Raw genomic sequence first — 70,830 nt, forward strand, 5'->3', positions numbered from 1 at the left:
ACCTGTATTCTGGGCAATGAAAAGTACACCTCATCCCCAGATTCCTGGTTATATTTCTGAAATTCATACAGATTCGCGCGTAGTAATTCAGTTACAATGAAGAGATGTTCCTGTTGATTTTTTTCACTGTCAGAAGTTTGCAAGTTCAAAAATATGCTTGGATAAATATCAAACAGGAAATTATTGAAGTATACATCAAGAAGAAGAAAAGGCTTGTATCTTAAATGAATCCTTAGGACTTGGAATGGATGACTATTTTTACGAGCAATATGACTGTTTATTGAACTATATGGTGTAAAAGTAAAGGAAAAGGTCTAGTTCACTGTATCTCTACATCACACACCTGATAGTAGAAATAATCATAGAGACGCAGTATATGATGCTCATCTTCGGGATCATATTTATTGACAAACTTAAGGAGCTTTATTTCATCCAAGCTTTGGTCGAAGAAATCCTTGTCATTTATTATTATTTTAAGGCATACATCAACTCCAGCACGAAGATCGTGTGCCCGTACAACCTTGCTGAATGCAGCAGAGCCAAGATACTCAGTGACACGATATCTTCCAGCTACAACTGAATTAATGACAATAGGGAACTCCTTGTTTTCCTCAAAGCCAGTCCTGCAGTGGACGCCTATCGCATGAGCATACAATATTCCCAGAATTATTTGGCAGCAGAAAAAAAAGATAAGTATCTGATGATGGACCTGTTTTTCCGGTGGAAAACTTTCAATTCAAATACTTCATACTCTTGATGAAACTTAGAGACTGCAGGATAAATTTTCAGGTCTTCCTGAAATTTACGAGCGGTAGAGTTTTGAACATCTGTGTCTGCTGCCCCTAATTCTTCCACTCTATAAACATCTTCAGGACCACCACTCTCAGAAAAAGGATTTACACTGTAGCTATCTTTTAGAAATTCTTCGCCATCAGAAATTTCCTCATTCATTACCATGCAAATATCTAGTTTCTCATTGCCTCTGAAGTCATGTTCAAGCCCAGGGTCTGCAAAAGATAACTACAGTTATAATGAATTCTACTAGTCTAGCAAAAAAATCCCTTGGGGTTGGATAAATTAACAATAAATTTCGGGATTACAAAGGCATACAAATCTGGGCTAAGAAGCAAAATTGCATCAGACATGTGGAACGAGAGTCAAGCTTGCTTTGTTGCGATTATACCTATTGGTGTGGGATTTTACTTGTGATTCTAAATTCAAAAAAAACATCATAAACCCAGAACTAGATGCTAAAATATTTTAAGGCCCGATTTACTTGAATATCGTGAGGAAGTGCATTCATGTGAAGCCAAATGGCAGCCAGGAACTAGTACATAATCCAGTCTCTTAAAAGAGAGAGGTAATTTGTTGAGGATTTTGAGAAATGAAAGAAATGAAACTGAACAAAAGGAAAGGGGCCAGAACTACTTACTCTCAAGAGTATTTACATCAGCCAAAAACGGACTAAGCATTTGAAGCTCCTTCTCCAAAGCACTAAGGTCCAACCCAGCGTCCTCTCCTTTCTTGGGATCAATTAACTGATCGCCCTTGAGCTCGGCATCGCCATCCTCGGTCAACCTGAACCGGAACGCTTCTGCAACGCACTCATCCAGCAACTCCGTCTGGTCGTCCACGATATGATACCTCCCATAAACCGCGGAGCAAGAATTTCTCACCAACTCCTCATCATTCTTCCTTTCCCCGTAGCAGCAATTGCAGGGCGGTGACGAGCACGTATTTACCTCTGCGCACCCATCAGAGTCAGCATTGCCGTCTCTATGCACGTGCCGGCGGCCGCCGCCATCGCCAAGCTCCCGCATCTCACTACGCCGCGAGATGACCTCAAGACCAACAATGAACTTGTCCTCCCCTTTGCCACCGTCGCTCCCCGGCTTGCCGTGGAACAGGAGGTCGTCGTAGAGCCAGTTATCACGGAAGAAGACGTCAGTGGTGTCGTACTCGCGCGCCGTGCCGAACTCCATCTCCGATGACGACGCCTCCGACGGCGAGCGAGGAGGCGACCACAGCCCGCACCGATTCAACATTCCTGATCCCCATAAGGAGCAACCAAACCAAGCAAAACAAAACAACAAAAATTAGGATCAGAAGTACACAAATTTAGAGCAAGCATCTTCTGATCACGACAGGGATCGAGATTGGGGAGCGGCGTCGAGGAGGGTTGCACGCAATGTTGAAAAAAAAAATCACTCTCGCAAGCACTCGGTACCTGAGGGCGTGGAGCGCATGCTGACGAAGGTGTCGGAGGAGGAGCTGGAGCCAGGGCTCGCGAGCGCGCCGCCGCTGTACGAGGCGCGCAGCCGCAGCGGCGGGAGCTGAGGGCCATCGAAACTGGAGGAGAAGTCGGCGTCCTCGAAGGCGGAGGAGGCTGCGCGCGCGAGGCCGTGCTCGGCGGGGAGGCCCGCCATGACCCCCTCCGCGCCAGGCGCCGACATGGCCGGGTGCAAGCTCACGCGCGTCCGGGTCAAGCTCGCGGCCGCTCAGCCCGTGCCGCCGCTGCCATTTGAAGCTTGCGACGCAAGCGATGGACGCAGCGACACCGAGAGAGACACTGAGACAGCGAGAATAAGCGAGACGGCGACACGGGATCCAATGGCCGGCGCCCCCGGCGCCCGCGCAACAACTCTTCTAGGGCGCGTCCCTCTGTCGGCCGGGACCCGCCGCCCCTAGGACGCGGGCCCAGCCGTCGGCCTCGGGCTGGATAGGGGCAGGGCGGAGGTTGCTGTCGCGTGCCGATGCGGTGGGTGGTCGGGGAGGTTGGGGGTGGAGTCCGATGTGGAGAGTCGCCATTATTGTCGGTGGCTGCCGCGCGGGCCCGCCACATACCTGGGCACCGTCGTCCTTGAGCTGCTTCGCTGGGGATTCTCTGTGCCGGCCGCCGGCGTGACCGTGACAACCGAATGTTACGGGCTGCTGGCGCTGGCGTCGGATCCCAACAACAGAAGGGACGGCAGATCTGCCGAGGCAGGTGGCGTACGGATCAGCATCATCTGCTTTTACCTATTTGAGTTAGTTGATTTCGCTCCAATCCGAAATACGGTAATATTATATAACTAATAAAAAATTACATAACTAACGAAAAACGTGGAACTTCAGTAAAATTGAGATTTAATATTAAACATTGATCATAGATCGTATGGCTTTTAGAGTAAAGTCACGCTATGACTTTAAAGAGGTGAAATCAGAGGATCTAGAATTGCTTCAACCTTGATGGGCACATCATTTCACACTTCAAAACTTCCAAGTGCTATCAGTTCTAGCGTTTCTGACTGATTCAAGGTAAATCTTTTAGAAGAGAATGGCATTGTTGTTCTACATGGACTGTGCAATATCTTGTTCGTTAAAGAGTCGTTGAAGTTGTTCGTTCGTGGGCATAGCTTTATCAAAGAGAAATATTTTTTTGGGAACCTGCCTAAGCTTCATCAGAGGTTGAAACTACAAATCAGAACTGCCGGGGTCTTGGGCAGCCTCAGATAGTTCAAGAGTTGGTCTGCCTTGTGCAGACCCACCGGCCTAAACTCATGTTCATGTCTGAGACACGACAGGACTGTGAGTATGTGAGGAAATTGCGTTGGCAATTTGAAATGAAGCATTGTTTGCTGTGAAGGGAGAAGGCAAGAGATGAGGACTTGCGATGTTCTGGGAGGAAGGGTTAGTAGTGGAGTTGCTGTATTATGGGGTGCATCACATTGATATTCATATAAAGGAGAGTGTGACGGGGTTGCTTTGGCACGTGACTTTCATGTATGGCGAGCCAAAGATGCAAGACAGACATCATATGTGGACTTTGTTGAGGAGGATCAAGGATCGCTCGAATGAGCCATGGTTAGTAATAGGCGATTTCAATGAGGCGATGCGGCAAGGGGAGCACTTCTCTCGTTCGCGCCAGCCATAAAAGTTAATGCTGGATTTTTGTGAGGTGTTTTCCCACTATGACTGCCTCTTTACCATACGTCAATATTGTGATCAAGTGCTCATAAGATCTTAGCAAGGAACACAGAAGAATAATCGCCTTGTCTTCATCATCAATTGTCACCTCCACCTTCATAAGATCAGCGATAACTTAATTAAAGACGTTTACGTGCTCAGCAAGATCTGACCCCTCCTGCATCTTCAGCCCATACAGTTTTTTGCTTCAGATACAGCTTCCGAGTCAATGTCTTGGACATGAATTGATCATCTAATTTATCCCAAATCTTATTAGATGATGTTTCATCCATGACATGGTACATGATCTGATCGGAGAGACACAACCTTATTGTTGCCGCCGCTTGTGCTTGCATCTCTTCCCACTTGTCATCATCTACCGTCACTGGCTTCTTGTCGCTAAGAGCCTTCAGGATCCCCTGTTGCGCCAGCAAGTCCTTGACCCTTGTCTTCCAAAGTCCGAAGTTGCCAGTCCCGTCAAATCTCATAACCTCGAATTTGGACGCCATCGACGCCATCTGCCTGTTGCCGCAGACCGCCGAATCCCGCTCACGTGTACCTCACGTGTGCTGAACGCGCCTCCGCACGCTCGTACGTGTGCCCGCGTGGACGCACCGCCACGCACACAACGAACCGCGCGTACGCCCGTCTCGTACACCGCTCATGCACGATCTGCCGCTCTTAAGCCCTGTCGACAACCACGCCACTTGCACACGACGAAGTTGACCCGCTTGATCGCCGCCCGCTGTTCACCGTCAATCGCCAAAAAAAAAAAGGTTCACGAACAGCTTGATTGCAATGATCTGCAATCCCTCCATAAACTTCTCTTCGATTGCTCTGCGTTCTAATCTGTTGCTCCTCTTTGCTATTTATTTCCAAGCCGACCGCCCCAACTGACACGGGACAAACTCGAACTCGTTGTTGTCCGACTCTCATACATATCTGAGTCCAACTCAAATAGCCACGTACTCGCGCACTTGGCTCCTGTGACACCCGCACGGCTCCTACGACAAAATCCCGCGACACAACACCATCGCTCCTGCGAACTTGCTCGGCCTGCACACGCCCACACGGCCTCTTGACGTCCCACATGAGCTCGGGCCTCGATAGACGCTGCCAGCCCAAACAACACGCCACCAGGACAGACTAGCCCAGCGCACACCTTCCTGGGCCGTACTCCCTCTCGCCGGCCCGTCGCCCCTCTGTGCAACTCCACAAGACTGCGACCAGCATGGGCCATCCGAGCCATACTTAGCCCACACTCCATGCACTCACTCGACTGGGCCCTATCGCGACTGGGCCACAAGCATGCCCACACCTTGACCTCGCATTGGATTGCTCCTTTCTGTGGGCCGCCTTCAACTGGTGAGCCTCGGCCCAACTGCCCAGCACAGACTGAGCGCCAACAGATCACATCATCCTTTGGACCAACTACCTGAGCCCGATTGACCGAACATCATGCATATGCCCATCACCGAGTCAGACTCGCATGCAGCTGGCACCCACGTTCCGCGAGCCGCGCGTCCACCAAAGAACTCACGCGTACTGTGCAATATGCCAAGCGCGCCGCGTCTGAAGCCGCCCGTACGCCATTGCCTTGTCGCAACCCTCGAACGTCTTCATCAACCTCCTCCGAAGTTCACCATAACTTTCGTCATCGCTGTCGCTGCTCCACCTTGAACAAACAACAGCCGCTCCGATCTGGATTGACCGCCCGCCAATCAGATCGTGAGTTGAAGTCGCTGCCTTGTCCGCGACGTCTTCTAGCCGCACCGTCGAAACTTGGCCGTCACGTCTGACCGACCCCTATCGAACAGCAGCCAGCAGCCGTCATCAACCCGATCTCCACGTCTGGATGGATCCCGTTGATGCAGCCCATCGGACGATTCAAGCCGCCGCGCTCGAAGTGTCCGAATCCACCGAGCGAATCATCGATCGCCGCCATGCTCTACCTTGCGCCGTCCTTCCCTGGACCCGTGCAAGCCTTGCGCGGTGTGTAACATATCCTCGTGCCTTCCCTTGATCTTTTTTCATGGCTCTGGTACCACTTGTTAAGAATTTAGCGGAAGCATCATCAAGATCATCAAGCCAAACACAAGATCAACACACAAGACACGATATTTTTTAATGAGGTTCGGCCAAGTTGCCTACATCCTCGGGGCATAACTACGAGCGCTCCTCCCCAACTGTTTCGTCTTGCCATGGTTACAATGGTGGTGCCTTCTATTTAAAGGCCCGTAATTAGAGTTCGACTACAACTCTAATCCTAGTCCTACCCAATTATAACTCAAGTCTATCTGTAACCTACCATGTACACATATTCGACACATATTCCAACAACCTGCATGATATAGGTTTTGTCGGGCTATCGTGGACGTACGATAGACAATAAGCAAGAAGGAATTCGAAATCTAAAGGTGAGATTGGATCGAGCCGTAGCGAGCCCGGCCTAGTCAAATGTGTTTCTTGAGGCATAGCTTCGCCACTTGGTGTCCTCGCGGTCTGACCATTGCCCTCTATTGCTGCGATTGAGAGCTCCGCTGGGTCGGAGGAGAGGATGGAGGGTGAAGAGATATGAAATCTTGTGGGAACATGACGAAGGATTGAATGAAGAAATTAAATCCACCCGGGAGCATACACGACCGGTCCACAACCTGGGTGACATCGGTGTTAAGCTTAGTACTATGATGGGCACATTGCATGCATGGGGAAAGGAAGGAACATGTTGGTAATGTCACGGCGGTGATAGAAAAGCAGTGGCTGCGGTTGGAGGAGCTCCAAGCGGTCGACTCTGATGATGCTCGCTCGGAAGGGAAGAGGTTGAGCAAAGAGATGGATGAACTTCTCTATGAGGAACTAATGTAGCTCCAAAGATCTCATATTGCATGGCTTCGAGAGGGAGACCGTAGCACTAAGTTCTTCCATCAGAAGGCTGTGTGGAGAGCAAAAAAGAATTGCATTACATGTCTGAAGAATGGTGAACAATGGATAGAAGAAACTAAAGAATTGGAGCGTATGGCGAGGGAGTTCTTTGTATCTTTGTATACACGAGGTGATGAGGTGGACCCTAACCCTCTTTTGCCATTTTTGACCGTGTTATTACAGATGACATGAATGTAGGTCTGTGTAAGGCCTTCACTGATGATGAAATAAGGGGCGCCCTCTTTCAAATCGGCTCCCTAAAGGCGCCATGGCCTAATGTATTCCCAGTAAGGTTTTTTCAAAGAAGTTGGGATGTGTTGCGTGATGATGTTATAAAGGTTGTTAAATAATTTTCTGTTGATGGGCTGATGCCAGAAGGGGTAAATGACATGGCTATTGTGTTGATACCGAAGATGAATGATACAGAGACGTTGAAGGATTTTTGGCCTATAAGTTTATGTAATGTGATATACAAGGTGGTGTCTAAGTGCCTTGTAAACTGGCTTAGACTCATTCTAGATGGGATTATTAGCACTACTCAGAGTGCCTTTATTCCAGGAAGGTTGATCACTGATAATGCGTTCATTGCATTCGAATGTTTGCATGCTATGTAGAAGAATATAGATGAGCAAGGTCAGTTTTGTGCTTATAAATTTGACCTTTCTAAAGCCTATGATCGGGTGGATTGGCGAACCTTAGAGAAGATTATGTTTCGACTGGGTTTTTAGCAACGATGGGTACGGTGGATTATGTATTGCGTTACCATCGTGCGCTATTCTATTCGTCTCAATGGGGAGTAGCTGCAGGCGTTCTCTCCTTCCCGCAGTCTTCGATAAGGTGACCCATTATCGCCTTATTTGTTTTTGTTTATTGTGGATGGCCTGTCACGTATTTTGAAGAATGACATTGCAAATGGAAGTTTGAAGGGGCTTGAGATCTATAGGAATGCCCCGGGGGTGTCTCACCTTTTATTTGCAGATGACAATCTTCTCTTTTTTAAGGATAATGATGATCAAGCTCACGTTGTGTTGGAGGCATTACAAAGGTATGAATGATGCACGAGTCAGCTCCTCAACTGAGATAAATGCTCTCTTCTATTTGGCAAAAGCTGTAGCCAGGAGGACCAGGGTGCAGTAGCTGCTATTCACAACGTGGAACGAGTTGGCTTCGAAGAAAGGTACCTGGGACTCCCTGTTTCGGAAGGAAGAATGAAGGAGGACAAATTCCAGTCGATCAAGGATAAGTATGCTAAAAGGCTGACAGACTGGTCTAAAAAATTTCTCTCAGCTGGTGTGAAAGAAATTTTGATTAAGTTAGTTATGCAAGCCCTACCAACATACGCAATGGGAATCTTCAAATTCTTTGTAGGGTTTGTGTGAGGACCTGATGCATATGATAAGGACTTTTTGGTGAGGGAAGAGGAGAATGCTAGGAAAGTCCATTGGATTGCTTAGGAAAAGACGATTGTGCCGAAGTGTTATGGTGGTATGGGTTTCAGGGACCTCTGTGCTTTCAATCAAGCCCTCTTGGCTCGGCAGGCCTGGAGGTTGATTCAATTGTCTGATACCTTGTGTGCCCATTTGTTAAAGGCAAAATATTTTCACATGGGTCAAATTCATGACATGGATTTTGCGTCAGGGGGCTCACCTTCGTGGCAAGGTATTGTGCATTGGTGGGACTTGCTGAAACATGGAATTATCTGGATGGTGTGCTCTCGCAGGAGTATAAGGACATGGCGTGACAACTGGTTGCCGCGAGATAATGCACTTAAAGTTTCTGATACGATGGAAACCTCAAGACTTCACAGAGTGAATGAGCTTATGATTCCTGGCTCAAATCAATGGAATGAGGATCTTATCCACCACATTATGTGGCCTTATGATGCGGCTGAAGTTTTGAAACTAAAAGTTCTGAACCGAGAAGAGAACGATTTTCTAGCTTGGCATTTTGATCCATGAGGTCTGTTTACGGTCCGGAGTGCCTACTTGCTTGCCATTAAGGACCGTACTCAGCCTTCGCATTTGCCTACAGTTAGTGCTAATGGTGAGGAAGTAAATTGTATCTGGAAGTGTATTTGGAGCTCTAAGGTCCCTTAGAAGGTTAAAGTATTTGGATGGAAGCTTGCTAGGGGAGCCCTTGCAACACAGATGAGCCATTGGTGTCAAACTTTGGCTCCCTGCGTGACGTGCTCCCTGTGTGGAAATGTGGAGGAAGATGGATTCCATGTTGTAGTGAGGTGCACTAAGGCCAGAGCCCTACCGGAGGTGAAGAGGGAGGTCTAGTCTGCCCTCCGAATCGGCATTTGCTTATACTGGCCCGACTTGGCTATAGGTGCTTCTCAATCCAGTGAATGATGAAACATATGCTTGTATTCTTCTACTTTTTTGGCGCGCCTAGCATTTGAGGAATGATGCTATCCACGTGAAGAGCGAAGCCACTGTCTCACAGTCGGTTAGTTTTCTAAAAAATTATTTCGAGACTCTGTTTCAAATTCGGCAATTTTCTGATGGCAAAGGAAAGGTTAGTGTGGGCTTCTCAGCCCGTGTGGAGGCCACCTGATTCATCCAAATGGCAGCCACCATCGGTCGGTTGGGTGAAAGTCAGTACTGACGACAACTTTGCACATTCTGTAGAGTATTTCAGTGGATGCATTATCAGGAATTGCCATGGCGAAGTACTTCTGTTCGCGTGGTCAGGACTCTTGGCGAGTAGCAGTCCTATGGAAGCAGAAGCACAGGCGTGCCTGGTTGGTTGTAGACTTGCGAATGAATGGGTGAACATGTCGGTCATATTCGAAGGGGACTGTTCGGCGCTGGTTGAGGGAATGTCATCCACTGGATGGGATCGGTCGAGCTTTTGCTCTGTACTGCAGGAGGCAAATGATCTTGCTTTGAATTTGCCGGATCGCCGTTTTAACCATGTGAACTTATGAGTTAGCAAAATTAGTGAAAAGGGGGGTCGAGGCTGCAGTTTTGTGTCTCGAATCACCTCCGTTTATTGCTGAGCTCCTCGCTTGGGATTGTAAAGACATTATTATTTAGTAATAAAATCCATGTTCCCCGCAAAACAAAAAGAAACTGCAAATCAGGTCACTGAGTGAAGATCTACAAATGATTACTACCTCTCCAACCTAGGTTGGGCGCACATTGATGTAGGACAAGATAATTTTGTTTTCTTGGGGGGGGGGGGGGGGCTAGAGAATTTCGTTGCCACTAGCAAGATAGCCTCCGTATTTGTGCGGCTAGATTTTATTAACAATTTAAACTCTTGTGATTAAAACTGCTAAGTAAAGTGCAATTATATTTGTTATAGCCTTTGATTGAAAATACAATTGTATGTTCAAGTTGAAGAAAATTGGAGGCTAAAAATAAAATAAACGCACTAATCAGGGTATGACTACCAGCCATTAGTAGCTATATGCATCATGTATTGGCAACAACGTTGGCACAACTTGTGTTGCTTCCAACAATCTTAGACCTCACTTTGAGTTTGAGTTATTGCAACTATGGCCGACACGAGGATGCGACGGAGACCGGTGGAAGCGCAAATGTGACATTGAACAGGAGTTCGCCCCACACCGCGCAGGAGTTCACTGCCTTTGAGAGTCCCTCGGAAACTGTGATATCACGTAAGTGAGAATACGATAGAGGTCAAGGCAAGGTGTGTGAAGCTGGCGTAGGTGCAGACGTGTGGGGGAAAGTTGGGAGAACCATGACGTGAAAGAGATAATCGTGGTAGGAGGGGGTTTTAGAAGTTTTTGATAGGGACAAATTGACTGGGGCGGTATTTTAGAAGAATTATGCATTACTAATTATCGGTGTAATAGATAAGAGAGTGCTCCACCAGCAGGCCCCATGCTGCCAAGTGTCAACTGGTGGACATATGTCTTCAAGAACACGACCTCACCTTGCGACCAGAATAGGGCTATTGCGACTAGTTCCCTGGTCGTAGAGCAAAACCTTGCTATCAGCCCCTGCTGGTCGCAGGGTAAGTACTCACCTAACTAGTCGAATCACATTCAATGCCACTCATTCAAGTATTTTCCCACACTCCATTTCGGCGAGCAAGGTCATAGGCAGATGTGGTGGCGCAGTGATCCATCCTGTAGCACTAAAATGCTACGAGATGGCCTCGCAGAATAGGGTGATGGTGTTCAGTGTATGGGACAAGGCATGCAAAACGACCAAAGTAGGACATGCATGCCTATCAATCTTCATGATGAGCTAGGAGTAGTTGGCTTCGTCAGGTGTAGGTCTGCCACAAAGTTTGGCACGATTCGTTTGTATGCGCACCTTCTCTCCTGTTATATAAAGGGGGGAGGACCCAGCTTGTAAGATATCAAAAAACACATTATGTAACAAGTTCATCTAATCCATAAGAAAATACACATAATGTAGAGATATTATCTCATGGAGGTATGAACTTAGGTAAAATCCTTGTGTTCTTAAGTCCATTAGATCCAACTCCAAGGAACGTTGATCAACGCAGCCATCAACCGGTATACTCCGGATTTATTGTGAGGGATTATCCCCTGATAGTTGGCGCGCCAAGTAGGGGCACATTTTTTGTGTTTTCTTCTAATTTGGAGACTATGGTTGGGCTACCCATGTCTGGATCTAGGACGGTAGCAGAGTCCCACTTTGAGGACCTCGTCTATCGTGAGGTTTTCTTCATGGGGTACAATGTGCTCCAAGCATGGGACGTCGAGACGGAGTCAGAGATTTTGAGAATGAACATGAAGTTTGCATGCCAGCCCCTGTAGCTGAGAACAACAAAGGCGCTCGTGTCACGGGAACCGGAGGTGAGCCAAGGCCGTAGGCCAAGAGGGAAACCAGCTCGGCCCAGGCATGGAGGTGGTCCTATATTGCCCCAACAACTGCAACACAACCTGGAGGAGCACCTACTAGAGTTTGAGACCTTGGTGGCGCCATCTACAAGGTTGTCGCACCGCATACGAAACATGAGCGCTGGGGGCTTCCCCCCCCCCTCATGATGTCTCGCTACTCTATAGTCAGTGGCTCGACTATGAGGCCATGACCCTCACACAGAACCTGCAAGTTGCTTGAGTACTTCTTAGCCACTCACCGGTGGCAATACCGGAGAGTTCAGTGGCAGCGCCATGGCTGCACGATCTCGCCCTCTTGGTCAGAGGTACCAGAGAGTTCAGCAGTAACCGCCACCCCATCCACCACAAGGAGTGGTCGAGGTTGAAGCATCTAGGCCCCTAATTCATATTTTGGTAATTAATGACAATACAAAATTTGTGGACTAACATGTTTATTTGAGTTATGAAAAGGTTAGTCACAAAGGTGTTGACAAGCTAGAAGAAACATGTGTGGAAAACATAAAAATGGCTAGCTCAAGGCAAAGCTATAATTGTAGGGCATTTTCTTTTGCCGGTCAAAGGAGATTAGGGAAGAAAATTGACCGAATTGATAGGATAAGTGTCATACTGTTAAGAGGGGTTGATGTGCGTTTACTTGAGACATCTATAGTGCCATAATTTCTCAAACTTGCATTTCATATAGAATGGGAAATTTAGTTTGAGAGAAACCAAAGAAAGACGACCTTTGGGCTATTTCTGAGTTGTTGCGGTCTGACAACCGGAATGGTTGGTCTGACTGTTGTATTGCAAAGGATGTTCTGTTCAAGTTTCAAGTGTCGCGGTCCAACCGAAGGGCTTTGGTGGTCTGACCATTGTATAACCATGTTTGAGATGTGTTCGTACCTCAGTCCTAGTCTAACCGTGGTGCGGCCTGGTCTGATCGTCAAGGAATAGAGGGGTTCAGACCCTTTACTCTAGCTGGCGGTCTGACCATCTGAGAATAGAGAGTTTTGACATTATGTTCCCTGCTCGTGGTTTGACCGAGAGGTTTGGCGATCTGACCACCAGCCTGTGTTAGAAGTCATCATCACGACTTTATAGCCGTTGAATGGCTGGCGGTCTGACCTCCAGTTGACCTGTGGTCTGACCGCTAGTGTCACAGAGGTGTCAAATCAACAGAAATGGTCACATTTGGGAGTGTGGCCTATATATAGTTGATTGGCTGGTTCAAGGGAGCTCTCTAGCATTTCACTACAACACATTTGATCCCGTGCCTTCCTCCTCTCCCTCTCTTAGCTTAGTTGTTGCATTTTTTGAGAGTGTGAGAGCATCTAGTCAATAACTTTGAAGAGTTTGAACATCGAGGCACTAGTAATCCTTCAACCAAGCGTCACCGATTTTGTTACTCTTGGGGTTTACTGCCTCCTAGATGGTTTGGAGGTTTTTGCACTGTTGAGAACTTCAAAGAAGATTGTGAAGGAGCCACGACGGTGATTGTGAGAGGCTTAGAGCACGCCTTGCCAGAGAGGCAAAGTGCTACTCTAGTGGAATCGAGGTATTAAGTACTTGTTCTATTCTGGCTTAAGATCAAGTTGCTCGGTATGAGCCCTTTCTTGTGTGAGAGTTAGATACTTGATAGAGAAGCAGTTAGAAGCTTGAACTCACCTCAACATGGATTTGGGTGATCAGCAAACAACCGATACTACGGGATAAATTTTGTGTGTCATCCTTTGAGCAATTTACTTTCATGTAATTTATCTTCTTAGAATATAAATTGTTGCATATTACCTAAGGATTGCAAACCTTGACATAGCTCTTAGTTGTTTTCATATTGATCTAGTGATCTTTAGTTTGTTTTTGCAAGTTTTCTTGATCGCTTAGCAATTAGTTTTAATACCGCCTATTCACCCCTCTCTAGTCAGTATCCTTGATCCTACAGAGGTGGTGGTCGGCAGGGTTTGCAATGGACCCCACAGCTCAACAGAACATGTGCTCCCTCAGGAACAGGGAGCACGAGGAGACCCCCAACATGTCAGGACAGTCCACCCACAAACCTGCATGACTCGCTTCACTACCATGAGCTCAATGACGTAATTTAGGGCCAGAGGACCACCCAGAAATAGGAGGATCGCACCCGGCGAGAGCAGGAAAAGGGCAAGCAGCCCTGTCACACGCCTTTCCCTTGTAGGGAGACGTCAGACTCCTCTGTCCCCTAGCCATTTCTACGAGACCATCGACTCTCTCCTCGGTCATGTGAAGCTGCACATCAGCGAGTGGCTCCCCATTACGAGATGGGGTGTAACACTTTCTCTGCCCGGCTGCGAGAGGTGCACTAGCCAGACAAGTATCAACCGGTCCTAGCCAAAAAAATACAATGGCTCGACCAACCCTGAGGAGTTCCTGCATATATATACCATCATGGTGAAGGCCAAGAGAAGGTCATGATGAACTATTTTCCAACCGCCTTGATAGGTTCGCCTTGGTCATGGCTCATAAACCTCCCCCCGTGGGTCAATTCATTCTTGGGAAGATTTATGCGACTAGTTCGTCGCTAACTTTTAGGACCCTACACCCGACCATGGGTCGAGGATGACTTGTACCAAGTTAGACAGCGATAGGGCAAGTCACTGTGAGATTACATCTAGCGTTTCATCGAACGTCGGAATACCATTCCAAAGATCACAGGCGTGTCTGTGGTCATCGCGTTCCGAAGGGAGGTCAGAGACGAGAAGATGGTCAAAAAGTTGGCCACTAGGGAGGTTTGGAGCACTACCGAGCTCTTTGATCTCGTGAACAAGTGCGCTCAGGCTACTTAGGCCCGAGAGGATCAAACTGGCGTGAAGCAGCAGCCGACCCTTGGGCAGCCCACCTCTTCCAAAGGGACCGATTGGATGGAGAAAAAGAAGAACAAGCGCAAGACTTGGCCACATAACAAAATGGCAGTCGTGCAGACCGGTTAACCACGCCGACACTTCAAGAAGTAGGACAACAAGAAGGGCAGAGGTTATTTCCTGATCCACCGTACCGGCACACATGACCTGACCGAATGCAAGGTTGTGCGGGACATCATTGACAAAGGGCTTGGGGGCTGCAAACCTGGGTGTGACAACGATGGTGAAGACGAGGCCAAACCTGACTAGTCAGATCTGGGTTTCCTTCAAGTGGAGCACATGGTCCCTAATATCTTTAGGGGTACTGCGACGTATTCCTCGAATAGGGAATACAAATAGGTGGTCCATGAGGTATGCGCGACCATATTGGGTCCAGGTCCACGACTAACGTGGTCGTAGGTACTCCTCACCTTCAGCCAGGCGGACCACCCCACATGCATCAAGCACCCTGGATGTTACCCCATCGTGGTCGAGCCCACAGTGCACAACGTTCGCATGCGATGTTTACTGGTTGATGGAGGGAGCTCCATCAACCTCCTCTTCATTGATGCAATAGATGCCCTACAAATCCCGAGGAGTGCAGTAAAACTATCTCCTCTCTTCTTTGGGGTCACCACCAGCTCTTTGGCCAAGACATTGGGGTAGATCGAGCTGCCCATCACTTTCAATTCGCTAAACAACTACAAGACCGAGAGGGTCCTATTTAACGTGGCGAACTTTGGGACCACTTACAACATGATCCTAGGGCGACCGGTGTTGGCCCAGATAATGGCTGTCACCCACTATGCATAACAGGCAATCAAAAGCCATGGCCACAAGGGAGCCATCACCATATTGAGCAACCCAAAGACGACCCTGCATTATGATATGAGGAGCCTTAGTATGGTCGAGTTGAATCCTGGGTTGTAGCATGTGAACGCCAGGTCCAGCGGCTGCCTAGAGAAGGCCCACATTATCACCAATCCCAACAATCAGCTCAAGGCAGTATGCCTAAATGGTACCGACCCATCTAGAGCGGTCCAAATCAGGGCCAGCCTGGGCCCAAAATAGGAACTCACACTCATCACTTTCCTCCAGACAAACACTGATGTCTTTTCTTGAAGTCCGTCTGATATGCCTGGAGTCCCTAGTGACGTGATCGAACACAAGCTATCAGTGTGACCAGACGTGTAACCAATAAAGCAGAAGGTGCATTGGTTCACACTCGACCGAAAAGAAACACTTCATAAGGAGATCGACAACCTCCTGGAAGCAGTTCATCTGAGAGGTGCAATACGCTGAAGGTGATATGCCCTAGAGGCAATCATAGCGATGATTGTATCACACATTTATGTTCATGTACTTCTGAATAATGTGTTATTCCAAGAATGAGTATCATTTATTTTGATTGAAAAGTATGTGACTTGTTCATGAAACTCTTTGTTTATATCATGATGTTATTCTTAGTCGATCCCTAGTCGCATATCATTGTGATGATACATAAGACCAGCATATGTATTGATTGATAATCATGTTTCATGGATCATAGGTGTAGAGATACCAGGTCAATAATGTGGATATTTATGTTGGAGAACATAATATTGGATGGATCCACCTTGAGATACTGTTGGTATTGTTATTACGATGTGCCATCAGTTATTATCTCAAATGGTGTACCTTTAGGATCCTTAGACCTGATATTGTCATTTATTCCCAAAATGTGTAGTGACATGCTTTGGGGCTGCCAAATGCTATTCCATAATTGAGTAGTCATAAAGGTAGTTTTCGAGTTTATCATGAAACATGTCGTGTGGTGTGAGCGATCAAAATGGAATTTACCTCTCCTTGATAACAGGAGAGATATCTCTGGCCCCCTCGAGGTTGGTGGATGGAGAAATTGCATGGCCATGCCAATATGATTAAAGAGATAATCATGATTAATACACTACTTGATTGAGTGAATGGTCGAGCTATCGCAAGGGTTGCACGTATCTCGCCTTGAGCTTGAGTTGTATCATGAGGCGAAGGGATCGGTGCATGTGTATATCAAGATTCAGCCGATATGATCTTTTGTGTATACTCAAGAGTCAACATGTCCTGTTAGGGACCACTATTGATTTCAGTTTGGAAAGGGTTTTTGAGTCGTAGCCATATGTACATAAACCTAACAGGTCACACATTTAATGGGTTGGAACAAAACATGCGAATTAGATTTGTATATGAGTTTGATTGAATTGTGATCCATGAGGTGTTAGAGTCCTAAAGGGCTTCCAACGTGGGAGCCCATTAGCGAGCTCTATACAAGGAGAGGCGTGGGGTGGGGCGTGCAGAGGTTGAGCCATTCTAAAACCCTAGCTGTAGCCTTCCACACGATCTCCCAAAACCCTAGCCACGTGCGAGGTGCTAGCACATCGGCGCTCGGCATTTCTGCCCAGTACGTGTGGAAACCATAGAGGCGCTGCTGCTATTGCGACGCTAATATTCTCGACGAGTTGATCACGATGTCTTTGAGACTGGTCGTGAAACACAATGCAACCACTCGGATCTGGTCGGAGTGCACAACATGATCACTCGGATTTGGTCAGATAGCACGACACGACCACTCAGAACTGGTAGAGGTCATGACAGACCTGATCGGGAGCTGGTTGAGGAACTAATCGAGGAGCACAACCACCTACTCGGAGTTGGTTGAGGAGTGTGACCATCTGCGTGGGGCTGGTCATGGTTCTGATCGAGAAGCTGTTCAAGGAGTTTGACTTGCACGACGTTGGATCGGTCTACTCCAACTCTTCTTTCACTGCACTACGTGTCGAGTGATAACGATCTATGATCTCCTATTAGCAAAGTTTCCTAAGTAAATGCGGTAGAAATTTTTTGTTTTAGGCTAGCGTAGTCTACCTATTTCCCAACATATCCAGAGTGGCTGGCTAACCCTGTCAAGGTCCAAAAATGCAATGGTAAGTGAAGGATGTGCGTCAACTTCACTGACTTTGACAAGGCGTGCCCGAAAGATCTCTTCCCTATGCCCTGATCGACCAGCTTATTGACTCAACTACCGGTAGCAATCTGCTAAGCTTCTTGGATGCCTATTCAGGGTACTATTAGATTAGCATGTATAAGGTAGATGAGGAGAAAACTGCTTCTGTAACATCCTTCAGGGTCTTTTTTCAATGTAAAGATGCCTTTTAGTCTGAAAAGTGTCGAGGCCACTTAACAGTGATGCATTCAACTCATCCTTCAACCACAGCTCAATGGAAATGTTGAGGTGTATGTTGATGATGTGATCGAAAGAGCAGGACCAAGAATGATTTGGCCGCGGACCTCCATGAAACGTTTGACAACCTTCGGAAGTATGGCATGAAATTGAACCTGGATAAGTGCACATTCAGAGTCCCATCAGGGAAGTTGCCCAGTTTCCTCGTATCCAATCAGGAAATAGAAGCAAACCATGACAAGATCAAAGCCATCGACTAGATGAGGTCCTCGACTAGGTTCAATGAAGTTAAGAAACTGACAGGGTGTGTGGTAGCTTTGAGCAAGTTCATCTCGAGGATGAGAGAGAAGGAGTTGTCACTCTTCAAGCTCCTGGAGAAAGGCAAGCGCTTCCTGTGGACGCTGAAAGCGGAGGTGGCCTTCCAAGATCTCAAAAGGTACCTCTCTTCCCCTCTTGTACTAACCACTCCGCGACCCGATGAGGAGCTCTTGCTCTTATGTTGCAGCTACCCCACATGTCGTGAGCGTGGTCCTGGTCGTTGAGCATGAAGGTATTCGGTGACAAGTCTACCACATCAGTGAAGCCCTACAGGCGCAGAAGCTGTTGTATGCCATGTTGATGGCCTCTCGTAAGCTCAGACGCTTCTTTCAGGCCCACAAAGTTAAGGTAGTTTCCTCGCTCTTGATTAGAGAAATTTTCCACAACAGGGATGCAGCAGGGAGAATAGCGAAGTGGGCAGTGGAGCTCAGGGAGTTCGATATTTAGTTCGTTCCCTGAACAACCATCAAGTCCCAGGAACTGGTCGATTTTGTGGCCGAGTAGTGATTCGTTGAGCTCGAGCAGGAACAACGACTAAAGGCTGAAGAGCACTGGACCATGAACTTCGACGAGTCATTCGAGCTGAAGGTAGCAGGGGGCTGGAGTGGTCTAGACCTCACCAACTGACGACATCCTCAGGTACATAGTTCAATTATGTTTTCTTACCACTAACAATATTCCAGAATATGAGGGCCTCTTGCCCAAAATGAGAGCAGCCTCCGCACTTGGTATAAATGCCTGCTAGCAAAAGGGTACTCGCTGCTGGTCGTAAATCAAGTGCAAAAGGAGTTTCAATGCTCTGACCTGACAATGGTGGCATACCTCACTGAAGTGAGAAGGCTGGAATGACGCTTTATTGATTTTGAGGTCAAACATGTCCTACACAGGGACAACTTCCTCACCGATGAGATGGCTCGTCTAGCTTATTCTCACATGCTTGTCCCGATCGGAGTCTTTGAAGAAAGACTCACACGACCATCCATCGCGGTCTTGGGCCAATGTGAAGGGGGTGCTCCACTTAGAACGGAGTACAGAGGTAGCACCTTTGGAGGCAAAGCCTCCTTTGGTGCAGTCCTTGAGTGGCCATCATGTGGTCATCCAGCTTGATTCGGGTACAACTTGGATGGATCAGATCTTGGCATACCTTTAGAATCAAGCAATCCCTGATGATGATGCGTCAGCAAAAAAGGTCACACGATAAGCCCGCAAATACTCCCTGGTAAAGGGGCACCTCTACTGCAGGGGGAGCAACAACATTTTACTGAAATACATCACTCAGGAAGAGGGGAGTGCCCTACTCTCTGATATCCATGGAGGCAAATGTGGTAGCCACGCTTCTTGCCACACTTTGGTCAAAAAAGAATTCCAGAAAGGATTCTATTGGCCCATAACCCTCCAGGATGCTTGCGAGCTAGTGAAACAGTGCAAGTCGTGTCAGTACCATGGCCGACAAACCAACCTACAAGCCCAAACACTGCAAACCATACCACTCTCTTGGCCTTTCGCTATCTAAGGGCTCGGTATTTTTGGACCATTCCCTAAGGCCCCTGGTGGCTTTGAATTCCTGTTCGTGGCTGTCGATAAATTCACTAAGTGGATTGAGACCGAGCCAGTCAGAAAGATCACCGTTGCGACAAGGATCAAGTTCATACGAGGGCTGGTAGTGCTGTTTGGCAGTTCAAACTGCATAATTATGGACAACAAGACTTAGTTCGTCAATATCGTTTTTAATGACTACTACGAATAGATCGAGACCAAAATATGCTACGCATTGGTGGCACACCCCCAGAGTAATAGGCAAGTCAAAAGGGCAAACGGGATGGTACTGCAAGGAGTCAAAACCCTAGTTTTTGATTGGCTTCAGAGCTATTTGAGACATTGGGTGTACGAACTCTCTACAGTACTCTGGTCGCTATGAATGACCCCCAGTAGAGCCATAGCTACTCGGACGATGAAGCAATGCTCCCCTCCGAGATCGTCCTCCAGTCTCCTCGAGTAACTAGCTACTCGGACGATGACCAGGTGGCTCGATGGGAGGATGATATAAACCTGATCAAAGAGTTCCACGACACGCTCTGATTCAAGCAGCCCGATACCAGCAAAGCCTCAGGCGCTAACATGACCACCAGGTGTGGGAGCGAACCTTGGTTGTAGGCGACCTCGTCCTAAGTAAAATCCAGAATAATGCAAGCCAAAACAAGCTCTCCCCTAAGTGGGAAGGGCCCTACACAGTGGTAAAGGTTACTCGACTTGGTGCGGTCAAACTAGCCATGGAGGACGGCCGTGAATTGCACAATTCCTAGAACATAAACTAGTTGCGCAAGTTTTATGTGTAAGATTGCTCAAGCACAAGCCTTTTTTTTGTTTTGTAGGATCTCCCGAACAAGACCGAAATGCCCTCAGCTTGTAAGTTTTTTTAGGGCTAGAGTAATGATGATTTATGTTATTTTCATGCTCCTAGATTACCTTTTTATGCACCTAGATTATTTTGCTTGTTCGTACATTTTGTGTGTACCAAGTTGCATAGAGGGGAAAGAAAATTGCCGCTCACGCAATGTCAAGGATGTGGGTAGCCAGAGGAAAATGGCCAAGTGGTTATAAGTCCCACTTTGGGTCGAGTGCTGATCGTCACCGAAAGGTTTGTCGTGCTAAAAGGTGTCCTAGGCGCTACAAACCTGACTAGCGAGTGGCACGAAAAACTATTGCCCCCTCTAGGAGTAACAAGTAATCAGAACCTACTCACCACATGACCACAAGAAAATAATTTTAGAAACAAGTCCTTGGGTTACAAAATGACCTCCTGGGTAGCACCCGCGGGCTAGTTCTAAAAATCTGTTCAGTGTCCCTAGGATCCAAAGACGCTTTTTAGTGGTTCGAACTGGACGGTCCAAAGAAGGGAGCGAGCTGTGAAAAGATATGAGTCTGCAAGGTCGTAAATCTCATTCGTGGTCTTCTAGGCACCAGCAAAGCCTTCAAAAACTACTGGAGCAAGGTAGAGGTCAGAAAAATGCTCACTGACATAGGCAAGGGCAAGGCATACGTCATAGACTCCAACCTCGAGCAGGTTATTGCCAACGGTCTCGCAAAGCCTCTGCTCGAGCACTCCTACCTCCTAAGAGGTCGCCAAGAGCCAGTCAATATGACCAGTCATTGTGTCTCTAGGAGTTGGGCGAACTTGAACACCAGCGGACCAAAGCAGCGAGTCAAAGGGAAAACATCCGACTAAGGAAACCGTAGAAGTACGCGCATCGTTGTTCGTTTTCTCTCGTTATCCACTCCAGGTCCCTTTGCACCGCCAACAACTCCTCCATACAAACTAGTCGAATATACAGGTCGCAAAACACATAGAGGTTAGCTGGTCAAGTCTTACTTGGCTAGCCTAAGACTACACATGACTTAGCTTGTGGCAGGGCTGGCGCACCTCAAAGATCGCTCTACAGATTCTTTCGCTCGACCGTGAACTGAAGTTCACACTTGGCCACCGCTTCTTGACTGTGCTGGTTGATGGATTCGTCGATAAGGGTAGTCGTGGGCTCAGAGTGAGCCAAAGGGACAATCAACGCAGAAGCATTATGATCACAACAGTAACACAAGCCCATCAAAGAAAGGAAAAAACTTCATTCAAATATATTACAAGCCTAAATTATAGTGTGATATTTACTCTTTGGTGGTTTCCACCCAGAAGAGAGACCCTATGTACTCCACTGGCCCCTGGTACTCCGCATGTAGCCTCACCTTAGCTTTAGGACAAACGGTCACAAACCCCTCCTGAACAACCACGAGGTTGAAGTTGGGGTTGCGGCAGCGGTAGCACTCGAGAACATACTCCGCCGCGGCTTTCGTCGTCTTCGCCACGTCCTCAGCGGTCCTCGCCGTCAGGATGCCCGGGAGCTGGGTAAACTTCTCTGCCAAGATGCTAATGATGTAGGCCCAACCCTGCGCTGTCTCTTCTTGGGCATGGTGACTTCTAGGACAACGCTCCTCAAGGGCTCCTGTATTGCCAGGAATGCATCCCTCAGAAAGCCATGGGTTGTCCTTTCGACCTCCAGTTGCTGGGCACTTTGGCCGAATGAGTTCAGTTTTCTCCTATTGAAGTGCGTGCCACACCTCCTTCTCATCGACCACCAACCTCTCCAACTCAATGCATCTATGGTCTACCACCCCTTTCTTTGCGATCAGTTTGCTGATAGAGGTAGAAAGACTGGCGACCAAAGAGAGGGGGTCAAGGGAAGGAGCTGGCACCACGAGCAAGGCCATGGACAACTCTGTGGCTGTGGAGGCCTCAACAGCGGACGCCGATGTTAGGATCGTGACTGCCCCGTGGCCTGTAGTGTATGGTCGGGGTGGCGAAGGAGGGGTTGTGGATGGAGTTGTTGATGGGGTCAAGGATCTGTAGCAACCATGAATTACGGAGTTAGGAAAAGAACTCGAAGTGTTTACAACTAGCCAAAGAGCTTATCGTGTGATCGGAGCAGTGAGCACAACTCTTGTCCTCACAAATCCACTAAGAGTAGGCAGGGGGAGGGGGGAGGTCATAACCGCTAGAGAGCCACCGGTGCTCGTCAACCCACATGTGCGTTTGGGCACTTTTGGGGAGGACGAATCAGCCGCCAATCACTTCCCCCCTTGCTTTGAGGCTTGATGAGCAGTATTCTGGTCATCCCTGGACAGATCGGGGCAAGGCTGGTCGTCCCTTTGCTAACTGGCATTGCTCACAGAGCCATCACCCATGGTCGACAGCCGACTCTAAGCAGCAACATGGTTGTCCTTGTCTGGTTCGGGGCTAGGCTGGTCGTGCCCTGCTGACCGCACTGATCACAGAGCCTCCACCCATTGTCGATAGCCAACTTTGAGCAGTCTAGTCATCACCATGACTAGATGAGTCTGCACTGCGACTAGATTCGTGGCTGGCTGGGGTAGTACTTGGTGATGGGGGGCCATTTAGGTGACAAGATTGATGTCTCGTTTGACCCCTATGACCTTGTCGACTATCAGGTGTAGGACATCGATCTCAGGAAGACCCTGCAACGACATAAACCATGAAACCCTAACCCAGGAGAAGGGTTGGAGGCAAAAAATTTGGGAAAATGCCAAACTTACCCTCCTAAGTCGTGCCCTCTCCTCTCAAACAAAGGGAGATCGCACAACGGAGGAGCACCGGACGGAGAGGCATCTTTTCTCGGGGTAGCCGACATTAGGATTTGGACTCACGAGTCAACGACCTCGTCAATAAGATCTGTATAATAGGGAGACTTGAGAGGTCACACACCTAACAAAAACGCAAAGGAAACAACTGCGGTATTACCTATAGAGCTCTCCCGGGAGACGTCGCTAGGTCCATCGTACTGGAATGCCGGATGTGCTCTCCTCTGCAAGGAACACAACATGCGCTTGATGAGATCACAAACAACATCCGATCCCGTCAGCCCAGCCTCTCCAAGCTGGCTGATCCGTTTGGCGAGAGTTAGCAGCTCCGGAGTTATCAATGGGGCACTTCCCTAGTTGTCGGTGACCTATGTTGGCGCACTCAACATGCAAAGGTTGTCCAAGGAGCTGGTTTCCACGAGGTAAAATCAATCCTCCCTCCAGCCCGACTGTGACGACTTGAGGCCCACCTCAATGTAAGAGTCCACGATGTCATCGCGAAGATGGAACCCACAGCTTCTGGTGGCCGGCCTGGTCAATAACCGGCATGTGTAGAAGAACCGAAAGAGATTGAGGCATGATTCGACCCCAATGAAGTTCTCACACAAATGAGCAAAAATGCTCAGCATGAGAATGAAATTAGGGTTGAGGTGGTAGATGTCGTAGAAGGAGATGACAGCGGTGAAGAACTTGAAGAAGGGCGGCACGAGATTGGCCAAGAAGAAAGAGTCGAACATCATGACCTCCCCCTGGCGGGGAGCAGTCACGCTCTCCCTAGAGCAATACCCCGAGAACAGGTGACGAGTAAGCAGGCTAGCGTCATGCATTTGCTTCAGTCGTGCCACGTTGCACTTGTACTTGGGGAAGGCGGGCTCATTGCCAGTACGCTCCATCGAACGATGGAGAAATATGCTTCGGTGGCAGGAGTAGAGGTGGAGAGGAAGGGTCCTGAGCGCAAAATTTTGGAGGCTAAGGGAGGCAGAAGAAAGATTTATGAAGGACCTCAGCGCTCCAATTTAAAGGATCACCGCGGTATCTCAACCGCCGTGGGGCTAGGTCCTTTCGAATTTCAAAAATCTGCGCTTGGGGAATCAAAATTCCCTCGAGTCTGGCATCATTTTCGTCCCTCCCCCTTCTCTCTCCGGACATTTAACCTCCCCTCGGGATGCGGTTTCCTGTGTTGACAACCAAGGCAGGCCGCGTTGACGACCACTCCACAGGGTAGACATACACTCACCTAGGTCCCAACCAGACCCGACCACGACCACACGTCACATAGCGACCATGACCACTCGTCGCACTATGACCACAAGATACAACAGCAAACCACTCAGTCCAGTACATTCGCGATGAAGTTTGGGGGGCTACTATCGGTGTGATAGGTAAGGGGTGCCCCACCAGACAGGCCCCACACTGTCAAGTGTCAGTCGGCAAATAGATGTCTTCAAGACCATGGCCTCACCTTCAACCAGGACAGGGCTCTACGACCAGTCCCCTGGTCGTAGAGCAAAACCTTGCGACCAGCCCCTGCAGGTCGCAAGGCAGGTACTCATCTAACTAGTCAAATCGTATTTAATATCACCCACTCAAGTGTTCTCCCTCCTTAGGCACTCTCTTTCAGCGAGCAAAGTCGTATGTAGGCGTAGTGGCGCAGTGACCCGTCCCGATGGCCTCACAGGCGAGCATGAAGACGTTCAGTGGATGGGACAGGACGTGCAGGATGACCAGAGTAGGACGGATGTGCCTATCAGTCGTCATGATGAGCTAGGAGCAGTTGGCTTCGTCAGGTGTAGGTCTGCCACAAAGTTTGGTATGGTCCGTTTGTATGCGCACCTTCTCTCCTGCTATATAAAGGGGAGAGGTCCCTGCTTCTAGGATATCAAAAAACATATTCTATAACAAGTTCATCCAATCCATAAGAAAATATACAGGGAGTAGGGCTATTATCCCACGTGAGGCCTGAACCTGGATAAAATCATCGTATTCTTAAGTCAATTAGATCCAACCCCAAGGAACGTTGATCAATGCGTCATCGACCAGTATACCCCGGATTCATTATTAGGGATTATCCCCTGACACTAATTCATTAGGGCTTCTCAAATTGATCAGGACTAATTGATTGGTGCAGTATTTTAGGAGGAGATGGTACGGGACTAATTGGTTTCCAAATTGATATAGGGTGGTAGTTTGGAAGGGAGAGCAATGACATTGGAGCAACATGAGCCATTAAATCATCAAAGGTTGCACGGTAAAGATCCTTCAAATCACCCCTTACTCGTGCTTTTTATATTAGTATTGATGTTGGTTAGGGAATAGGGATAAAGCGCTCCTTTCCTTGTCATCGAACTACTTAACCCACAAATATATGTTGTTTTAGCCTCATCTACTATTTATTAAATATATATAGTTCTACGACTTTGATGTAACTTTTCTTGTTTCAGTTTTCCCTCTCATTAGTTTTATTGGTAATCTCGAATTCATAAATTAATACTCCTCCATTGGTGTGGTGCATGAGAGAAAAGGAGACGGTGTTTTCACATTGTTAATTGCACACTTTTGCATGAGAGTCCCACATTTGTGAATGGAGATAGTAACATAATGCGAGTTGATGGACTAATTAATAGGCGGTGTATAGGGTTCCATAGGATCATACCTGAAAAGGGATTAAACTATGATGAATGAACCAACAAATAGTTCATCTTCTTATGCTTAACTTTAAAATGACATGAGGAAGTAGCATAACTTTAAAACAATATGCATTAGTGATCGGAGTAAGTAACATAATTCTGGTCGACGGACTAATTAATAGGCGGTTCCATAGGATTATACTGGAAAAAGGATTAAACTATGATAAATGAACCGACAAACAGTCATCTTCGATTCCAGATTCGATCAGCGTTCAGCGATGACTGATGAGCAATACTACCACTATACTGTCCTAGGCCTTCTTTATGTTTTCTTGTTAAGAAGCTCGATTCACTAAGCAGTGAATCACGACTCTTCTTCCTTTCACCATCTACAGTAAAGAACGAGGCGAAAGAGCAGCGATCTTCGATCCAGCGTCGATCTGACCGGTTCCTCTCCCCTCTAGAGGCCTCTCTGGCGCTGGAGGTGGAGGGGAATCGGGATCTCGACGACCTGTGTGTATACTCCTAGCTAGCAGTAGTTCTAGGTAGGTAGCTATAGGTTTCCTCTCGGAGTCATGGTTCTGAGCAGATTTTGTTTCCTCTCGAGCTTCTCCGGCGTGGTCGTCTGCGGTGGCACGTCCTTTGGAGCTCGAGTAAGGATTGGGTTGTTCTTCCTTGCAAAATGGAGGGTGGTCTTCCTCCTATCTAGTGTAGGATTAGGTAGGTTAGAGTTAGGAATCCCCACGACGACGGCGTCGGTTGGGGTGTTTTGCTCCTCCTCAGCTTCTCCGGTATGGCGGCGGTGATGACGTCTTCTTCAGCGATGCGCGAGGGAGGTTTGTTCTACTCTACCTTTTGGCAGAAGGGATGGAGCTTTGGTTTTGTCCTCGTTTGTGGGTTGTTCTTCCGGGTTGATGGCTTCACCGGCAGCAACTGTAGGAAACATGCCCTTAGGTTGATTGCCTAAATTACATAAGGGCATGTATGTGATTTTGGTGATTAATAACAACATAGTCAATAAGACTAACATGTTTGTCAAGTATATGCTTTAGTAGGTCTCATGGATGCAACAAAAGAGAAGTCACCGAAACCGGAACAAAGAAAGGAATGAATTGGACTTGTTCCATGAATTTTGATGTGATCAAATGGGTTGGATTTCTGTATAATTTTGTGGAGTTCTTCACAAGCTTTCAATAGAGCCCAAGATCATCAAAATCAGAGTTCGGAGCGAAAAGTTATGCCCAAAATACAAAACGCAGTTGTGCTGAAATTTACCTCACCGGATTATCCGGTGCTCACAATGAATTTTGATGTGATCAAATGGGATGGATTTTTGTATAATCTTGTAGATCTATTCACAAGATTTCAATAGAGCCTAAGATCATCAAAATCGGAGTTCGGAGCGAAAAGTTATGCCCAAAATACAGTTGTGCTGAAATTTGCCTCACAGGATAATCCGGTGCTCAAAATCAACATAACTCCGGTGCTTCAGAGGAATATCCGGTGCTCAAATCAACATAACTCCGGTGCTCAAATCAACATAAGTCCGGTGCCTCACAGGATAATCCGGTGCTCACAAAATGAACTCACCGGACTAATTTTTGCAGAGAGCTCCAAAATGAACTTATGGGCATAGGATAATCCGGTGCTTTTGTCCGGTGTTAACTAACTCATCACAGGATAATCCGGAGCTCACAGTTGAGTTTGAGTGGGTTCCAACAGCTAGTTTCTCTAATGTACTCACAGGATAATCCGGTGCTTGTACTACTATCATCACAGGATTATCCGGTGCTCACAATTTTCTGAGCCGTTGGGGCAACGGCTAGTTGGCGGGTTTGAGGCTATAAATACTCCTCCACTCAGTTATTTGAAGGTGCTGGAGTCCAGAGAAGTTCATGTACACTTGAGAAGACATCCAAGCCACCAAAGTGCTTAAGTGATCAAATCCAAGACGATTAAGCACACCATTAGAGAGTGATTAGTGCTTGTAGGCCTAGAAAGAGTGTAGCTAGTTGATAGCTGCATAGAGAGTGGATCAAGGAGTGATCCTAACTTGTATCAAGTGGTACGCCGGCACCTTGGAGTCTTGGTGACTCGCCGGTAAGCTTGTTGACCCTCCGACTTGGTGTGGAGAGGCGGCAAGGTATTTGTGCGGGGACGCGGAGACCCTTGCCTTTGTGGCTCAAGCTCCGAAGTGATCACGGCGGCGAGGAACCGGAAGAGAGGCTAGTAGTGAGACCTTGCCTTGGTGGTTTGGTGGCTCATCCGGGTAGAGGCCTTGTCTTTGTGACTTGGTGGCTCAAAGGCCGTGACCGGGTGCCGACCGGGAGCATATCCTTTGTGGAGCTCCAACGTGGACTAGGGGTGGCATTCATGCCATTGAAACCACGGGATAAAAATCCTTGTGCCGAGTTTGTTCTCTCTACCCTCTTTACACTTCCGCATTTACATTCTTGCAATTTACCTTACTAGATAGGTTGCAAGTTTCCTTAATCGGTAGAGTAGACACGCTAGATAAACCTAGAGCACATTTAGATAGAAATTGATATAGGTTTATCTTGTGTTATTTTTTGAGCCGGTTTAGTTCTAAGTGTCCTAATTCACTCCCCCCCCCCCCTCTTAGGACGTCACCGATCCTTACAAGCAACGGACTTCATTTCTGGGTGGCTGGTCTCGTTGTGGATGGCTGTCGCAGATCTTTCTTTCCTTAGCCAACTCCAGTGTGGTGGTTGTCGATGTTCGTTCAACGAGTCAGATGCTTTCTGAGGGGACTCGGGAGGCTTGGTCATGCGGCGAAAACTCGACCTTGCACTAGAGGTGACTGGTTGGACTTCATTCCGGCTCCAGTGGTCGGCGTGCGCCTGCTTCGGGGTGCGGTGATGACCGTCGGAGGCCAGATGTCAAGAAGATGGCAAAGAGGGCCTTGGTGTGCCTTCTTGTATATTCTTTCTGTTTCAGGGTCCTTGCTGCAAAGGGGCTGTACTGTGCTGTGTTTTTAATATAATCCAGCCCTTTTCGCTCAAAAAAAAGAAGAAGCTCGATTCCTTTATTTGACTGTGTTTGAGTGATTTGAACACTCTACTCATTGCAGGAATCAATGTTCCAGAAATGTGTAAACGACAACATTGATTCTATTACCCGTGTTTCGAAGCAGCGTGTCGACAGTCGAGATATGCAAAAATTGAAAAGTGGCGCATGAAAACAAAATCTACTGGAGCACTAAGAATAAACTCATTTCTACCATAAAAAGTTGGGAAGGAATCACGTGATTTGCGATTGAAATTTTCTATGGCAATTGCATGGCTTGGTCGCTCAGGAGCTGAGCTCCAGCCTCCAATACTTATACTGTAGGCTTTCTTATGCTCGCCCGAAAGGTTACTTTGAGGAGGCAACAGAAGGAACAGAGATACATCGAACCTAACACCTGTTACATTTCCAGCCGGTTCTTGATCTTCTCTGCTATCTTCGTTAATTTTGGAATTAAGCGAGATAGGGTCGGCCAAAACCGTCTTCTCTTGTGATCTTTTTTTTTTTTGCTTGAAAAAAATTAATGGCAAATGAAGGTCATTTTCAGGTACTGCTATATGGTTAGCCACAACCCACAAAGGAATTGGAAACAGTAAAACAGGTGCACAGATTTTCTGAATTTTCTTTCAGCACTGCTGCATGTCCTGAAAAAGAACGGAGGGAGCCCAAACCCACAAGACCACAACACAGCCGTTGGGTGGCGAGCAAGAATGAGATCAGACGAGCTCCTCTGAACTCTACTGTGTCAAACTACTGGGAAGCCGGGCTCCTGATCCAGTTCGTTTCTGCAGATTTCCTGATCCAATTCTGGTACCATCAGTATCAGACTACTGGAATACAACAGAATCCCATCAGAAAACCTAGTGCAAAAAGAACACCATCCATACTGTAGTAGTGTACACATGTTGCAGACTTGTATTGAAATTTGCAAGGTGCTTTCTGTTCTTTTCTTTTGACAGCATGCTGTTTCAGTATAGCTGATCTTCAATGCTTGCAGAGGATCTTTTAGTTCTTTACCGATGCAAATGGATCTATGGTACCAGTAGGCTAAACCAGCTGCATTTGAGGTAAACAGCAAAACATTGTACAACACTAACTGTCAGGTACAAGGGGATGGGCAAGCATGCCAGCGCACGGCAGATGGGTGCACCATTCAGTGGTGGTTCTCCTCAGCATTACCAGGGAAGTTACTACTTACACGAGTAAACCAATCAGGGGGGGGGGGGGGGGGGCTCTGCGCCTCTGCCTATCTAAATTAACAAAATAATCATTAGCAAGTGGAAGAGGGCTTCTGTTTAGTGGGTCTGCGGGCCAGACTTGAATGAGCGGATGAGCAACAACACCAGCAGCAAGCTGCAACCTCACTCGTTACCCAGTTTTACAGACCCATCCTTTATAAGCTTTATGCTAAGGCTATTGAAGCGCCCTCTTGAATAATGCCGCGACGCCTTTCTCCAGTCTGTGCCAGTCTTCATCATTGCTACAAATTCTTCGTAGCTAATTTTGCCATCCTGCAGAAATAATCAAAGCATTTGCTTATTTAATAAAGGGATAGGATCTAAGTACAGTGGCTATCTCAGGTGTGAATCATCACCTTGTCGGTGTCAACTTCTTGCAATATGTCATTGACAATGTCCATGCTATTAGCTGACCCATCCTCCAACAGGGCTTCCTGAAGCTCCTCAGGCTCAATGTAACCATTACCATCCTTGTCGAAAAACAAGAAGGCCCGACGAAGGTGCTCATCATTTGCCATCCTTTGTAAATGAAGTGAGACGGCCAAAAATTCACCATAATCTAGTGCTCCCCTACCATTTGTATCCACCTTTTTTTTTCCAACCGGAAAAGAGCAGATATGCAATCAACATCTGGTTCTCATTAATACTAAACAAAGCTATTTGGACCACCTACTTCTCAAGCTAACAAGCACATTACATAAAATGACTTAGGCCCTGTTTAGCACAACTTATTTTTGGCTTTTAAAAAGCTATAAGCTGAAACAAAGAGGTTGGCTTATTGCTGGCTTTTAAAAAGCTAAAAAGTTAGCTTCTTGTGAAATGAACGAAAAGCTGATAAGCTTGCGGAGAGTGGCTTTTCTGAAAAACTAGTGTGCTGAAAACTTAAAAATTTCTCGTAAAAGCTAACAGCTTTCAGCATAAGCCATAGGCTGCGTTTGGATAGGTTTTGGCTTCAGAGCTTCTGGCTATCTGAGAAAGCTGTTGTGGCTGTTGAATTTTGATTGTTGGCTTTTACAATAAACTTTTAGCTTCTCATCATACCCAAAAGCCAGCCAGAACCTGCTTATCAGTTTTTAGTTCATTTCAGCTACAACCGCTTTTCCAAACAGCCAAAAGCCAGTAAAAGCCGAGACCAGAAGCCAGCCATTTAGATAGCTTCTGGCTTTTTTTTTTTCTTCAGGAAAAGCTAAAAATAAGCCTATCCAAAGGGGGCCATAAGCCGCTTTCAGCAAAAGCTCATAAGTTTCAGCTCTGCCAAACAGGGGCTTAATATTTTTAGAAAATGGATAAACATACAGCTTTAACAGGGGCTTAATATGGATCCAAACAAGAAATGGAAAATGAAGGTTTAAGTAAATAACTAAAGACTTAAGCAATCTCAGTATCTCACTGATAAGTATCTATTCAACCTATAAATAATAAAATAAATTACTTCAGTGGAATGCTAGCTGTGAGGCCCTAGTTCTAATTTGTTTCAAGCAACATACAACATGACTATAACAGGCAGGTCCTTCATGGAAATGGGAGTAAATGTTATATTATTTTTTTATCCAATATTGATATAATGTCAACCTCCATACTTCCTAGGAGTACCGGTAAAAACACAAATGACTTCCACCTGATAGAAAACGACAGACAACTTTCTTAATTTGCTGGTTTTATGAAACACCAAAAGTCCAACGTGTTGGACATCAAAGGTAGCAGAAACCATGTGATTTCAGTATCTACTGTGACTAAACATGTTGAATCACTTAATCTGATTGAACAAGATGCACTTCCAAGTTACTTACAGCTTCAATAAGCATTTGCACTTCAGATTCTGCAAGATGAGAACCGAATTTTGCGATCCCAGTCTTTAACTCTTCATAAGAGACTATACCATCATTATCAGTATCCATCACTTTGAACATCTCCTTTATGTCCTCAACCTCTTCGGCTGACAAGTGATCAGCAATGACCTAGTCAAGTACTAGTTTTTGTCAGTGAGGCATATATTTCCATGGTAGGCTTAAGAAGAACAGTATCCAAGCACATTGAATCAGTTTCATGAGATAATAAGATTCGAACCCTTAGAGCTCTTCTTTTGAATCTGTTCATCCTTGAAAATTGTTTCAGCCTTGACTTTACAATGTCTCCAAGAGGAACATTCGGAGCTTTCTTAGCATTTTGAAGCCAGGGATGCTCTGTGATAACATAAGTATAAAAAAAGGGGCATGAGTACTATATCAACAGAAGTTGAAAACCATCTGACTATCTTCCTGAACAAATAACTTGGCAAAATGAGATGCCTGGTAACAGATGACAGATGCAATTTGAACATAATCTAACATGTTGACAATGTGACAACTTTAATAACTCAGTTTGATGAGAACCCAAAATTGTAAGAAAGAATGGCATGTAGCTTAAATATTTGAATCATAACACAACAAAAGAATAAACAAACTTGGTGGTACCAAATTCACTAAACTATTTGGCATGCTTCGACTCAATAAAGTGCAGAAAACAGTATTAGCTCAATTGCTAAAATCATATCAATGCCCTCCATGTCTTAGATGTTTTTTTTAGGTAAAGGCTCCATGTCTTAGATAAATAAGAAGTTTCTTTTACTTGCATATCTTTCGAGGATTAATACATCTACAGGTAATTGCCATCTGGCACTTGTAATGATGTACAGAATATGTCTAATTTCATACGTCAAACACATATATTGAATTTACAGATACACTTGTGTCTGCTTCCTAATTTTATTTCAACCTTTATCACCATCATCCATCCAATTTTCATTTCTTTATTACTATTGACTTTACAATCATGGCATTACACAACTGCACCTTGCGGAATTATACAAGCAGATAGTTAACATGCTCGCAAGCTATAACGATGGCATAAACTATAGCTGGACTAACTGCTAGAATTAGGATTCAGACAAGATCTGGCAGGAATTTTACTAGAAGTGCTAAAATGTGCCATATGATGTACCACTGTGCCGAGTTTAAACGCGCTATGTACAACTTACCAAGAACTTGCTTTGCCGTTAGCCTGAGTTTGGGATCAGGCTGAAGCATCCGTTGAACTAGATCTTTAGCATTATCAGAAACATTGGGCCAGGGTTCTCTCTTAAAATCTATATTTCCCCGAAGGATGGCTTGTGCAACTCCTTGTTCGGTCTCTGCGATTTTTGCCTGTTAAGATCATTTGCACAAGAGCAACACTAAATGACAAAAGGTTCTCATAAATGAAAGGCCTTTACCAGCCCAAAATGGTGGAACACCACATAGCAAAATATACAAGATAACACCAGCACTCCATATGTCTATTTCAGGTCCATAATTCCTCTTCAGAACTTCAGGAGCCATGTAGTAGGGACTTCCCACAATTTCCGAAAAATTTTCACCTGAAAAGCCAAACAGTGCCGTCAGAATGTGTACTTTAAAAATTGAAATAAATATCAAACATATATTTCACAAGGGGGAAAATGAAGAATAAAAACATAGATAACCAAAACATCTCAATAACTAATTCCACCTGGCCCAAATAAAGCAGTGCAAATTTTTTGTACCAAAATGAGGTGACTACATGTGAATGATAATGTACAGTTGTAGACCAAATGCCAAGATAATTGCATTACAGCCAAAGTAAGAAATTGCTTTTTGAGATGATAAGAAGTGACCGGTGAATACTTCTAAGTCTAACGAGGGTTGCTTGAAACATAAATTCAATTTTGTCTATCAAAATAATTGTTGTACTGAATCCTATTTCCCAAAATAACTGACCTCAGTTGCATCTGGATAAGCATAGAAGGCCATGTACAGGTGAGACCAAGCTATGTTTGGTAACAGCTATGTGATGTATGCTCCCACTAATTGTTTCAAAATTAAATAGCAGTCACCCAACAGGTCAACCTAGCTCCTAGATTCGAATCTCCGAGCTCACAACAAGAATCCCTTCAGAAGCAACAGCAAGAAGCTACATTGAACTGTGTGCTGTCATGTCCAATACCACAATTTGTTCCAAAAAGTAAATCTAAAAGTCCTAACATTACAACAAAAGGGAACCACCAAATTCTCCTCAGATTACGCAAGAATTAGAAAAGCATTTGGCTACAGCAACGACTGCTACCGAGAATCCCATCCAGAACGGCGACCAAACCAACGGATCCTGCCAGAATCCAGGGGAAAAATACCAAAATTGCAGCAAGCAGTTCGCTCAAATCAGGGACAGATCTCGGTGCAGGGAGCTTACCGGGCTTGAAGAAGATGGAGAGGCCAAAGTCGATGGCCTTTAGAGGGGAGTTCTCCTTCTTGTTGGCGAAGAGGAAGTTCTCGGGCTTGAGGTCCCGGTGGATCACGCCGTGGCGGTGGCAGAGCTGCACGACCTCGACGATGGTGCGCACTACCGCGGCCGCCGCGCGCTCCGTATAGTGTCCCCTGGCGACGATGCGGTCGAACAGCTCCCCTCCCTCGCAGAGCTCCATGACGAGGTGCACGGAGCCGTCGTCCTCGCACGCCTCCCGCAGCGACACGATGCTGGGGCTCTTGGGCAGGTGCCGCATGATGGCCACCTCCCGCCGCACGTCCTCCACGTCCACGGGAGTCCGCAGCTTCCGCTTCGAGATCGACTTGCAGGCCAGCAGCTCGCGCGTGCCCCGGTCCATGCACAGGTACGTCACCCCGAACTCGCCGCGCCCCAGCTCCCGGTCCAGCGCGTACTTCTCGTCGATCCCGCCGCCCACGTCGCACCCCTCCTCCCCTAGCACCGACAGCCGCTTCTTCTCCCCACCGCCGCCGGCCCCCGCGCTCCCGCCACTACCGTTCCGAGCCTGGTGGGGCTTCTTCTTCCCACCGCCGCTGCCGGCGGAGGCCGGGAAGTGCGACGATTTGACGTCCTCCCGCGCCACGGCCGCCGGCGAGCGGCAGCAGTTTCCCATGGCCGCGCAAGATCGGGAGTGGGGGCACTAGGGTTTGCGTGGCATTGGGCACTGTGCGAGTGGGGGACGAGGAGGAGGGGGCCTAGAGAGAGAAGCTGGGAGAGAGGCGAGGCGAGACGAGACGAGACGACACGAGGCCAGGCTACCAGAGCGAGACCTGTGTCGGGTGCTCGGGTATAACGGTAAGGACGCGGTGGGTTTCGGGGGACGCGTAGCGCGGCAGTCCGGGGGAGGACACCCCCACGTCGCGCTGTTCTCACAGCCCGACGAGTCGCTGACATATGGGTCCAGACGTGGGGTCCGAGTTTTTGCGGGGAGTTCGGGAGTGGTGGGGCCCACGGTCGCCGGGGACTTTGACCGGAACGGAGACAGACCAGAGCGTCGACTCGACAGGCCGCGTTTGAGTGGACAGAGGAATCAGATAATCTTCAGAGAGAAAAGCAAGTGCATCGGTGATTAGCGATTTGTTTAATCTGAGAGATTCCAAGATGAATACCTGTGAGTGTCAGGAATGGATTTTCTGGGGCTTGGAATTTTGTTGAGGCGGTGTTGCTTCCACGCTTAAAAAACTGGAAATCTAATTGTGTTTTCTCAAGCGGTTTTCTGAAATGTTTGCCATGTAAATAAGGCTAAAAGGCTGAAAATGTCTTCTCGCCCTAAAATCATTTGATTCTATAGGTATATGACTCTATTTTTCTGTCCATATATGACCAAGTTAGGTGATTCTAAATGCACACTTTCGATCTTGATTTTTCACACTAATCAGGTAGCAGGTTTTGCCTAAGTCATCATAAACCAGGATTTGCATAGTCGGTTTCGCCTAACCACCATGAAGGCATTTATTCCCTTTTGAAATGTCAAGCGAATGCAAGCTGTGAGAACGCACACGGCGACAAAGTCATAGGTTGTGACTGTACTCACCGAGTTCAATTCTTAGGTGCTACACATCTCTGATTTAGTCTCTAATATAGTCCAAACAAGGAAATTGATTCTTAAAAAAGGAATGCAAGCTGTGATCATTTCTCTTCCTTTTCTTTTTTTTTTCTATATATGTCAAATCAAAAAGGTTGGTAAGAATCATTGAAAAATGTTGTAGGAGTAAGACTGAAGAATTCCTTTCCATATTCCTGCCTGATATTTCCTTTCCTCCTTGAAAACTACGCGTTTCGATTGTGCAAAATCTGCACAATCTTGCTGTCATTCCCACGTCCTGTTAAAAGTTTGAAGCCGTACGTACACCGGTCTACACCTCCCAAAATGCCGTGACGGGTTGGTAGGATTAACTACGAGTTGGAACGCGAAAACGGCAAAACACAATCATGCCCTCCTACGTAGATGACAAGCCCAGCCAAACTTCACACACTGTACTGTGGTCACCGCTGGTTTTGGCTGCACGTAAAACATCCATCGATCAGAAAAACGGACGGTTTGCTGGATCAGTGCCCAAGAACTGGAATACGGTCCTTCCAATGCTTTTCTAACCAGCAGGCGAGTGAGACCGAGGACCGGAGTTATTTGACGAGGCCTAAAGATCTATATAAAATTTGAAGTTTATAAAATAAAATAAAGTGATTTAAATATTTATTTTAAATTCGAAATAAAAATAAAATATCTTAACTAAAATCCTTAAATTGTTCATAACTTCAACCTAAATTTTTGAATTTAGATATCAGACAAACAGACTCCAATAATGAATTTGCGGCGGGTTCCCCTGCCTTGCTAAATGGCAGAAGTCATCGTGATGGTACCAAACATGGTTTAAAAATGGAGGTGCCTGCCCGCGCCGCTTTACGCTACCTTTTCACGTTGGATGCCATCGTGCAACCCGAATTTCTTGTGCCCCAGCTTTTTACCAAAAAGGGTCCCCCTCTTAATCATTGATCACGCCACGGGCTAAGGCCGCTCGCCGTCGGCGTCGTCGACCTGATGAACGGTGATGATTCACGGTCTCACTCGATGCGTGCTTCGAGGGCATCGATGACGAGTCGGCACGTCCACGTGGCCAAGTGCCACGTCAGATTCCTCTGCATGCGAGAGGACGGAAACAGACACTACGTAGTTACGTACGGACAGGCACGCAGCACGTCCAGATGAAAAAAATGTGCACGAACCTGATCGATCTCAGCGACGGGTCATCCCGCGTCTGCTCGTATGCCTGACACCTTGAGTGGAAGCTGGTGCGGCTGCTACTGTTGGTGCGGCGCCAAGACGTGCCGGACCATACGAGTCGAGACGGAATCGAGCGGGGGCGCACGGTGTGGCGCACGGTGCATCGCTGCAGGTACATGCATGCGTGCATGCGCTAGCTTGTTTCAGTTTGACTTTTACTCCACCTGATTTTACCGTGGCAAGTGGGGTAGAGGCAGTGGCCGAGCGAAGTCACGATCTCCTCCTTCCTGCTCCTCCACTCCAACTCTCTTCTTCTCCTTCATCTCTTACAAAATATGGAGAAAGAGAAGACTATACAGAAGTAGCAGCCGGTAAAGAGGTTGAAAAGAGGTGAAGTTTGTTACCAACAAGTTCGAGAATTAGGATCAGAGCGTAGGTTGCAGGGTGACCTCCGTACAATGTGTAAGCGTCGTACGCACGGTTGGTGCGTGCCTGCGGGTCGGGGTTCAAGCTCCGGCTCTCGCATACGACCGAGTAAGGTGCTAGCTTGTTGCCTTGTTGATTTTCTCTTTCCATGTATTGCTTAGTCCAGCTTAGAAGGATCTTACCTTTGCCAAGCTGCAAAAATGCTACCTACGTAACTCTGTTGAAGACTCCGTGCGACGCGTGTGTATTGCAGTTTTGACACAATGGTTCGTTTGCCAGCTGCCACGCTGTCGCACTCGCAAGACTTTGGAGTTTACCATCACTATAGAATATAATCGCAAGGAGATCTCCGTTGTTGAGGGTGTCGTGATTCTGCACATTGTTGGGCCACAGCCACACATTTGGAGCTTTAGAGTTGAAGAACTTTTTTGAACCATCTATAATTGTTTCTCATCAAGGGCTAAAATCTTTTCATGGAAAGTTTTTTTCCTTCAGTGTTTCAACGATTTCTCTTCACGGTTCTCTCGCAAAAAGATTTTCAAGGTTATTCTTTCAAGACAGAATTCTGTCTCCTTTCTCTTCACGTATCCCTTCGTAGGGAAGCTGTTGGAGATAAGAGAAAATAAAAGGAATAAAAATGTGGAGAGAAATCGGGAAGACAACAAAATGAAAAGAATATAGTTGGAGATGATCTTAGTAGACTTGGCCAGTCCAAAGGTGAAGCCTATTCCGGCTAATCATTCCTAAGGTAACCAGATAGGCTTGAGAGGGCGGTTAGGGTGGCGAGCGTGGCTGTAGCTCTTTTAGATGATGGTAAGGATACCACAATAGCACGTCTACCCCTTACCGCTCTCTCAGAGAGCTAGTGGGGCCTAGTCGCACGCCCACAGCCCTACCCAGAGGGCAGGTAGGGATCTCCCATGCGCCCGCCACCCTTACCACCCTCTGAGATAACGGTTAGCCCCCTTAGCGCCCTCTCAGGGGACGTTTAGGGGCCGCCCTGCCCCCCCCCCCTCCACCACTATATAATGGCTGAAATTCAGCAAAACTCATCATTATAATATGGAAAAAAAGAAAGGAAGAGGAGATGAGAGGAGAGGAGGGAGAGAAGAGAAGAGGAGAGGAGAGGAGCATCGCGACGAAGCTCTACTGTTTTTAATTTGTTGATTTTGGATCTTTCTTTTCGGTAATTTTCTTAGACTTATATTTTTATCAGTAATTAAAGTATCACTGTACCTAGGGTTTAGCAGCATAACAATACTTATATTATATGCGACCTAGGGTTTAGAAATATAGGATATGCTGTATTTTGTAGTATATTGTAAAGATTAATTTTAATATGGTAGGATAGCCATCAGATGCATAGTAGTATTTAGAGTTTGGTAGTTTCAAATATCTAGATTTTACAGAATAATGATGTAAATAATAATTATAGCTAATTAGAAACTTTATTAAATAGACACATGGTTAATTAGTTTAATTTGGTCCGTTTGCTTAGGAACAATATTAAATAAACCTATTGTTCTGTGATCATCGGTGTCGGTAATTTTGTTAGAGTTTCAATAATCAGAAATATAGTTTTCCGGTATTAACATTGAATATATTTTTGGATGTTTCCAGGAATGTCAGATAAATTATTTTTTCAGATATATTATGGTGATGGTCAAATTAGGTATGATCCTCGCAGTATAGATCTCTCTGAATTTCAGCATGTCATTAAGGGACTTAGTAGAGCCAATGAGAGGACCATAGTGGGCGTGTGCAAATGACTGATGCATCATTTTCAACTAGATCCTTAGCAATGAGCTTAAGCTGAGAACTGTGCTAAGTCGTGCTACTCAGGGGTACTTTGGTGAGTTCATCCCGATTAATGCGACATCTACTTGGAGGCAGTATGTAAATATATCATGTGAACGTGGTCTTCCTCTTATGCTGCTAACTGAGGTGTACTAGAAGGATACAACAGAGATAAACTCTACAGAAGCAGTAGCAGGAACAAGTCACGCAGTGGTGGATGAAGCAGACCCAACAAATGTTTGGGACAAGTAAGATGTTGGGGATGTGCAAGAGATGCAACCGAGGGGTGTAGCCGATGAGAGGGAGCACATCCCTATCATAATTGAAGAGATGGAGATGGAGGATCAAGAGTTGGAGGAAGCCATTGCCGATGAGAATTCATCCGACGAGAAGGGAAATGCTTCTGTTCCTGCAGAGTTGAGAAATTAGGAATTTTCAAAGCTAGTGGTCAGTGAGGCTCATCGGACACCGTGGGAATATCATGAGAAAGAGGTGTCTCAGGGTGCTATGTACCCTATTAAAGAGGTTGTTATTGATGCAGTTAAATTCTGATCGTTGTCTCTTCGGAGGCAGTTCAAGGTTGTGAAGTCGAGTAAAAGGGAGTACGATGTCAAGTGTTTGGTGCCTGATTGTCCTTGGCGGGTGCACGCATTCAGGGGAAGTGGTTTGACTACTGGGAGTGCTCAATAGTTAGGGACCATAATTATCACATTGAGGAAATAGAGTTCTTCCATCGGAACTTGTTATCTGCTTTTGTTGCTAATGTTATGTACGAGGAGTTGTGAACAACTTGAAATATGACCCACGATTAATAATCCGTGCTATCGAGGAATGGTTCTGGTACACAATAAACCACGCCAAGGTATGGAGGGCGAAACATAGGGCTATTGAGATGAGGTTTGGGACATACGAAGATTTATATGACAACCTACCGCGTCAATTAGCCACAAATGTGCAAGAAACCCTGGAAGTTACTATGACATCAAGCATTATCCCTCAACTGATGTGAAGTATAGCGGGAAACGAATATTTGCAGCATGCTTTCTTTGCATTTGCGGCAACCATCAAAGCTTTTAAGCATTGTCGACCAATTATTTGCTTGGACGGGACGTTACTCACTGGAAAGTATAAATGACAGATATTGTCTGCAATTGGGGTAGACGGGAACTACCAAGTCCTGCCATTGGGGTTTGCCTTCGTGGAGAGTGAGAACGGGGACAGCTGGTATTGATTCCTTGAGCGGGTGAAGCATGCTATTATTCTGTACCCACCAGATATTTGTTTGATTCATGATAAACATCCATGGCTGTTACAGACTTTACTGGATATGCAATATGGCAGTGTTCGACGGTGTGTTACAGAAAAGTAGCCCGACTTGAAGAGTAGGTGGTGCATGAGGTACATGGGTGCAAACTTTATAGACAATTCAAAATAAGACCGCACGGGCTCTGAAGCTTACCTCTTGTCGATCTATTGCAGACATCGCCGATGCTCCCGCCAGGTCGAGTGGGGTCCACACAGAGTCGTCTAGGAGGTCTGATGTGCAACGCCGTCCACCGGGATCGACATCTACACCGCCACTTGGATCACGCCCTCCATGCTTGGACACAACAAATACGCATTTTTCATACGCACGACGGTTAGCGATATTTTTTTTTTGTTACTGATGCATTAATTTCAAACAAATATTAGGTGCACCTACATACATCTCGACACTGCCACCTAGACCATGCCCAGTGCCGACACCCTCACCGCTTGCAGGCCTCTTGGGTAATGGGTGACAATACATTGCCGTATTCAATATATTCAATAGTATATCTAATATATTCCGCATGTTACTACGGTGATGAAGCCGGACCGTCTTCATCAGCACCTCGACCGCTCGCACATCCACTGTTCGGAGCTCCACCGTTCGCACCCTACTACGGCACTCATGCCTGGCCATCTACTGCTGCACCTGCATACCATACAGGTACAACATTGCATTTTATACTAATACTTTCATTTGCATATTTACCGTATCTAATAAATTTATCTATTCGTAGGCCCCTCGAGTGAGTACACATGGACGATGGTGGAACCTTCGCAGTCATCATACTCGAGTCAGGAGGATGAACCTAGGCCAGACCCCCTTGTTCGACCTCGTGAGTGACTTGTTCGGGGCCACACCGGACTACGACGTCGTCGCGCAGTCCTAGCTGCTTAGTGCTCCACTTCGGACACATCACATCCAGGAGCAGGCCTCGACACCTTTGATCCCTACTAAGCCTACCAAGCAGGTTGGTCCACTGGACGCTCTAACCTACTTTAGGGGCCACGTGAGGGCTCCGGGACCATGATTGTGGGAACGGTCGACGACAGCGTGAGAGACAGCAGTAGTATTTTATTTTTGCTTTTGTAACTTATATGTATGTTTCATGATGCATCTTCGATTCGAGAACTAGTCTTACATATTCGAACGTGTCTACTTTCTATGATATACTTACCATGTCATATCTGCATTTCTTAATCCAATGTGACCGCACGCTAGTTGCATTTCTTCAACAGGTTGTCTCATTCCTCGTCCTCGGTTTTGTATGAACCGTTCACAACAGAGGTAGAAAAACATTTCTTACAAAGCTACTTATACACTAAGTGACCACATGACACCTCTATCGGGAGTCTGGCTTTAGACATGAAGTGACAACACGACTCAGCTTTAATCATGAAATGACAACACCTCTGTCCTGACTTAAGCTGTAGACACGAAGTAACCACATGACTCAGCTTTAACCATGAAATGACAACACCTCAGTCCTGACGTAAGCTGTAGACACGAAGTAACCACATAACTCAGCTTTAACTATGAAATGACAACACCTATGTCCTGACGTAGGCTGTAGATATGAAGTAACCACACATGAGAGCTTTAACCATAAATTTAAAGACAACACATCTATCTTGACACAGTGAATCTCTGCCCAGCATAAATGCCACAACTTTTTCATTATTTAACAGGGAATCCAATGCTCTAGGCCCCCGCCAAGCCCATGCACTCAGTCCATGCACCAGCCCCAAGCACCATAAATAACCCCACTTTCATCCATGGATAGACCACTACTTCCTTAGCTGTCTTAACTGCAATGTTTTTCCCAGCTCCACCAAGCCTACCCAAAAAAATATTGGACGATTTTCATCCCCAGGGGGTCGAATCACTGATGTGCTTCTGTGATGACCTTTGTAGGCTTCGCGAGTCTCAAGACATCTCCTTCACTTATAGCCTACGCTTCTTCACGTGTGTCAACTACCAATACGATAAGTCTCAATATGAACCGTATGAGTACCCACCGGTATAGCGATATAGATCAGTTATGTGGCACTTTTCACATCTTGTTCCCCATTTCACACACTATTTTACTAATCTTACATCTTTTTTATTTGTTCAGTCTCCTCCACTTATATGTGACTTCATTAAATAGCTCGATATGGAGTAAAATAAAAACCAGAAGCAGTGGGTCGACATAATCATGCGGTGGAGGAGGGAAGCGTACGCACGCTGAGAGTACGAGCAATAGTAGAAGGAACTAGGGTTGAAACGGTAGGAAGAGTAGCGTATGAGAAAGACAGCGCAGGACCATAGCAGAAACTATATATTTGGTTGAATTTGTTTCCTTCACTTGAGTTTCCTCGGATTGTCCTAGAAAAAAGAACAACGAAAGGGATGGGGGGCAAGTAACCATTCCTCCCTTCTTTCTAATCACCTTATAACATCTTTCGTACTTCCAAATGGATATTCAATTCAATAAAACCTATGCTTTATATCTACTTGTTATACTGAAAATTTTGGTTGCATATTGTAGGGGAACTGCAATGACCATGAAGCGCATGCTGGAAACCTCATTTCCTGGAATTCATGTTATCTTGCAAAATTATCCTCCGCCATTCCCCATGCGCGTACTAGGCAAAGTTGTGCCAATTCTTCAAGTTGGAGCCATTGCGACAATAATGGCTGGTGATCAGATTTTCCCCAGGCTTGGAATGGTTCCACCACCATGGTACTACTCGCTGCGTGCCAATAAATTTGGAACTATGACGCCAATCTGGCTATTTGGCAACTTTGCTCAGCCCTTTCTACAAAGCTCTGGTGCCTTTGAAGTTTACTGCAATGGAGATCTGGTATGCCTTCTGTTTTCCTTTCTGTTGACATGTGGATTGCTTTGCTGCAGCCTGCATCATATATTAGGGGTGCCCTCTGTTTTGAAATGAGTTGGTTCCATTTGTAGGATTACTTTTACTTCCATCAAAGTCAATTCTATTCTGGATTTTTGGATTACAATGGTTCCATTATTTCTTGTTGCGCATGTACAGAGATAGGAGAGTGCAGAGCACTGAAGTTATGGCATATGCCTGTTTTTATTTTCTTGCATGGCTTTCTTTTTGCCTTCTAAAGAAAACTCCTGCGTGGAAGAAGCTTGATTTGCCAGCATGACTTGAGTATAGTGATAGTAAACCTCTTTGTTGCTTCTTTACTAAAATTACTCCCACTTTTCAGGTATTCTCAAAACTTGCTGAGCAAAGGTTCCCTAGTGAGTTCGAGCTGCGGGATTTCATTGCCAACAGAATGCCGGAGTCTCCATTTGGGGGGGCTATGGGTAAAGCCTTGATTTAGATGATGATCCCAGAAATCGGAACTCAGAATACCACAATTTCGTCTATTGTTATTAAGGTATTACTCAGATGGTAACTCTTTGATGTTGATCTATTGAAGCTTCACAGCTTGTCTGTAAACACAACTTTCCGGATGTATGGCCTGTATAAAGGATCAGCCTGGCACGAGACGGTGACTAAACTGTTATGAACATTACTGGAACAGTAGGACGATCGCAGATAACTTCTAGGTGATTTGTAATATGTTGAAAGTACTACCTTGACAGCTTCGGCAGTGTGATGTTTGCATGCACCGTACTCATTTGTCATCGCACGGAAAAGTGTGCTGGCTGTTTCCATTGCACCATGGAGAGGACCGGAGCCGCATCACAGGGATTGGGAGTCCTTCGAACAAGGCTAATTCACGCGCGCGCCAAAGGCGTAGCAACTTTTTAGACAACCTCTCTCACCTTTCTGTTTTTTAAAATTTTTCCTTTTCATGTTTTCTATTTTTGGAAAAATTTACTAAATAAGTTATCCGGACAAATTTTTTGGATAAGTTTTTTTAAAAAAAATTAACGAGAAATTTTTTTTCGAGTAAAAGTTATCAAGAAAAGAGGAAAAATGTTTTTCCAAAAATCAGAAATGGGCCCGCCGGGGGAGGCGCGAAACAGAATTTGTGGAGTCCATCGGGTCTGCTACTCCGCATTACCGAAAAACAGAAGGCCAGTGTACCTCTGGAGGCCTTCAAATGATCCTGTTGGGCCTTGAGGAGAGTGGATGATAGGCACTTGTGGCTCCCCAGGCCCAAGCAGCCCAGGACCTTCTACATTTTGGCGGGAAACCAGTGACAGTGGATCGGTATAGCAGCCAATGTCATGCTGTCAACGTGACGTTCAAACTTCAGACGTTGAAAATAAAAAAATCACATCTTCGTCGTCTTGTGCAGGAAAAGGGTGGCAAACCTCCCAGCCATTTCTGCCTCAGCCGTACGGCCATTCCCAATACGGAAGCTGCGAAAGACCAGCCGCTCTCAAGACGGCCTAGACCAACCTCACTAGACCATAGTGACTGCACCTGGGCCCAGACTCTAGAGGAAGATCGCCCTGCATCACCCGGTGGAACAGAGGTGAAATCAGAGACAAACAATGATTTGTGAGGATCAGTAGTGTAGCAATAGAACTGTTCGTAAAGTACAGCAGTAATTATATTGTTTAAGAATACTATAGTATTAAATCTTATTCATTCATCTGAGATTGAACGGCTCACGTAGATTTAAAGTCGCTTCACTTTGTGTGAAATCAGACCATCTCAATTCGGTGGAACAACACCACGCTACCGACGCCTCTCGAGTTGCGATAGCGCCGCGCGGTCGCACCGCGCACCGCGTCTACATGCACCGAGCTTGCAACTGCAAAAGGACTAATCTCGGCAGGAGGCACCCACCGTTCCCCACCGCACCAGCGAATCCAATTTCACAGCAGCCAAGCACACAGCTCCGCGCCGCCTCATCGGCGATGACGCTCAAGCGCCTCCTTGGCCTCTCCGCCGCCGCCTCCGGCCGCCTCCGCCGCGGCATCTCCACGGCCGCCTCGCGCCCTCCGTGGGCTATGGTCTACCCGCTCACGAAGCTAAAGACGCCGGCGCCGCGCGTGTCCCTCCAGCTCGCCGAGGCCCCGTGCATCTCCCACCTCAACGTCCCCGCCCACCTTGTCTACCCGGGAACCGGCCCCGACCCCCGCAACGACGACATAAGCCTAGTCTTCGGCGGCTTCGTCAAAGCCTCTAGCGGCGATGGCCTCCTCCTCCTCAACTTCTTGGATCTCCGCGGCACAGCACCCATCGTCTCCACGCACCGCGGCACTCAGGGACGCAAGTTGACTTTCATCAGCCTGGACCCCGACGTCACGCGCTTCGTCTGCAATCCCCTCACTGGCCAGCTGTTCCGCCTCCCGGACATCGATGGCAAGAAGAAGACCCTGTCCTGCGCGGGCATGGGCATCCTCACCCAATCCGAACGCCCGCACCGTCCGCCTGACAGGTTCGCTGTCGCCGAGCTCCACGAGGACCACGACGGGGAGGAGCCGAGCTTCGTCATGCGGCGGTTTCTCTCGCAAACAGGGAAGTGGGACAAGCTGGTGGGCTTGCCGTCCCCACTCCCTCTCGCCCGCCGGATGAACATAGACCACGAGGTGCTCGCCTTCTCCGGTCGGCTGTGGTACGTCGACATCAGCTGGGGCGCAGTCTCCGCTGACCCATTCAGCGACCGACCGGAACTCCGCTTTGTCGAGCTGCCGAGGGGCAGCGTGACAGAGCCCCCGAAGGGGCCGGGGCAGCCGGAGCTGGATGGGTACCGCCGCATGGGGGTCAGCGAGGGGAGGCTGCGCTACGCCGAGGTGTCCCAGAAGGAGCCTTTTGTGCTCAGCTCGTTTGCACTTGACGGCGATGGCAGCTGCTGGACGCTGGAGCACCGGGTGGCGCTTAGCCGACTCTTGCCGCGTGGAGACCTTCTGAGTGGAGAGGACACGCCGCGGATTGGCGTTGTTGACCCAATGAACGCAAGCGTCATGCATATCACACTCGGCAACCAGGCTTTCTCCGTAGACATGGACAAGGGGAAGGTCCTTGCGTGTTCGCTGACAGGCCCATCATTGCAGTGTGATTCCCTTAAATCATGTGTGCTCCCACCGTGGCTTGCGTCAAGCCGAATCCCTTCTGCAGGTGATCATTTTTCACTTGTTTTCCTTACGAGAAGCTTGGTATTAATAAAGTAAGCTGGTATCTTTTTATTGACTATATTTGATATGAGAAGAATGCTATGCCCTTGTTCTTTTTTGAAATGTGGCTATGCTCTTGTTCAATGTCTCAGTTTTGTTTGATAGTTTAGCTATTATATATGCAATGAAGGGAAACGTGTACTTCTATTGTTTTTTCTGTGGCATTAGTTCAAGTCCTTCTATATATTATTGAAGGAACTCTTTCGAGCAACAAGGCCAAAGTCAAAAGCAAGACTTTATCAGACATTTTGGTTCGTGTAGACATGGACAAGAAGAACTGAGATGAAGCAGCAAATGCGACACTTGGTACTCCCTTAAGATAACTCTTTGTGTTCAATATATTATCTGTTTCATTCTTTTCCATGTTGAGGGTACCGCGTTTGTTACTAGTTACTTTTCACACCCTATATATGTTGGTGTCATCACTCTGAATTGTATACTACGAATCATGAGAGACCAGTTTATAAGATGGCTATTTCGGTTAAGCATGACACTTGAGCAACTATTGCTTTTTTTGCAGTCTTGTAGCAGTACTTTATAATTCACTGTGCACTTTAGGGTAGAATGCACTGAATATTAGCACTATCGTGTTTTCTACTATTGGCTTGCATCAGCTGTGCAGATTATAGCTTTTGTTTGAACGGCCTTGGGTAACTTATTAAAAACTCCAACTTGGGCCAATAAATTAAATATACCAAGTAACAAGGGATCCTATTGTTATTTTTTTTGCCGCAATCAAGAAATTCATAGAAAGTAAGCAGGTCGTGTAATTGTTTTTTAAAAATAAAATACAAAGAGGAATATGGGACTATGCTAGTTTTTCTGTTTGCCTGCGTTTATACTGACCCATCAGACGTGATTAAGTGCAAACTAGAAGTTCTGCCTATAAAACATAATGTGTGAGAGCTTAAAGTATGGACAGCCGTGTCACCATGATGAGCCACCGTCATTCCTTTGTCCTATAATATTATCACATACCGGCTACCGGTCAAGCCTGGGATGAAGCTTGCTATTTCAGAACATGGATCGTGGTGTGTTCTTTTGCTGAATCAAGACGTGGATAAAACATAAGCATGCTATCTTTCAATTTTCATAAGTAAAAGGACTAGATGGACTATCATAATTCCCCGTTCTTGCGGTTATGCTCAACGCCATATATTGTTACTTTTCCGTACCATTCATTCTCTTGATATGATTATTCAAACGCGTCCTAATGTTTCCTATTTGATCCATGTTTTGTAGAAATCAACTGACAGAGGTGTTTTAAGGAACTAGGAAGCTGATGAATGTTAATGTTAGCTTGCAGAACTCTCATTTTGGGGAAACTCTGGAGAAGTCTGGAAGAAGTTTTTGTTTTGTTGGGTTTTTTTCTTTTTTGAGGGGACGAGGGTTTTGCTTGCAAGCATATTGAGAACACTGCAGTAGAATGACTCAGTTCAGTCAGCATGTAGCCGACCATCACAGGACTATGCATGCCGTGTTCATTGCAAAGACAATACGCTCATCTTTTCCCATGAAAAGGGTTGATGCGTAGTTCTATAAATTACCAGAAATCTTATTTAGGCTTCTCCTCTGCTTACTCGTTCTCTGGATTGTAACTCTTTGATGTTGATCCATTGCACCTGCGCAGCTTGTCTGTGATCACAACTTTCCGGATGTATTGCTCGTATGTCGTATAAAGGATCACCTGGCACGAGACCGTGACCCAACTGTTATGAACATGTGACATTGTGACACTGGGGGCATCGTCGCCTGATAACTTCTGGTACATGTATATGGTGACCCTGACAGGCTTCGGCAGTATGATTTTTTGCATGTGTAGCGTTTGACACGCTTGTCATCGCACGGGAAAACGTGTGCTCGGTGTTTTGCATTGCACCATGGGTAGGACCGGAGCTGCATCATCGAGAGCCCTTTTGGCGAAAAACAGGAGGTAAGTGCACCTATGACGTGGAGCCCTGGAGGCGAGTAGATGATTAGGCCCTTTCAGCCCACCAGGCCCAACAAACCCACTACCAGAGCATTTTGGCGGGAAACCGATGACGTGGATCGGCAGAACAGCCAATGGCAAGCTGCCAACGTGGCGTCCAAAAATCAAGACCACGTCTTCGTCGTCTTGTGCAGCAAAAAGGGTTGCAAACTTTCCCTTCCCAGTCATTTGTACTTCAGTCATACGGCCGTCCCTAGACTAACCTCACTGGACCATTCAAACTGTATCTGGTCCAGAAGTACATCACCTAGTGCCTCTCTAGTTCGGCCTGTTTGGCAGGTTAAGCTTATTTTTTTAAAAAATGAATATTACTACATCTAGAAATTCGCAGATTACAAAATTATTTAAATAGATCATCTTATTTCTATTTTAAATTAAAAATAATAAATTAAACTACTGTATTATTACATATAACTATAATCTGATGTAGAACTAAAAGTTAAAATTATACCAAACACATCTTGCAATTGCAAATCCCCTTCTCGTGATTGTAGAACAGGTCCCCGCTGCGTTCGCCTCGCTGCCAACCCTAAACCGAGTTTATGTGCACCGGGGTTCACGATTGGAAAGCCCCACGCTATAAAATACCGGGCGCTCGGTGGAACGAGCCCACGGCCGGACGACAGCCCTCCCCTACTGTTGCCAGAGCTCTAGCTCCGCCGCTGACCAACCCACCACCTCCTCGGATTCCCAGCTCCACCAGGACACCACCGAGGCTGCAAGGCACCAATTACTCGCTCCAGGTTTCCCAACCGCACAAAACCCGTCCTGACGTCCAAGTCACCTTAACATCGTCGATCCCGTCCACAAAACCCTAGTCTCTCTCCCACTCCACCACCGGCCTCCTCCGCCCAAAATGCAGCTCCCGCTCCGCCGCTCCCTCTCCGCCGCCGAGTCCGCGTCCACTCTCCTCCGCCGCGGCCTCTCCACGGCTGCCTCGCGCCCTCCGTGGGCGATGATTAACAAAACGTGGCTGGTCACATCGCCGGCGCCGCGCGCGTCGTTCGAGCTCGCCGAGCCCCCATGCTTCTCCGACCTCCTCGTCCCCGCCCATCACATCAATCCCCTTCCCCGCCCCGACCCCGAAAGCATGGGACTCCTCTACGGCCTGGTCCAAGCAACGAGCGGCGACGGCCTCCTCCTCGTCCAGTTCGTGGATGGCCCCGCCACGGCTCCCGTCGCCGCCAAGCTCCGCGCTGCTCGGGAAGGCGAAATGGTCCGCCTCGACATCGACCCCAACATCACGCGCTTCGTCTGCAACCCTCTCAGCGGCGAGCTTTTCCGCCTCCCTGACATCGATGATACGAAGAAGGTTCATACCTGGCACCCCCAAGGCCTCCTCACCCAATCCGTGCGCGGGCACGGGCCGCCTGACAGGTACGCCGTCGCTGAGCTCAGCGTGGATGGCGAAGGGAAGGAGCGGACCTTCGTCATGCGGCGGTTCTTCTCGCAGACAGGGGAGTGGGATAAGCTTGTGGGCTTGCCGTCCCCGCTCCCGGGGCCGCGGCGGATAAACTTAGACCACGATGTGCTGGCCTTCGCCGGACGGCTATGGTGGTTGGTGGGTCGATCTGACCTGGGGCGCCGTCTCCGCCGACCCGTTCAGCGACCGACCAGAGCTCCGCTTTGTCAAGCTACCCTCGGCCAGCGTGTGGCCAGTGCCTGGACCTGGCACAAACCAAATCGCGGCGCAGGGTATGTACCGGCGCATGGGGGTCAGCGAGGGGACGCTTCGCTACGTCGAGGTGTCCCAGAAGGAGCCTTTCGTGCTCAGCTCGTTTGCCCTTGACGACGACGGCAGCGGCTGGACGCTGGAGCACCAGGTGGCGCTTAGCCGAATCTGGGCCGATGCAGGAACACAGGAGGGCACGCCACGGATTGGCGTTATTGATCCACTGAACGCAAGCTGCATGTGTGTCATCATCGGCAACCATTCTCTCGCCATAGACATGGACATGGGGAAGGTGCTCGATTGTTCGATGATAAGCAATGGTGGAGGCCTAGCAGCAATTTTCTCCGCTTTCCTTAAACAGTGTGTGCTTCCACCGTGGCTTGGATCAAGCCGGATCCCTTCTGCAGGTGATCATTTTTCACATGTTCAACGTCTCTGTTTTATTAGCAGTTCAACTATTAATTTCGTATACATATTTCCATTGCCGTCCTATGGTATAATTGTTCAAACCCTTCTATGTATGATTGAAGGAACCCTTCTATGTAGGTTTGAGGATTTGTTGGAAGTCATAATGTTCCAACCTAAAATCTGGTTAAAATACTGCTGTTTGTGAATTTCAAATTTACACTACTTGATGATCTGCATTCTGTTTCCATCTTTCTATAATTTTGTGTTCATAGACTGCCATTATTACAGATGATATGTCCATTTAAGCATTTCTCTACACTTCTTTATCTGTCTGACTAATCAACTATTATACGGCGAGTATTAGTTAGGGTGTAACCCTGGACCAAATATCAGCATAGGAACAATTTTATTCCTCTAATTAACGCCAGGTAATTCCTTGTAACATGCCCTATGTGATCAATTTTGTTGCTAGCTTAAATCTTATATTTGAATGCAGAGAATTCCATACTGTTATAGTATGTTTTGTGTTAGTACTGTACCAATTATTAATCTTTTACTATTGTACGCATGATTGAATGGACCTCTTTCAGGCAAGAAGGAAGGTGCCAAAAACAAGACTTTGGCAGACGTTCTGGTACGTTCGGGCAGAGATTAGATGAGATGAAATGTACCAGGTTATCATGTAACCTATCTTGGGTACTCTCCCTCCACTAATGCTTCTTGTTTGATCCACTGTTAGTTGTACATCCAGTTTGTCGCCTCTTCCAGTGTCCAGTCTACAGCATGACTTACATGCACCTCTTAGACTATCTATGCAATATATTTTATTTTACATAATTGATTATGCAATACATGACTTGGAAAAATAATATAGTTGAGGGTTACTCTGCCATTAGCTATTTTCAACTGATTCTCTTTCTACTGTCCAATATTAGCTTGTTGAGGAACCCATGGGGCCTATTGGTAGAGTACAATAAGGTTATTGTGAGTTTGTGGTTGAGGTCGTGTGTTCTCTTGTTTCTAATACGAGTTTTTCGTTGGTTGGGTCTTTATTGGTTGGTTGTGTCTGTATGTTTAAGAAACTGAAAGATGCCTAGCTTTGTCATCATGTTGAGCCACTATCAATCCTTTGTCCTAAAACATTATCATCTTGCGATCAAACCTGAGACGAAGCTTCCTATTTCGTAATAAGGATCGTGACTGCAACCAAAACATGAACATATTATCTTTCAATTTTCATTAGTAAAGGCTAGATTGACTACAATAGTGTTCCAGTTTAATTGGGTTTATGCTGAACCCAGAAAATTGTTGTTGTTCCCTCATATTACTCATTCTTTTCATATGATTATTCAGACGCATCCCTAATATTCCACATTTTATTTTCAGGTCATGAGAAGTCAACTGACAGCGGTGTTTTAATCAATTAGGAAGCTAATTATGGTACTTTGGGGTTTTAGGGGGGCATTGCTGATTACAAAACTGTCTTATTTTGGGAAAAGCCAGAAGACGTTTCAGATTTTAGGGGGGCTTTACTTTTTTTGTTTTGGAAGATGTGACTATCATCACACGTAACACTAACGTGCTCTGCAGTACGAGATTTATGTGATCGGATTGTTTCAATGCATCAATCTTGGCTGGCTGATGGTAACCGAATAACAAGTATCGTCTGCGTGCTTGGCTGCATTGCAAAGCTATTGAATCTAGTAACCAAGGTACTGAATCCTATGTTGTTTCAAGTCAAAAATGTCTCGGAACTACTTCGAATAAATCACAATGGATTAACTTCTATACACAATTTTTTTTTAAAGAAATTGGCAGGAGATTTGCCAATTTTATATTGGTAAACTAGGAGAAAATACAAAATCTTTTAGAGACAAAAACATCAAAATGAACATAACTAGGGCCGCGAAAGAAAAGTCGCTAGCCTCTTTTCTTCCGCACTGCACAAATAACTATGACCTGCACACTACTTATCCTGCATATCCTGACTGCCTAACACAACTGATGTATCAATGACTCGTATAAGGACTGAACTAGCTTCATACTGTGCGAGTTCTTACAAAACCCAACAAATAACTAACTTCGTCAACGGTATCCAACTAATTACTTGATGAACTTGGGGATATGCGACTGGACGATCCGGTCGGCGAGCGCCTTATACGTGGCCTGCGTCGGGTGAACGGAGTCGAAGAACATGAACTGCGCCGGCGACTCGCACTGCGGCAGCAGGCTGGTGCACAGCGCCCCCATCTCCACCAACCCGGTCCCGCAGCAGCCGAGGGTCGTCTCGGTGAAACCTGCAAACGCACACATCATGAAGAATCACCAGATGGCTAGCGCTTCCGATGCAACGCAACGGGACTGATCAGCTTGTGTTCTACGGCTTGATCTCTTTATTAATTACTCACCGTATTTCTGGGGCTGCGTGGCCATGTCCTTGAGCGGGCCGTAGACGTCGACGTACGCGAGCGTCACACCGGGGGAGGCGGCCTCCAGCTTGGTCAGCATCTGTTGGAGCGCGGAATTGTATCCCTCCGCGGCCGAGTTCAGGTCGGCGACGCATCCCTCGAACCCCCGCGTTATTGACTGGAGGCTCTTCTGCACCGGGAGGCAACCCACCGGCGGCAGGCCGGCCACCATGAAGTTCCGGGCTCCCAGCTTGTACAGGCTCTGCATCGTTAGCGCAAACAACGTAACGCCATGCATGCATTAGCGATCAAAGTTACTTAGTCTGACCATTGACTGGTAGCGTTTACTAGAGTGACTCATGGAACTCTTCTGTACCTGTATGTAAGACTGGAGCCTGCCGATGAGGTAGTCATTGTACTGATCGATGGTGGGGAAGCTCCCGGCCCGGATCGGCAGGACGGAGTACAAGCTGACGTCGTTGGTGCCAGCGGAGAGCACGTACAGGGACTTGTTGGCGATCTCGGCGGACTTGGGCGCGCCGATCCGACCGAGGAGCTCCTGGAAGTCGCTGATCTGCGAGCCGAACGTCGACACCAGCGCGGTCTGCGCGGTCAGGTCGTCGATGCCGGACCCCCCCGACGCGAAGCTGACCCCCGTGGTGGCCTCGGCGACGGTGAGGCGGCTGTTGTGGTACGCAGGGAGGAGGTCCTTGATGCCGAGCGACTCGACGATGTAGTCGGTGATGAGCTTGCCGTCCGAGAACCGCCCCGTGGCCTCGCCCCCAGGGAAGTCGCGGCCGTAGGGCGCGTGGTCGGCGCGCACCAGCGTGTTGAGGCGGTTGTTGTTGCCCGGGTCCAGCGTGGAGTCGCCGAAGGCGAACACGGCAGGGATGTCGTGCTTGGCTGTCCCCGTCAGTGCCCGGGCAGCGGCGGCCGAAGGGGAGGAGACGAGGAGGGCGGCGAGGAAGAACGCGACGGTGGTTAAGGTTAGCGCCATTGGATGTGCTTGGCTCTGCTTGTATGGTCGCGCGTTCCCGTGGTGTGGTTCATGGGGCAGGCAACGGTGGCCTTATATTGCGCGCGGCAGGGTCAAGAGATCTGGCACGGATCCAGGGTTTAAACGACGGTGTCGTTCTCCCTTGGGACTTCGTGATGGTCGGAGACTCGGAGTCCATCCTATATGGAGCAGCGAAAACGCACGAGGTGATTCAGCTCAAGTGACCAGCATCCGCACGTTTGCAATTTCCACTCTTTTGATCGAACCCGGCGGTCTAAACTGAAGTTTGACGGAAACCAGAGAGACCACGAAGGAAGCTCAATGCTATCTCTGTCTCTATTTTGCGTTTCGGAAGAGCTAAGCACGATAGCTCTATCTGTAACTTTGGACTCATGAAATCGATGTCAATAGTGTATAGCCCTGGTACGATTAATTCCAAAAAAGAGAGGGGTAAAGGAGAATGATTGGCTTGAGCAACCAAAGAGAGTCTTGCTAACTCAAAATTGTTTGACCGACTCCGATGGGGCAAAAGAAGAGGAAGGAAACATTGCAGATGAATCTCGTGCTCGTGTTATTAAAAAAAAAATTGTACTGATCCACACGCTTAAGAAAACCGAACCTAGGTTTGCTTCTGACAAATCTCTATCCAGCGAGGTGGCCCGTGCAGTTGCGTGGCTAGTTTTTTTTTAATTTTTCATTTGAATCAAATGATTTATCTTTGCAAATATTGTAGCTTGGTGAATAATGAGTCACATCAAATATTTGATTTTTTTGTGAATAGATTGTTTTGGATACGTGCAATTTTTTTGTTACCTTTTTACAACATATAAACTTAGTGGTTTTAAAGACCTTGTCAAAGGGTTTTAAAATTTGGTCGTTAGAGTCTTGTATAAAATTTGTGTATAGAATAGTATGAAAAACATATTATTTTTAATATATGTATGGAATTAGAAATGTGAGGTGGCAAGACGCATGGTCATACTGCCTCTCTAGCACCAGAAGTTCACACATGTTTCATTCTTCCCTACAGATCCACACTGATGTCTTCTACCTTCTTCTGTTGCCCTCGCCGCACAACACTTTTTAGCTGCTACAGGTCACTTGCATCTTGAGGTCTAGTACAGTTTAACCTCCTCTCTCTCTCTCTCTCTCTCTCTCTCTCTCTCTCTCTCTCTCTCTCTCTCTCTCTCTCTCTCTCTCTCTCTCTCTCTCTCTCTCTCTCTCTCTCTCTCTCTCTCTTGTTGAGATGAGTTGCTCACCCATTGTTCCTTATGCGAAGGCCATCTATCGTGTGTCGCAACTACTCTTGCTACTGTAGTTGGAGCTGCTCATGGCCAAATATGCTATTCAGCAAATCAAAGTCGAAGTTCTCCGTTGTGATTTGCCCGGCAATCATCAGAATTGAATATTGTTTGGACGTTTCAGGTGGTCAATTATTTCGATATTTGAATCCAAATTGTTTTAAGGATTGCTATACGTATATCCTTTTTTGGTTTCTCTTTTTTACAGTTAGCATGGGGTGGCTGAATTTTTTTGTTAAATAATTTTTAAAATAGACTTTTACACATGGTGTAAAATTTTATATTTGAATTTTGGTACAATTTTATTAAGGTGGAAGATAATATATTTGAAAAGAACAATTTTATTTGATGAATTATATCTTAGAAAATAGTCAACGTGAACTGAATTTTTTAATAATATTAAATTTAACATACTTCTATGTGCTTTTGATACTTCGAGAAACAAAAACTCAAAATTATTATTGAATTGGGATGTGACGCGGCAAGGCCATATCTTTGAAGCATCACAACTCCACACGTGTCCCTCTTACTTCCTGTAGATCTCCCATTCCCCACCGATGTCTTCTTTGCAGCTGCTTGTCCTATCCTCTACAGTACAACACCTTTTAGCTGTTGCACTCCGCTTCCATCTTGATGCGTCCTCTTCCTCCCTCCCTCCTTCCTTCCCTCCCTCGCTCGCTCGCTCTCTCTCTCTACTAGTCCCCAGCTCAACAACACAAAGCCATCATCTAAATAATTCCATGGCCCCCCTCCTCCTACCTGCCGCTCTCCTGCAAATCTCTTCATGACGCCCGTCCATGGCGTGTGACTAGTTGTAGGCTGTAGGCGCCGCCGAATCCGCTGCTCATGTGGTCGGTTCGAGGTGCTCGGTTTTTTTTCACGGTAAGCATCAAAATAGAAAATAGCCAGGATTCTTTAGGTGGTTAAGTGCTTCTAAGGTGTTTGTTGTATTGTCTCGTAACGTGTCAAATATCTAAGATGATTATTGATTTGTTCTCCATGTCATGTGTCTATGTTTTTTTAAATTAACCATCGAAGATAGCTGAAACATGATTGCAACACAATAAATTAGGAGACATGTAAATATAGAAATGTGCCTCCGCGATGGATAAGAATGTAGATATATTGAATAAACGTGAATTTATTATGAGGAAAATAATAGAAAGTTTAAGTTGCACATAGATTGTTGTTATACCTTATAATAGTCCATATTAAACTGTACAAATGTCTACATATATAGGACTTGAAGGCAAAATAAATTAGAAAAATCTCTTTGTACATAATGTTTTTTTGCCATGTCTTCCTCAGGACTTTCTGAATCATTGATAAGCACCTTCAAACCTTTACTTTTTTTGACTCTAGATAAGGCCACGTACAACTGTCCATAGTAGAATACTTGTTTAGTCAAACAAAGCCCAACCTTGTTAAGGGACTGGCCTTGACTCTTGTTGATGGTCATAGAAAACAAACCAACAAAGGATATTGCGTGTGCCTCGATGTATACATACTTTATTCGAGGTATACATACTTTGTCCCCCACGTGTGTTCTTGTGATTACGTGTGCCTCGATGTTCCATTTTCCAAGTTGAGTGATTGTCATTCTTGTACCGTTGCATAAACCTACGTATTGGTTGATGTTCCGAAGGAGCATCACTAGCAGCCCGACCTTGAGCTTCAGTTCGTGGTTTGGGACCCTGAGAACTTCAAGGTGTTGATAAACTACTTTGGGTACATGTGCTCCATGCTGCTTGTTTATGCATTGCATATGGAGCCACAGCTTAGGTATGTCACCTCTTCACCTTGTATTTGGCTCATGATATACTCGTTTACCTGCTCGACTGTTTTATTTCTTGGGCATAGTATCGCTCTTTCTTCAAGGAATTTCCGTTCTCTGTAGTTGGGCATCGAGTATGGGTATGTGCTTTTGACAATCACTTCTCTGGACTCATCTCCTTTTTTCAGTAGTAGGTCACTTGGAATTTTTATCAACTCTTCTCCGTCGTTTGATGTTGTTTTCTTGTCACCAATATTCAATATCCACTCTGCAAATTCCTGAACCTGCTGCTATTCTACCCTGTTGTTTGTCATACAACTGAGCCACATGTTTTGTGTGAGCTTAAATATTTGAAAGTGCTTCCACAGATATGAGCATTTGATTGATGCATTTACTATGTGTTCTCTCCTTCCCTTAGGCACCACTAGAAGGATTCATCAGAAGTCGCCACCTAGCACAATTGTCATTCCATCAAATGGTCATGTCTCGGCATTTTCATTTGTAAATATGAGTATATCCCTTAGGCTTTTGTCAAGTGCCTCGAAGCAATTTCTATGTGTCATTGGAGCTTCGTCCCACAGAATTACCGATGTCTTATTTAGCAGCACCGCCAAATTAGTGCCTTGCTTGATTTCATATGTAGATTTATCTGTTATGTTAAGTGAAATGTGGAATCTGGAGTTTGTTATTCTCCCACCTTGAATTAGAAGGGCAGCAATGCCACATGATGCCACTGCAAGTACTATCTTTCCTTCGGAACGTAGCTTCGTCGTTATTGATTTCCATAGGTATATCTTACCGGTACCGCCGTAGCCTTCAACAAATATTTGCTTTCCTAGTTTTTTTTTTCTACGGACTCCATAATTGCGCCGAATGCATCATAGTTTAACTCTTCGTTTATAAGTCTGTTACCAACTTCCTCTAGCTCATCTCTATTTGGCAATTCTATTTCTAGATAATCATTCATGATCTTTCTGGCTTGTCTCATTAGTTCCTCTATATCGATGAATGTGTAGGATTTCCTTTGTGAATCAGTCAGCTTCAGCGTTAGAAAATTTAGGATAATTCTTTTCTTGTGTTGTATGTCCTCAGAGAGTGCTTCCCATGTCAACTCCCACAACACTTTTGGATCTGTTACTTCGCAATGGAACATTATGGTTGTGAACAATTGGTGCAGTTGTGTTCCAGTCACCCAGTTAGCTGCTTCGTTGATGCACTCGATTCACTCATTGTCGTCGTCAAGAAATCCCAATATGTGGCATATTGATTTGAATGTTGGGTGGATGACTCCATCTACTACCCTGATATCCTCATACGATGTGCATCCTTTGCCAGTGTTGAGTAGCATCCTGAGATAGTATCTCTCTCTCTCTGCTTGCTGGATGTGCATAGTAGATTCTTCCTATTGCATATCTCTTTTCAGCTTTTCCCACTTTTTCTTATCGTTGTTCCATACCCATTTAGTAGGGAAATCTCCGAATGTTAGTTCTTTTGATTCCTCGTAGTATTTATTTGTCTCCATCCACCCAGTGAACTTAGTGTCTTTCACTCCTTTTGTCACTATTTTTTCTATATTGGTTGAATCTGGGAAAATAACATGTTTCTCGTTCTCTAAATGAAAATTTAGCCTCTCAACCGGTGGATCTTGATAGTGTAGATCAAACTGGAACATCTGTCAACATGCTTCAGTTGTTGATATGTATCTCATCTCTAGGTATTTCTTGATCTCACTAGTTTCATCTTCTGATGCTCCCTTCTCCTTCAGTAATCCTATCACATAGTCAACACATTTGTGAATGTATTTGAATAGGTATTTGATTGATCTAGACACGGTGCATCACTCCACTTTTATGTGAGCTTGGAACCTGACCATCATATCCCTATTGCCAGGCACGGCAAATATGTTGTTAAGCATGACTTTTCCCTTTTTGATCTATCTTCCATCATCTCATCTCTTGTATACTGGAAAGTCGCCTTCGTCAATTATTGTCTCGGAATTGAACCTTTTCGGAAAGTGCTTGGTGCATTTGTTGTCTGCCATGCATGATGAATTTTTGTTTGCCTCTCCACATGGTTCATGCATCATGAAGTTCTCAACATCTGCATATGCCTCAGGGTCCACTTCTTTGTCTGGGATCTCAGCAGATATTGTATCATCGATTTGTGATGGATCATGGCACTTGTTTTCGTCCTTGAGAAATATTAGTATGTATGCATGTGGGAGTCTCATTTTCTGGAACTCTATTGTATAGAGAACTGCATTTAAATATTATGGCAAAATTAGGTGGATACCATCACAAAAGTGCCCATATTAGAAAATACCATCGGCTATAAGGATGACATATGGGCCTAGGGCCCACATATCATCCTCACACCGATGGTATTTTCCAACTTTTGTGATTTTTAGTTGAGTAATGTTAATATTGCAATTATTTTGATAGAATGAATTTAATTATTACTGTGTGATGGCACTGACTTGATGTGGTTTCTCCGAATCGTTTGCCTTTTACTATGTCTCATAGTAGCTCCTTCAGTTTTATCATGAAGACTCGGACTGCAAAATCAGATCGGTCAGTTGGTGTCTGTTTGTCTCTTGCTTCATCTAGCATGTATTGGATCTCTAGCCACTTTTTGCATTGCATGTGAATGTTATAAAGAGATTTAGCGACATACCGCCATTGCATCTTGGAAGTTCTGTGCCTTGTTTCTTGGACTTCTAGAATGACTTGAAGGTAGATATATCCTCTTCCCAACCTGCTATATTCTGGTATCTCCTCAGTCTATAACATCTTGCAAACCACTTTAAAGTTCTGTTCTAAGTTTGCCTTGATTGTGTCTTATCTAGTTTAGCCTGTTTTGCTTGATGCATGTAAAAACATTGACTCAGAATTGCAGTGATAGATGTCCTGACATCAGCAGCAACATCGATTTGCTTGGACGCTGCTGAAGGTAATATGCATAAAATTCTAGCATACTTACATATTTCCTTTTGTATTTAACTCCCGCTTTATATTTATATGGCATTTCAAGTGTAAATCCATCCTCTCCATATGGGAAGAGTAGAGGATATTGCAGGGACATGAGCTTCGGATGGATTTGTTATATCCTTTGGGGAATCATGTCTTTGTACTCGACAATGATGTCACACCCTTCGACCTCTTCAGTTGGGATCTTTTACGATCAGGGATGCAACTCCAGATGTTGATGGCAAGTTGTGTGTTCCGATTCTATCTCATTTTCCTATTAGTCTAAGCGTGATATTATGGTAGTCCTCTTCTTTGAATCTGTCCTGTGCCATTTTGAATGTTTTGGCTAAGATGTTGTTATCATCTATCATGTTTTGAAGACTAGCGACAATCCTAGGATTGACTAGTGTTGTATCTTCTTTACATCCAGATGCACCTATCCTATTTGCCATCTCATATTCGGTATCATAGATGTACTACTGCGCCCAGCGTGGTTTGTTACCTTCCTCCGATAGGAGAGTTCCAATGTGATGGTAATTCTGTCCATACATTCGAAAAATGTATGGTTCATACCCTTTGTTTATTTCTTTGTCCACAACTCCTCATGTGGATGTGAATGAGAACGTTGAGTTGTAGGACCTGATATTTTCTCTAAAGTTTTTTGAGTCCCTTCCTTCACCTTTTAAGATGTTCTCGAGGTAAGGCGAAGGCTCCATTTGTGGAGGCAGATTGATTTTTCCTTGCTTGTTGCAGATTCCAAAAGATGGTGTTTTGGTTGTTTTATTGGGACTTAATCTTTCCTCGTACCATAGCAGAGCATTGCAGTGTTTGCATCTGCATGCTGGCTTTCCAAAGTTCCATATTTTGCTAAGTACATTTGGTGAAAGCTTGCTATTGCTCGATGCTTGGTTGCTAGTTTCTCGTTTTTATCACGTTGTTATCTATTCTTGCACGCTTTGCTTCCTTCTTTTGTTGAAATATTTTCTTTCTTTTAGTTCTTGCTACTCTTGTGTTTGTCTTGTTTGTTTCCTCTGCACTTACAGCTCAAATTTTTTTGGCTCCTTTTAAGGTCAAGTTGTTCCTTTCTCTTTTTTCTATTCAACGATGCTTCTTGTTCTCATGACTGATTTGCCATTGAACTGCCTATTTTAGACCTTACTTTAGGTAATATGAAAGACATCTTTTAGCAATGCAATCATATAGTAAAATTAAAATTAATAGTTAAAGCATGTACATCGAAAAGCTTGCGAATGGAGGTTGAACTTAAATTGTGCTTCTAATGTTTTTTTTAACTGTATGGAAGATGTTAGGCTTTATGCTTGAAAAGAATTGAAGTTATAGATTAATTTGAAAACATATTTTATGTCGAACCTTAGCTATCTAAAATTACAAACAGCCTAGCTGCTGCCTTTTTGGCTTAGAAGCTGATTGCACTACATCGTATTGCTATTTAACGTGAAATTAAATTTTTATTGCTATTGAACATGAAATTAAATTTCTATACAGAGATATATATTGTATCTTTAGTGAACAAATTCCTATTTTGCATTAGATTCCTAATTGTTCATAGGAGATTATATGTGCATACTACTTAAGCAACTAATTGGCTTTACATGACATGACATGATATGTAATGTACATGGCAATACAGTGATATGTATGAAGAGGCGGGCATGGAGTATACCAGAAGTGGTGGCGCAGTGGTGAAATCGATTTGCGAACGAGAGCAAGAAAGTAATCTGAATTCAATAAGAAAGATTGAGCAATATGAATTCAATAAGAAAGATTAAGCAATCTGAATTCAGTAAGAAAGATTGAGTAATAGTAGAGTTGAGTGCGGAGAATAGTATAAGAGAATCGATTATACCTCTTGTTTGCTTATTCAGATGAAAATTATTTTTTTTGGTAGAGTCTGAGCAACTCGTGATGTGAGACAGTATGATTAATGGACTCAGTTATCTGTTCATTACAAAGGTTATTGTAGAACAAGTCTGGAAAATTCTAGGTTAGAAGTGACACGTAGAAGCATATATAATTAGTATGACAATACCTGACCATTTTGTCAGGCGCCGAATCTCCAATTTTCAAGATGATCGAGATTTAGGAAGTATTCATATGTACAACTTGTACTATTTTATAGTGGTACATACCAATCGTATTCTACTCAGTGTGCAGTCCTTTTTGTAGACGCCTACTTCAGATTTAACATTAAATATGGTAATAATTCCAAATTGAAGATTAGCCCAATCCAGTCTCAATGCATATAGCACAGCCCAAATCGAGATGAGCCCAATCCGGTCTCAATGCATATGGCCCAGCCCAATTTGTATGGGTCACCAGTGAGGTTGAATAATGCTCCGTTCTCTCTCTCTCTAAAAAAAAGGTCGCTCATGTTTTCTCTCGTTTCTATCCTCTCCCGCCTGTATTCATTTCCCATTTCCTGTGCTCATCTATGACGGCAACAAATCGTGGATCCAGCACTCAAGGGCGTCTTGGAGGAGATCGACGGCGCTGCCATACTGCTCGAGGCAGTGGTTGAAGGGGACGCGAGCATGCGGCGATTTCTCAAGCTTGGCAAGGTCATCGATCTTGGAGTCGATGCTGGCTTTGTGGTCGATGCAGGGCTTTGTGGTCGATGCAGAGCTTGGTGGCGAGCATGGCCAATCTGTGCATGTTGACGGCCTTCTTGCTGGGCGGATTGGTCGTCAGCGTCACATCGGCTCCAATTGTGTCAGGTACTCGCGCGCGGCACGTAGCTTTATTTTTCTTTGCCTCGCACCAGATTTCGTGAGATTTGTTGGGTTTGTGCATTAGCTTGGCGGTGATTGATGTGTTTGTGTTACGGCAAAGGTGTTCATGGTGGGACACAACTGGCAGAGGCGAGCCGTCTGGTGGGCGTGCCGCAACGCAGTCATGGTGCAGGGCGTGCGGCGAGGCAGGCGCATGCATTCTGTTGCTGTTGTACAGGTTGGCACCTGTGCCTACGTTTCTGGCGCGAGGCTTCCTGGACGCGTTCCCCATGTGCGCAGGCCCCAAAGAACACCTTGCTCGGTCACTGCATGTCCTCTCCTGACCCGACGTAGCGAATAGGGTGAAATCCGTAGGGTGTTTGTCAGAGTTTTTTTATCTAAGTTTTTTAGTGAGTTTTTGAGGAAGTGATTTTGCAGTTGAGAGTGATTCTATAGTGATTTTTTAAAATAAAATATATGGAGAAATAATTTTGTGCAGAAAATTAATCAGGAGAAGCTGCTTTTTTCAGCTTCCTAGTTTTTTTTTTCATTTCAGAGAATCACTCATACGGATTTCATTTAGTGAGCTAAAAGCTGAAAGCTGCTGTTTGACAAAGTTCACTCTAATTTCAGTCGGAAAGCTGCTCGAAAAGCTCTACCAAACAGATCATAAAACAACTTGTATGGAGATGACAATACGTCTGCTAATTTAGATGAGAAGTTTCTCGTTGTATTGCTGTGTCTCTAATATGTAATCAAGGGATTAAAGCTAAGTCACTGCTATAGACGCAAATTTATCAACAATTTGTTTGAATTAGGCTATAATTTTGGACGTGATTAGCATTTCAATGTGAATTATGTGAAATCTAAATGCTTTTGAGTTGGCTAACTAGTTAAGGAGTATCAGTGTAAATGTACTACTTTGATTCATATAGTAATCTTTTTGTTTAATACTCTTGGGCATAATGATATGCTGAATTTAGACGTTACCAGTTAAATTCGCATTACAATATGAAGGTACATTACCCTCATTGCAACATATGATCAAATCAGATAAAGTACGACTATTTAATTTTACATGCTTCAATGTAGCTATCTGTGGTTCAATACATAAGGATACAAATTAGAGGAAATTGACTAAAGAGATGAACGTTCGAGGAAATATTCACACATTGTATTGTGAGACCTAAGGAGACATATATAAGTATGCTGCAAAAAAATATGTACGCATAAGTATTTGGCGGATCTTCTTCCAATCCTTTATGATCTATATAGAATTGGATCTTCTCAGTCATCCTTTACCTCCTCTGAATTATTCTCATGCTTATTCTGCACAATGTTAGTGTTAAAAGTCAGTAACATATAGTACAAAGTTATGATAATATTTATTTATAGTGGCTACTTATCCTCCTTTTCAATTTATCGCATTAGTACTTAGCATAAAGATTTTTGTGAAGGTGAATAAACTAGAAAACACATGTTGATAGGAGTACCTCATCAACTAAAATTTATGTGTTGTCGCTGCCGCCTCCGCACTCCTCCCCGTCCCTGAACCCGTCGCCGCCGCACTGCCGCCTTTGCCTCTGCGCAAGTGATCGCAATCGCCGTGGTGACACCCACACCCAGCACTTCTCCTTGGCATCTACTCTCTGCGCTCTCTCCTTCATCTGGTATTGCTCTCCTCCGGTGGACCACCCGACGACATTACCTCGGTCTCTGCCTGAAAGCCCTGTCTCTAACAGTAGGTTGCCTTGCTCCCGTCGTGCCCCACCTTCACGTTGGTCGCCGCCAGTGGAAATGGGTTAGCGCTGGGTGGAAGCTGGTGGTGCGGGGGGGGGGGGGGGGTGGGAGATTTAAGGTCTCCCCTGCTGCCATCACTGGCCGCTGCAATTTCTGCTGCAGCTGGCGGATGCCGACTGTTTGCCTCGTGTGTTGCTTATCTCTTTAGCCTGCTTGGCTACCGCTCCTTCAGGGAGAAGACTAGGCTCTTGCTAGCATAATCTGAAGCTCAAAGATGAACACTGATCCTATCCTCACAAAGGACTGGGACTTTGATGTTGGGAAGAATTTTCAAGCAGAAGTTGCAGCTTGTTTCCACTCCTCAGTTCATCATCCTTCCTCCTTCACACATGGATGCTTCTTCCTCCTCGCATACTTTTGCAGATTTACTTTTCAATTGACAGAAGAATCTATGAGCTTGGCTTTGCACTCAATTCTAGGAGGGACACCAGCTGTATTTCATGTTTACTATGAGAGTGACAGACACTTTCGTTTCTCTGTAGCATCCAAAGTTGGATTCCATGTTTACTCTCTCAGGAAGATCATTACAAATTATTTTGATGTTTATTTTCATCTTTAGAGAGATGGCGACGCCAACTGGCAGAGGGAACACAATGCTAATGCAGAGGAAGAGAAACAATGGACTAAGGTCTCTTACAAGAAACCTTACAAAAAAATTGTTCTAGAAAGAGAGTTATTTTCTAGCAAGCTTGTCCAAGATTCTCCGGTCAGAAAATCCTCTTTGGTTATGGCCTCTCGGACAATCAAGATTGGTGGTATTCTTTGTCCAATTGCTAATGTCAAATCGAAACTCAAGTTTGGGGGGAAATTTTCTGACCAACAAAACCTTGTTCAAGCAAGCAAAATCTTCAAGAATCTAAAGCATGCGCTTCACTTTCAAGTGACAGATGCACATGCCACCCCTAGCAGCCAAACACCTAAGGTCCATAATAGTTCCTCGTGCTCTACACCCCCACTGGTGCCTCCTCCCTACAACCATGGTGCTCCAAGGTTCAGCTGCCTCTCAACTCACTTGTTATATTGCTTTGGGTCACTTCACTAGGGATTGCTTGAACGAAGTGAGATGTCAAAGTTGTTTTAATTATGGGCATCGGGAAAAATATTGTTTTAGAAGAAAACACAAACAAGGCTAAAACGGAGGCAAAAGGCCAATGTTTGCTCATCTTCCTCCTCTGTGGACAAGACCCATTATCAAGGAGCAAGTACTGAGAGAGAAGCCCAATCACTTGCAATAGTGCAACACACCCCAATTCAAAAAATTCTCGCTTTGGTTCCCAAATCTTCATCATCAGTCAGGGCTAGTTCAAAAGACCCATAACTGAACTGCTTCAACAGAATGAACCATAAAAGAAGATGTGTGTGACCTTCCTTCGTTCTATGATAGCTTCAAGAGGGCTGCAACAAACCTCAGTGCATTTGTTTGTGTTTCAATTACAATATGAACCCCATAATGTGAGGTGCATAACTAATTTTAGCATGGCAACTTTTGCCTCTCCGAGTACCTTACAGTAGCAGCTAAGGGCTTGTGGAAGTCAACAACAAATACAGAACTTAGCATCAAGCATCCCGCAGCCAAGAATTTGGTTCACCCCCCTAGATGACAAGCAACCCAGCAAGAGGAAAAGAAAGAAGAGTCAGCACACTCATGACATGCAAATCATGGGACAAAAGCTAAAAGGAAATAATGACCAGCTTGATGCCATTGCTCATTTTCTAGCTGATAATCTAAGAAAAGCCATTGGTAACTATGTGTAGTAGCCTCAAGTTGTGGGTAGAAGTATCATCTCCCTTCCCATTCCTGCTTCTCTTGTACAACTGCATTTGGACAGAGCAGAAATCATTGGCATTGAAGTGAAGGCACTGACAGAGCAAGCCAAGTTGACTAGAATGCATACTTCCTCTATGATGGCTGTAAACTGCTACAACAAGAAGGCAGAGTAGTTCATTAAACCTGCCATCACTGAGGTGTATGTTAGAAAGACATTTAAGGTCAAGAATAGGGAAAAAATAAAGGCTAGTAGTGAATCAGTTGATTCTCACATATTTTCAAGGCACACAAAAATTTCTAACAATGGGAAGAAGGGCAAAAATGCACCCAATGGAGGAACAAAGAAGAGAAGGAACACACCTTTGACTAAGTTGGGCGTTAGAAGGATACAAGACAGAACCAAAGGAAAAGGGATAATCAATCAACAGTCAACCCCTGGGGTGTAGACCAGAAGTAGTTCCAAAGAAGGAAAATCATCAACCAGAAATAGCTTGCGAGAAAACTCCTAATCACTAATTTCAATTGGGGTGTTGAGTTCCCTAGCTTATCTGCTCTTGATTATTTCGCACAAGAAGGAATAGCTTATCCCAAAATTCCTATGATGGAGATATATAAAATTGCAGTAGGAAGATGCAAGTTGTCCCCTTTAGAGGTCACAACTGATCTGCTTCTAGCAAGGAAGGAGGAGGAAGGAAGGCTACGAGCAGACAATGAGCAACCCAGAGGTTCCAAGTTCAACTCAGAGTCTTCGGCTTCCTGTTAGATTTTTGAAGTCATTTAAATCACAAAGTTTACTATTATTTTACATGTTTTGCACTTTTAGCTTGTTGGTATGCATATTGTAGCATACATTATTGCACCTCATTCATGCTCATCATTGCATGCATTCTTCTTTAGTGAATGAGGATCTGGAGCATGATACGGGTGTGGTTGAAGGTGACACCAAGCCACAAGGGTTATGTGAATTCTGTGTGGGTAGCATCAGGTAGTCGCCTGAGCAGCAAGGCAAACATCTAAGCATGTTTCTCCTATTAATTTGGATCATATGTATCTAATATGATAAAATATGCTTTATGTGCATTATGCATGTTGTTGATTCGATGTTTAGTCTTGTATGGGTAGAACCTATGTTGATGCATTATACCCCATCTTGAGTTATTGGTGATCCATCTCCTTGTAACCGAGGTTTAACTTAATGATGGTCTAGTTTAAAAGTTAACCTAAATGCTTAGCCATGCATATATTCTTCGGTAGAAGTCGAGCGGTGGTTCAACCCCATTCACGAGTTATAGGCTTTAATTACTGTTACATTGATAACAATGTTGGGTTGATGGTGTTGGTCGGTTGAGTAGTGAGGATGAGGTGAGATATGGGTGGTGTTAGGGGTGTTTCTCCTGACCTGATCTAGAGTTCCCCGGGGTAGGTTGGGAGAGGAATCCGGACACTATAAACCGCTTGCATCGCTTAAGTACCGATCATTGTTGCAGTTGACTCTAACACTTACCGTACTTATCACATATCGATCTAATGGTAAGATAAGCCGAATACCTCTGTAGCTGTAATCATTTGACCTTGCACATCGACAGTGTGAGCGGACAGGCTTGTAAGTGACACTTGAGGTTGCTCCGGGAGTTAACCTAAGTGGGCTCCACACCGAGCGATGCCTGATTCGAATGGTTAGGGCTTATTGGGAAAGGTTGACACGAGTGCTCCCTTGGGTGGACCTGTGTGGTCACTCAATCCGTATGATTCTCGAGTCTTGTGGGTAAAGTTGTACCTCCTGCAGGGTGTAAAAATATTTTGAAATGCCATGCTCTCGGTCATGAGCATGCTTTTGTCTATTTGCAGTAGTCGTATAGTTTCAAGTTTGGTTTGAGATGGTCGGTGGATTGAGATGGTTCTTTATAGATATTATTACTAAGGTTCCTTTCACATATATGTTCAATTGATGGTTATAGGTTAGATAGTTGTGTTGGTTAAGTCTAGATGCTCACATATATTTTTGTCAAATTTTACTTTCGCGTATCAATTTACTTAACCATGTGACCGTATTCTTGCTAACATCCCAATTCATAATCTTTGGAGTTGGGTTATCTATAAGTACCTAATATAGATTATGCCTTGTGAGTACCTTCGTACGCACACTGCTCTTTCAGATGCTACCGGCCAGCAGGAGCTGGTCTTTGGCTACTTCACACCCGCTGAGGGTGGTGGTGGGTATGAGTAGGCAACTACTCAAAAGTCGTACTTTTGTGATGGAGCTTGAGGGCATATGACTCAATCCTACTTTTGTTGTTTATAGTTTTAGTTTCCGCTCCATAATTCTCTTTTGTCTAGGAGTTGATTAGTTTCAGTCTCCTACCTCTCTTTTTTTGTAAATTATAAGAAATTGTGGATGCTTAAGAACTATTAATATAATTAAATTACTCGCTCTTTGTTAAGATTTGTTGTGATGTGATATGTTGGAAAGACACGTGTTCCAATCTTGGGTACAAAACACGTGCCGGGACTACCGAAGCGGTATTCTGATTAATCACTGAACTCATGATTATTTAAATGATCGATTTAATAATTAATTAGAATACTGTTCCTACAATTAGTATCAGAGCCGTTTTGATCACTTGTTGACCTTAATCGGCTTTGTGATCCCTAGGCGACATGGAGAGAAGTGGAAAGATTCTGCTGTTTAATGGCCGTGATTTTTCATACTGGAAGGTGCATATGGAGTCTTATCTCTTAAGTCAAGGAAGTGCAATTTGGGAGGTAGTTGATTCCAACTACGAGATCTCTGCTACTCGCACAACTCAGGTTCAAATTGAATAGTATGAGGCCAACAACAAGACCAGAAATATTTTGTTCACAAGCCTATGTCAGAATGAGTTTGATAGGGTTCAACACCTCCGTACTGCCTGAGAGATCTGGACTACTCTGTATGTCTTTCATGAAAGCACTAATCAGATTAAGTCCAGATGCCAAAGCATATACAACCAAGAATACCAAATATTTGTGCAAGGCCCTGAAGAGTCTTTGGATGCCATGTTTGCTCGCTTTGATGGAATTATTAGAAATCTTCGATCAACTGGTGTTTTGCCCTATTCTGACAACGAGAGAGCGATCAAGCTTCTCTATGCTCTGGATCGTAGCATATGAAAAGTTAAGTTCTCAAGTATTAAAAAGTCATCAAGTTACGACACATTAACTTGTGATGAACTCTTCAGCAAGCTCAAGTCCACCGAGATAGCTAATGCGGCTCGGATTGGTATCGGAAACCCCCTGTCTCAGAACATGGAGTTAGTTTTCGGACCTAGTGGTGGTAACCAGTTTGGAGTTGGTGTTTCTTATGCTAACATTTTATCTGGTGGATTTGCTTTGTCTTCCTTAGTCTCTATCATAGAGGAGCAGGTGGATGTGCTTGATGATGAGGATCTTTCACTAATCGTGAAGAAATTCACCCACTTCTACAACAACCGTCGAGACCAGAGAAGGGGAAGTTCCCATGCTTGCTTTGAGTGTGGTGACACCACCCACTTCAAGACGGACTGCCCCAAGCTCAAGAAGAAGGAAAACCACAACCACAACTACGACAAGCATAAGAAAAAAAACAAGAAGCCTTTCTTCAAGAAGAACCACGACAAGATGGCCAAGAAGGCGACCAAGGTGGCTTCTAAAGCGTTCATGGTAGCTCTCAGTGACATCGACACCTCTTCAAGCGAGGAGGAGAGCTTAGAGGAGGATGAACCTCAAGTGAAGAGCAAGAAGAAGGCCAAATACCACACTAGCCACTGCTTCATGGCGGATGACAACAATGATAGCGACCCCGAGTTTGGTACTTCCGAGGTATTACCTTCCTACAACCAAGTCGATACCTTGAATGATGCTCTCGTTAGCCAGGATAGGTTACTTAAGAAATCTATACGTGAGTTGAAGGTGCTTAGGCCTAAGTATGAGTCTATTTTTTCTGAGCTTGCGTTGCTTAGGTCTAGGCATGATGATGAGGAGTGTGAGAGTTGTTTGGTGGTTATGACAGAACTTGCCGATCTTTAGGCTTTGCATGCTCAAGTTGCCAGTCGACTTGAGACTGCTGAGAAGAAGCTCTCTGAGGAGTCTATATCCACTCTCTTAGGCGCCTGCATGAATTGCCCTTTGCTTGCAAAGGATGTTGAACTGAAAGCAGTGTGTATCAAGGAGTTCGAATCTAGATTGGAGAGTGTTGGGAGTTCGAAG

At 45.6% G+C, this 70,830-nt stretch overlaps 5 protein-coding genes and 1 pseudogene across 8 annotated transcripts in view; 3 read left to right on the forward strand and 3 right to left on the reverse strand.

Moving 5' to 3' along the window:
* LOC133929053 (uncharacterized) overlaps positions 1–2,616 on the reverse strand; it is a 4,807-nt gene extending 2,191 nt beyond the window's left edge. For 3 of the 4 annotated variants that reach the window (XM_062375641.1, XM_062375639.1, XM_062375642.1), the window contains exons 1-5: positions 2,228–2,616; positions 1,433–2,047; positions 710–1,007; positions 344–623; positions 3–110 (exon numbers count right to left, since the gene is read on the reverse strand). In XM_062375641.1, coding sequence (XP_062231625.1) covers positions 3–110; positions 344–623; positions 710–1,007; positions 1,433–2,047; positions 2,228–2,453 — 1,527 coding nt within the window. In that variant the 5' untranslated portion in view covers positions 2,454–2,616. The remainder of the gene's footprint in view (positions 1–2; positions 111–343; positions 624–709; positions 1,008–1,432; positions 2,048–2,227) is intronic. The other variant, XM_062375640.1, reaches the window with a different exon arrangement.
* Positions 2,617–29,492: 26,876 nt separating this feature from the next.
* Positions 29,493–35,208, reverse strand: LOC133929055 (calcium-dependent protein kinase 16-like). The gene is made up of 7 exons (XM_062375643.1): positions 34,374–35,208; positions 33,382–33,525; positions 33,148–33,300; positions 32,199–32,314; positions 31,922–32,089; positions 30,488–30,718; positions 29,493–30,404 (listed from the first exon to the last, which is right to left on the reverse strand). Exons 1-7 carry the CDS (start codon positions 35,056–35,058, stop codon positions 30,255–30,257), a joined length of 1,647 nt encoding a protein of 548 aa, XP_062231627.1. The 5' UTR covers positions 35,059–35,208; the 3' UTR covers positions 29,493–30,254.
* Positions 35,209–43,236: 8,028 nt separating this feature from the next.
* On the forward strand, positions 43,237–44,038 carry LOC133928124 (selT-like protein). The gene is made up of 2 exons (XM_062374390.1): positions 43,237–43,545; positions 43,922–44,038. Exons 1-2 carry the CDS (start codon positions 43,240–43,242, stop codon positions 44,036–44,038), a joined length of 423 nt encoding a protein of 140 aa, XP_062230374.1. The 5' UTR covers positions 43,237–43,239.
* A 1,235-nt stretch (positions 44,039–45,273) lies between these two features.
* On the forward strand, positions 45,274–48,134 carry LOC133929831 (uncharacterized). Its single transcript, XM_062376590.1, has 3 exons — positions 45,274–46,737; positions 46,989–47,099; positions 48,036–48,134. The coding sequence occupies exons 1-2, from the start codon at positions 45,411–45,413 to the stop codon at positions 47,072–47,074; spliced, it is 1,413 nt and encodes a 470-aa protein (XP_062232574.1). The 5' UTR covers positions 45,274–45,410; the 3' UTR covers positions 47,075–47,099; positions 48,036–48,134.
* A 539-nt stretch (positions 48,135–48,673) lies between these two features.
* Positions 48,674–51,650, forward strand: LOC133928125 (uncharacterized; annotated as a pseudogene).
* Positions 51,651–52,904: 1,254 nt separating this feature from the next.
* LOC133929936 (GDSL esterase/lipase At2g40250-like) lies at positions 52,905–54,397 on the reverse strand. The gene is made up of 3 exons (XM_062376693.1): positions 53,648–54,397; positions 53,272–53,533; positions 52,905–53,160 (listed from the first exon to the last, which is right to left on the reverse strand). The coding sequence occupies exons 1-3, from the start codon at positions 54,266–54,268 to the stop codon at positions 52,967–52,969; spliced, it is 1,077 nt and encodes a 358-aa protein (XP_062232677.1). The 5' UTR covers positions 54,269–54,397; the 3' UTR covers positions 52,905–52,966.
* Positions 54,398–70,830: the final 16,433 nt, after the last annotated feature.

The sequence above is a fragment of the Phragmites australis genome, chromosome 9, assembly GCF_958298935.1.
Source record: "Phragmites australis chromosome 9, lpPhrAust1.1, whole genome shotgun sequence".
Taxonomy (NCBI): domain Eukaryota; kingdom Viridiplantae; phylum Streptophyta; class Magnoliopsida; order Poales; family Poaceae; genus Phragmites; species Phragmites australis.

Bases quoted from the DNA above. Each gene is read 5' to 3' on its own strand.
- LOC133929055 (XM_062375643.1), bottom strand. From the start codon at position 35,058: ATGGGAAACTGCTGCCGCTCGCCGGCGGCCGTGGCGCGGGAGGACGTC. The intron at 33,301-33,381 runs GTAAAGGCCTTT...CAAAAATCGCAG, and splicing joins TGTTCCACCATTTTGGGCTG to AGACCGAACAAGGAGTTGCA. The intron at 32,090-32,198 runs GTTCGAATCTTA...GTACTTGACTAG, and splicing joins TCAAAAGAAGAGCTCTAAGG to GTCATTGCTGATCACTTGTC.
- LOC133929936 (XM_062376693.1), bottom strand. From the start codon at position 54,268: ATGGCGCTAACCTTAACCACCGTCGCGTTCTTCCTCGCCGCCCTCCTC. The intron at 53,534-53,647 runs GTACAGAAGAGT...CTAACGATGCAG, and splicing joins GGCTCCAGTCTTACATACAG to AGCCTGTACAAGCTGGGAGC. The intron at 53,161-53,271 runs GTGAGTAATTAA...GTGCGTTTGCAG, and splicing joins CACGCAGCCCCAGAAATACG to GTTTCACCGAGACGACCCTC.
- LOC133928124 (XM_062374390.1), top strand. From the start codon at position 43,240: ATGACCATGAAGCGCATGCTGGAAACCTCATTTCCTGGAATTCATGTT. The intron at 43,546-43,921 runs GTATGCCTTCTG...CCCACTTTTCAG, and splicing joins TTTACTGCAATGGAGATCTG to GTATTCTCAAAACTTGCTGA.
- LOC133929831 (XM_062376590.1), top strand. From the start codon at position 45,411: ATGCACCGAGCTTGCAACTGCAAAAGGACTAATCTCGGCAGGAGGCAC. The intron at 46,738-46,988 runs GTGATCATTTTT...ATATTATTGAAG, and splicing joins AAGCCGAATCCCTTCTGCAG to GAACTCTTTCGAGCAACAAG.